Genomic DNA, 72089 nt, shown 5'->3' on the forward strand with positions numbered 1-72089 from the left:
TCGGAACCTTTCCGATGTCCGAATATAGTCGTCCAATATATCGATCTTTACGTCTCGACCATTTCGAGACTCCTCGTCATGTCCCCGATCTCATCCGGGACTCCGAACTCCTTCGGTACATCAAAACACATAAACTCATAATATAACCGTCATCGAACTTTAAGCGTGCGGACCCTACGGGTTCGAGAACTATGTAGACATGACCGAGACACGTCTCCGGTAAATAACCAATAGCGGAACCTGGATGCTCATATTGGCTCCTACATATTCTACGAAGATCTTTATCGTTCAAACCGCATAACAACATACGTTGTTCCCTTTGTCATCGGTATGTTACTTGCCCGAGATTTGATCATCGGTATCTCAATACCTAGTTCAATCTCGTTACCGGCAAGTCTCTTTACTCGTTCCGTAATACATCATCCCGCAACTAACTCATTAGTTGCAATGCTTGCAAGGCTTATAGTGATGTGCATTACCGAGTGGGCCCAGAGATACCTCTCCGACAATCGGAGTGACAAATCCTAATCTCGAAATACGTCAACCCAAGAAGTACCTTCAGAGACACCTATAGAGCACCTTTATAATCACCCAGTTACGTTGTGATGTTTGGTAGCACACAAAGTGTTCCTTCAGTAAACGGGAGTTGCATAATCTTATAGTCATAGGAACATGTATAAGTCATGAAGAAAGCAATAGCAATAAACTAAACGATCAAGTGCTATACTAACGGAATGGGTCAAGTCAATCATATCATTCTCCTAATGATGTGATCCCGTTAATCAAATGACAACTCTTTGTCTATGGCTAGGAAACATAACCATCTTTGATCAACGAGCTAGTCAAGTAGAGGCATACTAGTGACACTCTGTTTGTCTATGTATTCACACATGTATCATGTTTCCGGTTAATAAAATTCTAGCATGAATAATAAACATTTATCATGATATAAGGAAATAAATAATAACTTTATTATTGCCTCTAGGGCATATTTTCTTCAGTCTCCCACTTGCACTAGAGTCGATAATCTAGTTCACATCCAAATGTGATTTAACACCAATAGTTCACATCACCATGTGATTAACACCCATAGTTCACATCGACATGTGACCAACACCCAAAAGGTTTACTAGAGTCAATAATCTAGTTCACATCGCTATGTGATTAACACCCAAAGAGTACCGAGGTGTGACCATGTTTTGCTTGTGAGAGAAGTTTAGTCAATGGGTCTGCCACATTCAGATCCGTAAGTATTTTGCAAATTTCTATGTCAACAATGCTCTGCACAGAGCTACTCTAGCTAATTGCTCCCACTTTCAATATGTATCCAGATTGAGATTTAGAGTCATCGGGATCAGTGTCAAAATTTGCATCGACGTAACCTTTTGTCACTTCCATAATCGAGAAACATATCCTTATTCCACTAAGGATAATTTTGACCAATGTCCAGTGATCTACTCCTAGATCACTATTGTACTCCTTTGCCAAACTCAGGGCAGGGTATACAATAGGTCTGGTACACACCATGGCATACTTTATAGAACCTATGGCTGAGGCATAGGGAATGACTTTCATTCTCTCTCTATCTTCTGCCGTGGTCGGGTTTTGAGTCTTACTCAACTTCACACCTTGTAACACAGGCAAGAACTCCTTCTTTGACTGTTCCATTTTGAACTACTTCAAAATCTTGTCAAGGTATGTACTCATTGAAAAACTTATCAAGCGTCTTGATCTATCTCTATAGATCTTGATGCTCAATATGTAAGCAGCTTCACCGAGGTCTTTCTTTGAAAAAACTCCTTTCAAACATTCCTTTATGCTTTGCAGAATAATTCTACATCATCTCCGATCAACAATATGTCATACATATACTTATCAGAAATGATGTAGTGCTCCCACTCACTTTGTTGTAAATACAGGCTTCACCGCAAGTCTGTATAAAACGATATGCTTTGATCAACTTATCAAAGCGTATATTCCAACTCCGAGATGCTTGCACCAGTCCATAGATGGATCGCTGGAGCTTGCATATTTTGTTAGTACCTTTAGGATCGACAAAACCTTCTGGTTGCATCATATACAACTCTTCTTTAATAAATCCTATTAAGGAATGCAGTTTTGTTTATCCATTTGCCAGATTTCATAAAATGTGGCAATAGCTAACATGATTCGGACAGACTTAAGCATAGATACGAGTGAGAAATTCTCATCGTGGTCAACACCTTGAACTTGTCGAAAACCTTTTTGCGACAATTCTAGCTTTGTAGATAGTAACACTACTATCAGCGTCCGTCTTCCTCTTGAAGATCCATTTAATCTCAATGGCTTGCCGATCTTTGGGCAAGTCAATCAAAGTCCATACTTTGTTCTTATACATGGATCTCATCTCAGATTTCATGGCCTCAAGCCATTTCGTAGAATCTGGGCTCATCATCGCTTCCTCATAGTTCGTAGGTTCGTCATGGTCAAGTAACATGACCTCCAGAACAGGATTACCGTACCACTCTGGTGAGGATCTCACTCTGGTTTACATACGAGGTTTGGTAGTAACTTGATCTGAAGTTACATGATCATCATCATTAATTTCCTCACTAATTGATGTAGTAGTCACGGGAACAGATTTCTGTGATGAACTACTTTCCAATAAGGGAGTAGGTACAGTTACCTCATCAAGTTCTACTTTTCTCCCACTCACTTCTTTCGAGAGAAACTCCTTCTCTAGAAAGGATCAATTCTCAGCAATGAATATCTTGCCTTCGGATCTGTGATAGAAGGTGTACCCAACATTTTCTTTTGGGTATCCTATGAAGACGCACTTCTCCGGTTTGGGTTTGAGCTTATCAGGTTGAAACTTTTTCACATAAGCATTGCAACCTCAAACTTTAAGAAATGACAGCTTAGGTTTCTTGCCAAACCATAGTTCATACGGTGTCGTCTCAATGGATTCAGATGATGCCCTATTTAACGTGAATGTAGTTGTCTCTAATGCATAACCCCAAAACGATAGTGGTAAATCAGTAAGAGACGTCATAGATCGCACCATATCTAATAAAGCACGGTTACGACGTTCGGACACACCATTACACTGTGGTGTTCCAGGTGGCGTGAGTAGTGAAACTATTTCACATTGTTTTAACTGAAGGCCAAACTCATAACTCAAATATTTTACTTCTGCGATCATATCGTAGAAACTTTTATTTTTGTTACGATGATTCTCCACTTCACTCTGAAATTCTTTGAACTTTTCAAATGTTTCAGACTCGTGTTTCATCAAGTAGATATACTCATATCTGCTCAAATCATCTGTGAAGATCAGAAAATAATGATACCTGCAGCGAGCTTCAATATTCATCGGACCACATACATCAGTATGCATGATTTCCAACAAATGTGTTGCTTGCTGCATTGTTCCGGAGAACGGAGTCTTAGTCATCTTGCCCATGAGGCATTGTTCGCAAGCATCAACTGATTCATAATCAGGTGATTCCAAAAGTCCATCAGCATGGAGTTTCTTCATGCGCTTTACACCAATATGATCTAAACGGCAGTGCCACAAATAAGTTGCACTATCATTATTAACCTTGCATCTTTTGGCTTCAATATTATGAGAATGTGTATCACCACAATTGAGATCCAACAAACCATTTTCATTGGGTGTATGGCCATAGAAGGTTTTATTCATGTAAATAGAACAACAATTTATTCTCCTCATTAAATGAATAACCGTATTGCAATAAACATGATCAAATCATATTCATGCTCAACGCAAACACCAAATAACACTTATTTAGGTTCAACACTAATCCCGAAATTATAGGGAGTGTGCGATGATGATCATATCAATCTTGGAACCACTTCCAACACACATCATCACTTCACCCTTAACTAGTCTCTGTTCATTCTGCAACTCCCGTTTCGAGTTACTACTCTTAGCAACTGAACCAGTATCAAATACCGAGGGGTTGCTACGAACACTAGTAAAATATACATCAATAATCTGTATATCAAATATACCTTTGTTCACTTTGCCATCCTTCTTATCCGCCAAATACTTGGGGCAGTTCCGCTTCCAGTGACCAGTCCCTTTGCAGTAGAAGCACTTAGTCTCAGGCTTAGGACCAGACTTGGGCTTCTTCACTTGAGCAGCAACTTGCTTGCCGTTCTTCTTGAAGTTCCCTTTCTTTCCATTTGCCCTTTTCTTGAAACTAGTGGTCTTGTTAATCATCAACACTTGATGCTCTTTCTTGATTTCTACCTTCATCAATTTCATCATCATGAAAAGCTCGGGAATCGTTTTCATCATCCCTTGCATACTATAGTTCATCACGAAGTTCTACTAACTTGGTGATGGTGACTAGAGAATTCTGTCAATCACTATTTTATCTGGAAGATTAACTCCCACTTGATTCAAGCGATTATAGTACCCAGACAATCTGAACACATGCTCACTGCTTAAGCTATTCTCCTCCATCTTTTAGCTATAGAACTTGTTGGAGACTTCATATCTCTCAACTCGGGTATTTGCTTGAAATATTAACTTCAACTCCTGGAACATCCATATGATCCATAATGTTCAAAACGTCTTTGAAGTCCCGATTCTAAGCTGTTAAGCATGGTGCACTAAACTATCAAGTAGTCATCATATTGAGCTAGCCAAACGTTCATGACGTCTGCATCTGCTCCTGCAATAGGTCTGTCACCTAGCGGTGCATTAAGGACATAATTCTTCTGTGCAGCAATGAGGATAAACCTCAGATCACGGATCCAATCTGCATCATTGCTACTAACATCTTTCAACTTAGTTTTCTCTAGGAACATATCAAAAATAAAACAGGGGAGCTAAACACGAGCTATTGATCTACAACATAGATATGCTAATACTACCAGGACTAAGTTCATGATAAATTTAAGTTCAATTAATCATATTACTTAAGAATTCCCACTTAGAAAGACATCCCTCTAATCTTCTAAGTGATCACGTGATCCAAATCAACTAAACCATAACCGATCATCACGTGAAATGGAGTAGTTTTCAATGGTGAACATCACTATGTTGATCATATCTACTATATGATTCATGCTCGACCTTTCAGTCTCAGTGTTCCGAGGCCATATCTGCATATGCTAGGCTCGTCAAGTTTAACCTGAGTATTTTGCGTGTGCAAAACTGGCTTGCACCCGTTGTAGATGGACGTAGAGCTTATCACACCCGATCATCACGTGGTGCCTGGGCACGACGAACTTTGGCAATGGTGCATACTCAGGGAGAACACTTTTATCTTGAAATTTAGTGAGAGATCATCTTATAATGCTACCGCCGAACTAAGCAAAATAAGATGTATAAAAGATAAACATCACATGCAATCAAAATATGTGACATGATATGGCCATCATCATATTATGCCTTTGATTTCCATCTCCAAAGCATCGTCATGATTTTCATCGTCACTGGCATGACACCATGATCTCCATCATCTTGATCTATATCAATGTGTCGTCACATGGTCGTCTCGCCAACTATTGCTATCGCATAGCGATAAAGTAAAGCAATTATTTGGCGCTTGCATCTTATGCAATAAAGAGACAACCATAAGGCTTCTGCCAGTTGCCGATAACTTCAACAAAACATGATCATCTTATACAACAACTTATATCTCATCACGTCTTGACCATATCACATCACAACATGCCCTGCAAAAACAAGTTAGACGTTCTCTACTTTGTTGTTGCAAGTTTTATGTGGCTGCTACGGGCTGAGCAAGAACCGTTCTTACATACGCATCAAAACCACAACGATAGTTTGTCAAGTTGGTGTTGTTTTAACCCTCTCAAGGACCGGGCGTAGCCACACTCAGTTCAACTAAAGTTGGAGAAACTGACACCCGCTAGTCACCTGTGTGCATAGCACGGCGGTAAAACCAGTCTCGCGTAAGCGTAAGCGTAATGTCGGTCCGGGCCGCTTCATCCAACAATACCGCCGAACCAAAGTGTGACATGCTGGTAAGCAGTATGACTCATATCGCCCCCAACTCACTTGTGTTCTACTCGTGCATATGACATCTACGCATAAAACCTGGCTCGGATGCCACTGTTGGGGAACATAGCAATTTCAAAAATTTCCTACGCACACGCAAGATCATGGTGATGCATAGCAACGAGAGGGGAGAGTGTTGTCCACGTACCCTCGTAGACCGAAAACGGAAGCATTAGCACAACGCGGTTGATGTAGTCGTACGTCTTCACGATCCGACCGATCCAAGTACCAAACGCACGGCACCTCCGAGTTCAGCACACGTTCAGCTCGATGACATCCCTCGAACTCCGATCCAGCAGAGCTTCACGGGAGAGTTCCGTCAGCACGACGGCATGGTGACGGTGATGATGTTGCTACCGACGCAAGGCTTCGCCTAAGCACCGCTACGATATGACCGAGGTGGAATATGGTGGAGGGGGGCACCGCACACGGCTGGGAGAGATCAACTGATCAACTTGTGTGTCTTTGGGGTGCCCCCTACCCCCGTATATAAAGGAGTGGAGGAGGGCGGGGGCGGCCCTCTCTATGGCGCGCCCTAGGGGAGTCCTACTCCCATCGGGAGTAGGATTCCCCCTTTCCTAGTAGAACAAGGAGCCCTTCCAAGTAGTAGGAGTAGGAGGGAAGGAAATGGAAGGGAAAAGGAGAAGGAAGGAAGGGGGCACCCCCCTCCCTAGTCCAATTCGGACCAGCCCATGGGGAGGGGTGCGGCCACCCTTTGAGGCATTTCTCTCCTTTCCCGTATGGCCCATTAAGGCCCAATATGAATTCCCGTAACTCCCCGGTACTCCCGAAAATACCCTAATCACTCGGAACCTTTCCGATGTCCGAATATAGTCGTCCAATATATCGATCTTTACGTCTCGACCATTTAGAGACTCCTCGTCATGTCCCCGATCTCATCCGGGACTCCGAACTCCTTCGGTACATCAAAACACATAAACTCATAATATAACTGTCACCGAACTTTAAGCGTGCGGACCCTACGGGTTCGAGAACTATGTAGACATGACCGAGACACGTCTTCGGTCAATAACCAATAGCGGAACCTGGATGCTCATATTGGCTCCTACATATTCTACAAAGATCTTTATCGGTCAAACCGCATAACAACATACGTTGTTCCCTTTGTCATCGGTATGTTACTTGCCCAAGATTCGATCGTCGATATCTCAATACCTAGTTCAATCTCGTTACCGGCAAGTCTCTTTAATCGTTCCGTAATACATCATCCCGCAACTAACTCATTAGTTGCAATGCTTGCAAGGCTTATAGTGATGTGCATTACCGAGTGGGCCTAGAGATACCTCTCCGACAATCGGAGTGACAAATCCTAATCTCGAAATACCCAACCCAACAAGTACCTTCGGAGACACCTATAGAGCACCTTTATAATCACCCAGTTACGTTGTGACATTTGGTAGCACACAAAGTGTTCCTCCGGTAAACGGGAGTTGCATAATCTCATAGTCATAGGAACATGTATAAGTCATGAAGAAAGCAATAGCAATAAACTAAACGATCAAGTGCTATGCTAACGGAATGGGTCAAGTCAATCACATCATTCTCCTAATGATGTGATCCCGTTAATCAAATGACAACTCTTTGTCTATGGCTAGGGAAACATAACCATCTTTGATCAACGAGCTAGTCAAGTAGAGGCATACAAGTGACACTTTGTTTGTCTATGTATTCACACATGTATCATGTTTCCGGTTAATACAATTCTAGCATGAATAATAAACATTTATCATGATATAAGGAAATAAATAATAACTTTATTATTGCCTCTAGGGCATATTTCCTTCAGTTTGACCGATAAAGATCTTCGTAGAATATGTAGGAACCAATATGAGCATCCAGGTTCCGCTATTGGTTACTGACCGGAGACGAGTCTCGGTCATGTCTACATAGTTCTCGAACCTGTAGGGTCCGCACGCTTAACGTTCGGTGACGATCGATATTATGAGTTTATGTGTTTTAATGTACCGAAGGTAGTTCGGAGTCCCGGATGTGATCACGGACATGATGAGGAGTCTCGAAATGGTCGAGACATAAAGATTGATATATTGGACGGCTATGTTCGGACACCGGAAGTGTTCCGGGAGGTTTCGGATAAAATCGGAGTGCCGGAGGGTTACCGGAACCCCCCTGGGAAGTTATTGGGCCCTTAGTGGGCTTTAGGGGAGAAAGAGGGCAGCAGCATGGAGCTGCCCCCCCCCAAGGGAGTCTGAATTGGACTAGGGGAGGGGGCGCGGCCCCTCTGTCCTTCTCCCCCCTCTCCTTCCTTTCCCCTCCTAGTAGGACTGGGAAAGGAGGAATCCTACTCCTACTAGGAAGAGGATTCCTCCCCCCTTGGCGCGCCCTCTAGGGTCGTCTGGCCTCCTCTTCTCCTCCTTTGTATACGGGGGAGGGGGCACCCCATAGACACACAAGTTGATTGTTTAGTCGTGTGCGGTGACCCCCTCCACATATTTCCACCTCGGTCATATCGTTGTAGTGCTTAGGCGAAGCCCTGCACCAGTAACTTCATCATCACCGTCATCACGCCGTTGTGCTAACGAAACTCTCCCTCGACCTCAACTGGATCTAGAGTTCGTGGGATGTCACCGAGCTGAATGTGTGCAGATCGCGGAGGTGTCGTACCTTCGGTGCTAGGATCGGTAGGATCATGAAGACGTACGACTACATCAACCGCGTTGTTATAACGCTTCCGCTTACGGTCTATGAGGGTACGTGGACAATACTCTTCCCTCTTGTTGCTATGCATCACCTAGATGGATCTTGCGTGTGCGTAGGATTTTTTTGGAAATTACTGCGTTCCCCAATAAAACCAACACTGAAAATTCTTATAAATAGGGAAACCCATCTAGAACTCCCACGCCGCCGCCGTAAGCCTCTGTACTGAAGTGATCTCATCTAGAGGGAGAAACCATCACCGGAGGCCATCTTCATCATCCCGGGAGTCTCCATGACGAGGAGGGAGTAGTTCACCATCAGGGCCGAGGGTATGTACCAATAGCTATGTGTTTGATCTCTCTCTCTCTCTCTCTCTCTCTCTCTATATATATATATATATATATATATGGAAAATCCATCCTACCACCTGGTGGTAGTTACCCCACATGTCTCATATACTATCATGTGGTACTATATATACTATTTTATTATTTCAAATATATTCATATACTATATCTAAGATATTTCAAAGCAAGTTCCATGAAAAAATTGCATATGAGTCCATAGTTTTTGTTATATTTGTGAAATACGTACATATTTGTACGTAAAAAAAGCATACTCAAAAAAGGTATATACTACCTTAAAATTAGTATATATACTACCTAATCATTGTTATATACTATATACTACACGTACATATTCTCGGTTTCGACAGATACTACATACAACATACACAACGCAAGTGGTGGTAACTACCACTGCTTGTAGGAAACATTTGTCCTATATATATATCGTGTTCTTGATTTGGCACGATCTTGATGTACCATGAGCTTTGTTAATATAGTTGGATCATATGGTGTTCTTCCTTCTCTATCTTGTTGTGATGTATTGAGTCTTTCCCTTTGAGGTTTCATTATTATCAGATTGAATATTGGATTTCAGATCACTTGATGTATGTCCTACATGTGGATACCCTTGGTGACAATGGGGTATTCTATTGAGTCACTTGATATATGTTTTGTAATCAACTTGCGGATTCCCGTGGTGACATTGGGGTAATCTAGGCATGTAGGTTGACACACCTTTTCATCCTACTTTTTTTGATAGAAACTTTGGGGTACTCTTTAAAGTTCTTTTGTGTTGAATTGAATATTATGAATCTAAAATTGTTTGATGCATATCGTATGATTAACTGACGGATACTTGTGGTGACATTAGAGTAATCTAGGTGGCATTAGAGTTGATTGATGCGTGTCATATGGTGTTCTTGTAGTACGAACTCTAGGGTTGTTTGTAACACTTATAGGGATGACTCAATAGATTGATCGGAAAGATAACTTTGAGGTGGTTCGCTACCTACAACAATTTCAACTCATGTTCTCCGCTATTGATAAGAACTTTGGAGTGATTCTTTATCCATGTTGAGGGATTATTATATGATTCAATTATGTTAGCACTGTTAAGAGATTGCACCAGTGAAAGTATGAACCCTAGGCCTTGTTTCTAAGCATTGCAATACCATCTGTGCTCACTTTTGTTACTTGCTGCCTTGCTGTTTTTATTATTTCAGGTTGCAAAAACCTATATCTACTATCCATACTACACTTGTATCACTATCTCTTCGCCAAAATAGTGCATGCACCTATATAATTTACCATTGTATTGGGTGTGTCGAGGACACAAAAGATTTCTTGTATCTGATTGCAGGGCTATATAAGAGAGATCATCTTCATCCTACACCTCCCACAGATTGATAAATCATAGGTCATCCGCTTGAGGGAAATTTGTTGTTGTCCTACAAAACTCTGCGCTTGGAGGCCCAACAGAGTCTACAAAAAGAAAATTTGCGTGGTAGACATCATATGTATTCTCTCTGACATTTCATTCATTATCACACATTTATTACACTTGTCTGTGTTCATCATTTTCTTTGTATATCCATGTTTCATGATTATTCGCTTTCTTATGTGAGTTTATAGAACTTTGAAAAATCCAAAAATATTTCTCGCTTTTGGTTTTCTCTCTTTTGTTTGCAAGTTTGTTAAAGAAAATCCAAAAATATTCTTGTTTCTTCTTTCGTCATTTGTTGGGAGTTTTCGATGTAAATATTTTCCCCGCTTTTCATTTTTCTTTCTTTATTTGCTTTCTTCATAAAAAACAAAAACTCCAAAAATATTTCACTGTGTTTTTCTATATTTCTTTTCTTGAGTCGTAGTAAGGAGAAGACATTAAAAGAATTTTCGAATGGGTCTTATGTGCTTTATTGTTGTTCTAAAGACCAAATATTTCCTTGTCTTCTCCTTGTAGATAGTGTTTGCAGATTTCAGCGTAGTCCACGACACACTTGCACTATCTTATACTTTCCACATTATTCAGTTGTGTAAGTGAAAGACAATAATAACAATTATTTGATGAAGTGATTGTGGTTAAGAAAAGTTGGAATGGAATCTACTTGTTTTTGTTTATGGAAATTCGTTTACCTTAGTAGTCCCAATTCAACCTATTATGGATAAAATGTGTATGATGATAATTAGAGTTTGTAGTTGCTCATGCCATGCTTAAGTGGCTAGGAGTGGATAATATGTTATCTTGGGTGTCGATATGCATTAAATTGCAGACAAACTTTGGCATAACCTCAATCATCTCAAATATTCATTCCTCTAAACAACTCTATCAATAGGTACCATCAAGTCAATCAAATCCAATTATATGGATTTGAATTATATAAGTTTTATTTCTCTTGAAAAATCTGAACCCCCTGAGTTTCTTTCAAAACCTTTTATTTTCAAATCAAACCAAGCTTTACATCAAAGTTTCACTAGCAATATTCATGGGAATTATAGCCAAATGATATTCAATCTTGTGGGGAATGAACTTAAGTGCAACTAGCCAAATACAAGCATTAGCTTAATTAAACTTGCGAGAAAAGTGAGTATGTATATATTATACCTTCTCGCGCTGGCTTGCTCTTTTCCCAAGTCACTTCTCCATTTTGTTCTTTTTATTTCCAACTTTCTAGCGACATCCAAACTTGTAGGTTCATGAAAACAAAAACACCAACAAAGAGCATTCCAAGAAACAAAAACCAAAATCTTCTCTAAAATTTTTATTATGCAAAACTAGAAAATAAACATGATAACATAAGAAGAAAATAAACAAGAATAAGAAAACAAAATATGAATGCAAGGGTAACTAGGGGAATGAGATCCCCCAAGCTTAGGCCCTTGCCTAGCTCTATCTAGTCCATGTCCCCGTCATCGTGGTCACCAGGTGCGATTATAGGCCACTGAAAGTGTGCTGGACCACTAGAGGATGATGGTCCAACGTTGGGCTGCTCGGTAGGAGGCTAGAGGGATATGCGGATCTTCATGTTTTGTGAGAGGAGCCATATGTTGTCATTGGTGAGTTGGAGGTCAGTCCGGATACCCCCCACCACACTGGACGAGCTGCCGGTACTCACCCCTAGGTATATACTCACCACCATAGCCATAAGGCTGCTAAGGTGGCTGCCCCACTCGGCCTCTCCTCCACGGGCACCCCAACCATGCCCGGGTCCTGCGCCAATACCAGTGTCGATGCCCTCTGCTACGGCATCCCACTCAGGAGCTGGATCGGCATGGGAATCGCCCCCGAAACCTTCCTTGTTCCTAAACGCGTTAATCTCAGCAAGGGTGACTACCCACTCATTACGAGTGCTCACCGAAAAATCTTGCACAAGGGGCAATCGAATTGTCCTAGCTGCACCCGGCAACAGACACTTGTAAGAATGATCCCCTCCATGTCCAGGATCAGGCCCAATAAACTTACAGTTAATCACAATCTTTCTATTGAGTGTAGTAATTCTAGGAACTTTTTTGAGCTTTTCCAAATCAATATGGAAACGCTTAGCGATACGAGTAACCAACCAACCAATATGAATAGCACCTGAGGACGGCCTAGTGATAACCCACAAGTGTAGGGGGTTAGTTGCAGCCTTTTTGATAAGTAAGAATGTCGAATCCAATGAGGAGTTAAAGGTAGATTAATATTCTCTCAAGGTCTATCAACCACTGATACAACTTTATGCACACTAAAAATTTGCTTTACCTAGAAACAAGAAATAATACCACTTTGCGGGTATAATGGGATAGGTTTGCAAGATACTCCCTCTATTTTTCTTTTCTCTGCGCATAACTTGAAGCCCGCATACCAAGGGGCGTACCGCTGGTTGTTTCTTGGACCGTCTTACCCTTCCTCTCATGTTAATTGCACGTTGGGAACTGGCGCGCTTTAAGTAACTGCATGCACCTAATTGGCCCGTGCGCCTTGGCTTCCCTGCATGCAGCTAGCCTGCTCATGCATGCGCACTGACTACTCCACTAATTGCTCTGCCATGCAACGGATTGGCTAGCTGGAAGGGGCAAAGTTGGAAGGAAACGGAGAAATAGGCTAGCGCGCAGAACAATTAGGAAAAAAGAGAAAAACTTAGACGCAAAGTAATAAGAAACAAAGGGAGTAATAAAGAACGTGAAAATAAAATTTACGTGTTGTTTTAATAAAAGAATAATAAAGTAAATATAGCGAGCGTGGGAAAGTGGTGGTACGATGTGTGGAATTATCCCTAGGCAATTGATAACTATACCGATAATCGTCATTGTAGTTTTATATGTGGGAGAGGCCTCTGCTAGCATGTCATTCCTTACTTGAAATTTTATGCACCTATGATTAGAACTATTAGCAAGCATCCGCAAAATACTAACAAGTTCATTAAGGTAAACTCAACCATAGCATTAAGACAAATTGCCCCCTTCATCCCATATGCACGACTCACAAACTAGGGTTTAGATTTATATCACTCCCGCAACCCGCCATAAGCAAATCATTACATATTGCAACACCCTATAGTGTAATCCATTTACGTGTGCGCTATGGCAACCAAATGATAACAACAAAATAAAACATACAACTCAAACCAATCATGATCACCAATTAACCTATATGACAAAAGTAAACTACTAAGACATAACAGCAATGAGACAAATCATTAGATAACAATTTATAGCATCAAAAAACATGTTCAAGTAGGGGGTTACAGCGGGTTGCGGGAGAGTGGACCGCTGAATATAGAGGGAGGAAGGTGATGGACGTGTTGATGAAGACGATGAAGTTGATGGAGATGGGCGTTGTGACGATGGTTCCCTCGCTGACGCTCCGGCACCACTGGAGGAGAGGGGGGAGAGCCCCCTCCTTCTTCTTCCTTGGCCTCTTCCCTATATGGGGAGAGGATTCCCTCTTTGGTCCTTGGCTGCCATGGCTCCCAGAGGGAGGGAGCCCCTCCGAGACTGAATCTCTCTCTCTCTCTCTCCCTCTCTCTCTTCGCTACTGTTTTCTGTCCGAACATTGTTTCTTAAATATCCAGAGATCCGTAACTCTGATCAGGTTGAAATTTTGAGGGCTTTTTTCCCCATAAAATTAGCTTTCTTGCCCCTTGCTTCTCCACTAAGTTGCTCTACCAGGCTATTGCCACCTCTCCTGGTCCGGAGCCCCTTGCGAAAATTTGGTCCATTAGACTCTCGCTTAAGATTAAGATATTTGTATGGCAACAGATTCGTGGTTGGGTACTTTCAGGGGTGGAGGTACTCAAACGCAATGGTCCCGGGGATAGAATTTGTCCGTTGTGCAAGATCGTGGAAGATTCCAACCACATCTTCTTCGTTTGCATGACAACACAATTCCTTTGGAGATGTTTCAGAGAAGTGGTTGGTGGGAGATGGTGTAACACCAACTTCCCAGACCTTTTCGAGGAACTTCGGAAATCCGCACGTGGGACCCTCCACGTGGTTGGGCATTACGGTTCTTGTGTGGACTCTATGGTCGATTCATAATAAGCTTGTGATTAAGTGTGCCCCTCTTCGTCAACTGACTGATGCTATCTACAAAATGTGCGGCTACTTGCAGCTATGGAAGCCACTTAGCCGTGGTCCGGAGAGGGATGCCATCGGCATATTCACTGCAGATCTGCAGGCGTTGGCTCTTCGTTTGACACCGCCGCTACCAGCACCACCTCATGAGCCGCATTAGTCCCTGGGACTCACAGCGGCCGCGGCCGCTGCTTATTTATTGTGTACTTTTCAGGGCTTGTTGAACTGTGCCCTCAGCAAAACCCTTTCATACTATGTCCGTGTGCTACTTTGTGTTGTGTGGTGTGGTGTTTCTATATATGAACTCGTTTGGCTCTAGTGGTTTGCTTTATATATAAAGCGGGTCAAAAGCCTTTTTTAGTAAGAATCCACCCGCCACATAGAGCTTGGAGGGAAAAATGACGACTTTGGTTTCGCTCATGAGTTAAAGGGGGTTAAATATGGTGACCGATTCATCAAGAGGTGACCCAATTCCTCCCACCGCTTTTACGAAAAAACACGCGAGTTTGCGCCATCCCTCTGCTAGCATGAGCTCGACGCCGCGTTTTCCTCCCCTACACACGACGAGCCTAACTGAGAGGAAACGACTGATTCTACCGTTCCTCCTAACGAGCCTGCTTGGGAGATGTTGTAAAGGTTCATATCAGCCTAAATTTCAATGCAATTCAACAACCAAACAGACCCAAATTACATCACATGCACCATACACGCCACAATTCTCACACCTGGAACGGCACACGTACCACACCGCATCGCGCAGCACGACACGACATTCCCTCTGTGCCCCACCATAGGGAGTCCCAACTCCCAACCTCCACCTGCATCAATCATCGCTCGTCCATCACCACCGTGCCGCCTGTGCCTCTCCACTCCACTCCACTCTGCTCAGCTCACCTCCATAAGGTTTGGCATGGAACTGGGACTGGGAGCTCCAACTTCTCCGCCGCCATGGCGTGGCCATCTCCTCTTCCGCGCGCTCGTCATCTTCCTCTGCCTCTGGTCAGTGCGGCTCCCATCTCGTCCGGTAACCTGGATGCGTCAGAACGATGCGCTTTTCGTGGCGTTTCTTGCGTGTTTTACTAATTATTTCGCCGCATCTAAGTGACACTCCCGCACAACTAGCATCTTTTTAGGCGGAATGCTTTCTCTTCTGTTTGGGTCCCAAATATTTCCAGAGCTCTCTAGTGTACGCCCCCTTCGGTTATTATTGGGTTGATTCGAGATTTCCTACTGCGCATCTGATTGTCGACAAGATTGTGTTGTTCTTAGATTATTATAGGCTTCAAATCTCTCTTCCTCCTTTTTAACGAAAAACAGTAGGGAAATACATCTCTCGGTTTTGTGTTGTGCCATGATATGGAATAATTTAGCACAACATGTGGGACACCAATTCCGGCTCAAAAACAAAATTGGGAAAAAGCAGATCCTAAATGATCCTAAGCCACATACCACTTTGGTTGTAAAGCTCCTGCAGTTTTCTTTTAGGAGATTATGGAGAAAAGGAGGATGGCTGCATCACTGATATGTGAATGTTTCTTCTTCTCTGACACAGTCTGTTTGCTCCTGTTGATCAAGATTCCTCCTTGCATTTATTAATGACTTTCTAGAAGATTATTCAAATAAATTAACGCCATATACATTTCTCCGTTGTTGTCTACTCATTTCTGTTCCAGTCTAAAGTAACATAATTGTATGAATGTGAAACAAGTACTCCCTCTGTAAACTAATACTCCCTCCGTCCGGAAATACTTGTCATCAAAATGGATAAGAAGGGGTGTATCTAGAACTAAAATACATCTAGATACATCCTCTTTTATTCATCTTGATGACAAGTATTTCCGGACGGAGGGAGTATAAGACCGTTTACAAGATAAGTGTTGAGAAGAAAATATTCTCTTTGGACAATACTTTTTAATCGTGTGACAGCCAAACAGACTATAAACTGAAGAGAAATGACTCCAGTTAGTTCATACTGAACATTTTCAGGGTTACATCTGAGGCAAATGAACAACATGTGGAACTACCACCAAGAGGATGGAATTCCTATGATTCTTTTTCTTGGACGGTTGATGAAAATGCATACTTGCAAAATGCAAAGATTTTGGCAGAAAAGTTACTACCACATGGATATCAGGTTGTCTACCAGTTTTTTTTTTTTTGCGAAACCAGAATTCTTTTACTTGGTACTTAATGGCATAAGAGAATATGAACACCGATAATTCTGATTAACTTTCTGTTCGTTATCTACTGGCAGTATGCAGTTATTGATTACCTGTGGTACCGGAGGTATGTTGATGGGGCATATACAGATTCGTATGGGTTTGACAACATTGATGAGTGGGGTAGACCGTTTCCTGACCTCCAAAGATTTCCATCATCCAAATATGATAAAGGGTTCAGTCAAATTGCCAATAAGGTTCATGAGATGGGCTTGAAATTCGGCATCCATTTAATGAAAGGAATAAGTACACAGGCTGTTAATGCGAACACACCCATCTTGGATATTGAGACGGTATGCCTCCTCCTTTGAATTGCTATTATACTACAAATATTGTTGTTTCAGAATTATCTGTTACTGTAACAGAAGACAAATGACAATTCTTGACCATGCGTTGCAATCTACAAATTTATTTGTGAAATGAAATGAAGAGATATGATACCTCCATGGATTTCAAGGGTCTATCATACTGTATCTACCATACTGTTATAGACATATTATTAAAAGGAGGCACTAATGTGCTTTGTCAAATGATGCTGTCCTTAGGAGAGCATTTATTGTTGTCCATAAATCATTTTCTGCGTACTTCAAAGAATGCCATAGAACTTCATTTATTATTGTTAATGTGGTGTCTTCTTATCCTTTTCAGGGAAAACCCTATGTAGAGAACGGTCGGCAATGGGCAGCTCGTGACATTGGCCTGACCCATAAAACATGTGCATGGATGCCACATGGATTTATGAGTGTAAATACGAATATTGGAGCTGGACGGGCCTTCTTAAGATCTCTTTACCGACAGTATGCGGATTGGGGTGTTGATTTTGGTATGCTATTTCTAAATCTGTACTTTTCGCTAGTTAGATGATCCTCGTGACAATATGGTATGGTAGAGAGCTCCCACCTTGGGAGTAGTTAACATTTCTTAAGCGTTGACATAACTTGAGTTTGACGAGATTATTCCATATGTACCATTCCTGCAGTGAAGGTTGATTGTATCTTCGGTACTGATTATAGCCCGGAAGAAGTAATAACTATTTCGCAGGTAAATAACTTCGCATCCTAGAGTTAATTACACAAGTCCCGTTGAAATTGGTGCACCTTCAGAATCAGTTGATTCTCCCATTGCAGCTCCTGCAAGAGCTTGACCGCCCAATAGTACTGTCCATCTCACCAGGAACTGAAGTCACTGTAGCATTAGCTGAAAACATCAGTGAACATGTTAATATGTATAGGATAACAGGAGATGATTGGGACAACTGGAAAGATGTTAGTTCACATTTTACTGTGTCAAGGTAAATCAAAACAGATATTCTCTGTATATCCATTATATACTCCTTATTTCTGTATTCAGTTTTTTTTAATATTCTCTGGTAAATAAGAACTTATTTGTTTGCATATTGCGCACAGTGCCTTCGCTGCTGCGAATAAGATCGGGGCCACTGGATTACGAGGAAAATCTTGGCCAGATTTAGACATGCTTCCATTTGGCTGGCTAACTGATCCGGGTAACGATTTGTATCTTTACTTTACTATCATAATAATTGTGATTCCCCTTGCCCCCTGTGGCTGCTAATCAAGATGCTAAGTCACTTACCTTGCCAAAAGAAGAAGCTGTAAATAATTGTCTTAGTACGCTAGATAAGAACTGTACAATGCAGCATTACTCATGCTGCTTTTTTGTTCTGCACCAACTCAATATTTAGTTGCGTCTATTGGATCGGTACTGTAGATTATGTGTATCTCTGCTTGCTAGTTTTCATCGATTGGGACCAGGATGACAAATCATGTCTTAAAACTTCATAAATATACCTGGAATATGACATGTCTCATTCAATATACTTAGTTTTGAAAAATTTGAACTAACTTTATCTTAATTCCTGAACTATAACTTATAACTTATGCACTAGTTTTCGTTGAAAAAGGAAAATTAGCTTGTAGCATCACAAAATTGTGTAAACTCGAAAATATCCAGTGTGAGGCTTATATGTAGGGCCTGATGCCACATCTCAGTGACACATCGATGCTGTTTTCCAACTCATGTGATGTTCTGATATTTTCTGTGGTACTGAACAAATTGCTGGTTCCATGAAGTGGTTTTATAACTATTAACATACCCTTTTTTTCCCTTTAATAAGACAGGTGTCAATCAGGGCCCTCATAGGCCGTGTAACCTTACATTTGATGAACAGAAAGCACAGGTTTGCACTTGGTGATTTTCATGCCTGTTTTTCATTTTGTTTTATCCACTGAAATCTTTTTTTCATATGACCTTGCAGATGACACTTTGGTCAATGGCTAAGTCGCCTCTCATATATGGAGGAGATCTGAGACATCTCGACAATAGTACATTCAGCATTATGACGAATCCTACTCTATTGAAGATAAATTACTACAGTAAAAATAACATGGAGGTACCTGCATTTTAGGATTCTTATTACAACAATATGTACACTTACATGGTCAATAAGCCGAGCTGTTTTTTTTCAGTTCCATTATGTGTATGGTGAGACGACTTCTAATACCAGACATTCTGGTCACTTGAGTCCTCGATATACTGTAAACCCGACAAAACATGATGGCATGGTCGTGGGTCTCACTTCCTGCACCAATGACCAAGCTAATGGATGGTTTGTATTTCCACAAGATGGGAAGTCAGATCATATATGCAGGATCTATGAAACAGAGAATGGCAAAAATGTCTCATTTTGCTTGGGGAAAACAAAACCTCTTCTTGCCTCGTAAGTGCAACCCAATTATGAATGGAGAAGTAATCGTGTTTTAATTTGTATGATCACACACTATATGTTCTAGGGATGATGATATCAATGAAAAGGAAGAAGACCAAACAAAGTTCCATCTGGCAGTTGCAGACATTAATGATTCTTGTTTGGATGCATCTGCTAGTCGGCGGCGGACTGCCTCAGAGGTTAAGCTTCTCATGTTCTCCAGGTGCAAATGGCATGCAAGGCAGGTACACATCAAATAGATTTGCCCCAATACTAACTAGTCCTGTTCTCATTAGGACTGATGAAATTCTTTTTAGATTTTCAGAGGTTCTTATAGTACTTGAACAAACTACTCACGAAACCCCATTTTCTGTTGGCTGATGTGTTAAATACGTAATGTTCCTTAGTATATTATGCTGTCATGGCAGCTTTGGTAACATATTGGTTTCACAACGCCAACACATAACCATGCAACTATGTAAATTAGCACTAAATGTTGTATTGAAACAAGTTCATGGAGATCAATACACTTTTCAGCTTTCTTTTTCTATAGTTAATATTGTGTCCTGGTTACACTACTAAATGAATGGCAACTAGCTCATCATGTCTTGCGTCAAATTTCTCTAGATGTGGGAGCTGAATGACAAGGGTAACCTTGTGAGCAGCTATTCAAGATTATGTGCCACGGTGGAATCCAGCAAGGAAGCAGGTAATCATGACATCATTCTTTTTTGTGAGTTGGTTAGTAAAAATATTACATGGTTGGCACAATTCTCTATGCAGTAGGTATTACTGGAGCTCGTGCATGGATTGCAACTGGAAGTAAAGGTTAGTGATCATGTACATCCTACAGTCTCAGAAGATCCTGAATCCAATCCTTTAAAATTGTGATAGGAGTGAACGTTTTTGCTAGATCTGTTTCTAGAAGACTAAGCTTCATTGATACACAGTGTCTTGTTTATGCACTAAAAATAATGAAATTGAGTTATTTTTCCCAGGAAATATAAATTAGTGAAAAACTGAAGAGAGCTGAAATGTTTGCAGAAATTTTATGTTATAAGATTCATGTTCTGTAATCTTTTGTAAGCTGAAAACAGAACAAAATAACCGAATAATTGTGTTGTAATATTAATAGTGGTAACTCATTCTCGTAACATTTATATGCGGAATTTAAGAAAAAGAGTAGAGTGGAATTTTATGTGGGCTCAGAGAGCAGTGATGCAAAAACATGGACATATTACCTTCCCTAAGCTGGCGTTTACGAAAATGGCACTCCCTCCGATCCATAATACTATTTTCGTTAACGAATATGCAACCCGTCTCACTGATTATGTGATATTCTAGTTATTCTAGTACTATGTTAGGAGTGTTCCAGTCTCCAAATGTTTATTTGCACATTTCTTTGCGTTGAGACCTGATTGGGGTGCTGGTACTTCTGGCTTCTTCGTTACGCGCGCGTCTTTCAGAATGAACCTCCATGATAATACACAAGTAGTTCATGATGTTTAATATTTTATTTATGTCGCAGGGGAAATCTACCTCGCATTCTTCAACCTTGACTCAGTGAGCCGGAAGATAACCGTGAGAATATCGGACCTGGAAAAGGTTCTTGGGACAGCCTTCGTACGAAAACACTCGTGCAGCTGCAGTGATGTTTGGAGTGGGAGGAATCTTGGTCTCGTCGAGGAAGAGATCTCAGCGGCGGTGAATCCACACGGTTGCGTGGTGTTCGAACTCATGTGTTGAGGATTTGAGGTTTGCCAGACTAGTCACGGTGGGAATAATTTTGGGAGCCTACCGCAATCCCATGATATGATATGATGTAAGCCTACCCTGAACAGCGTGAACCTTGAACAATATTGGGTAGTTCGTTTCCAGGTCAGTGCTTGAAGCATCGCCCAGAGGCCGGGGGTACATCCTCCTTTTCAAAAGAAAAAGGTCGGTGCTTGAAAGCGGTCGAGTTGACCTTCGTCAAACCGTACCCGTGCTAGAACGGGATGGGTTTGAGTAATTATGCATCAACTCAGGATGATGAAACACTCAAATGCGCTGATATAGAAGGGCCGCAGAAAATGAGGAGAGGGCAACAGAGGAGCCGGACTGTCTGGTCTCTTCTGGTGCATCTCGCAAACATAATTCAAAAAATCCTGAATTTTTTGTTGTGCAAACTTCAACAAATGTTTTGAGTGCCTGCAAATTTTCATAATGAAAATGACATTCGTGGAAGTCATAAAAAAAAAATCAGTACTCCAAAATGCTTTTGTAAATAGCATTTTTGCAACATTGATTTTGTTTTCTTGCCACGATTTCCATGAATGTTATTTCATAATAAACTTTGCAAGTACAAAAATCATTTGTCAAAGTTTGGCAAAAAAAATCAGTATTCTTTGAATTTATTTACCCTTTTTTCCTTTTGATTTTACTGTTCATCAAGGGCATTTGAGCTCGGGAGTAGATACAAATTCTCTAATATAGAAGGGACGCATAAAATGGCTCACATGAGCCCCGAACACTTCGGTATGCCATTTACTAGAAAGGTTGGGCGTGTTTTGTTGTTTCTCTGATATAGAGGGCCGCATAAAATGGCTCACGTGAGCCCCGCACACTTCGGCAGCCCATTTACTAGAAGGATTGGACGTGTTTTGCTGAGCTACTATTGTTGTTCAAAATTTCTAGATACTGCAGTAGATTAAAAAAATTCTTCAGCAAATTTTTTAGGGGTAAATCTTCAGCAGGTAGATAGATAAGAAAAGCGAAATCACTAATTGAGTAATACTTCTTTCAAAGATCACTCTCCCTTTCAGGTTGTAACAAATGGCGTGCTGCATGTGCGTCACTTGTCGCAACCTATGAATTTTTCCTTTTTCCTAAATTCGCTTATTCAAAATGTTTTATTGTAAACTGTGCGTTCAAATCTCGAACCGTTTTCATCGTTGGATTCCTCGCGTCGAGTTCTTCAAAACTAGATCCCATGTTGATAGGTTTTGATGAACATTTTTTCAAGAAAAAACCGAACTAGGAGCATGTATTTTTCCTTTTTGGCAGCCGTTTCCAAGAGGCACGGGCTAGCGAAAGTAAATTCATGCCTCTCGGAAGCAAAATTGCACCTCTTACGAAAAAAAAGAGAAATGTGATTTTTTTTCCATTTCCGAGTGGCATCATCATGCCTCTCGCGAAAACAAAACCATGTCTCTCGCGGAAGCAAAATCGTGCCTTTCACAAAAAAAGAAAAAAAAAATGTGTTTTTTTCATTTCCGAGCTAGCGGAAGCAAAGCTATGCCTCTCGTGAAAAAAAAACCACATTTTTTTCGTTTCCGAGAGTTACATCGCAGAACCAAAACCATGCCTCTCACAAAAAAAACTTTTTTTTGATTTTTTTTGTCAAAAAGCTAAGAAAGACAGGTAGAAAACCGAAAAGTCAAAAAAACCCCTCAAAACCATTAAAAAGCCGAAAACACATGCGAAAAAATAAAATAAAAAACAAAATTCGAAGGAAGACATGTGGCGGCGGTTGGGCACGCGCTAATTGGCGTGCTCTAAGCCCATCCATGTAATCGTTGGAAGGCTCTCGAAGGAACGCTACTCAACTTGCTATCGAAGAAAACTAGTTGCTCTAGAAGAAAAGAAATAAACATATGTGCTAATGGGCCGCGCCAGTGGCTGGCCCATGTAGAGAAGCTTCACGGCCCAAGCCCAAGAAAGCCCCGTGCCGGTCCGGCTCTCCAACCCGTCGCTCTCGCTCACGCCGCCGGTCGCGGCAGCCGTCAGGCAGGCAACCCAACTCGCCGGTCTCTGGATTCTCTCGAGGGCACCTGGCTGGCGGCTCCAACTACCGGAGCTCCCTCGCCGTCCGTTAGGCTCTCCAGCCGTTACTACCCACCACCACCATCTCTCTCCCTGCTTTGGTTCCCTCCTCTTACCATCTCCACAATCGTCCCGACCAAGCGTACAGCCCTGTGATGGACTTCTCCGTCGAGGATGGCAAAAGGCTATGGTCGCTTGTTCGGAAGCAGGTGGTCCTGGTCGACAAGAAACGAAGGTGGTTGGAGTCGATGACTCCCAAATCGGATGGCTGCAACATACGACTGAAGCGACCAAAGTTCTTGGCTGATGCGTAGGTTTGCGGCACTTCCTTATTTCTTCTGATAGTACTGTGATTCGGTTTTCCTTTTGTTTCTGGATGTTGCTCATAGCGACAACGGTTGTTGCAGTTTATCACACTGCCATGCTGGTCGTGGCAATCTAAATGGAAATTCTATTTGCTGCCGCTATGGTTTAGGGAAAGTGATTCATCTCTACAATCTTTTATGTTCGATGCTTAAACGTATGTTGCATATAATGTCGTTTCCGTCTCCGGGTGGTTTAGCTTTCTCCCTGCTTAATATATTTACATGTATGCTGTCCTGCATGTTATTGAAAAATACTCCCTCGGTCCCATAATCATATTGGTTGTAATAAGATCTTGGATTTTTTCTATATTGGTTGTAATAACGTCTTAGATTATGGGGCGGAGGGAGTAATAACCAATGTCGGTTTTCAGATGATATAGACCCTAGTCTTTTGAAAGAAAAAAAAATCCCCAGATGGCAAGATGCCTGCATTTCTTTGGCCAACAGTTGCAACCGGTTGTATGTAGTAACAAGAAAGTCTAATTGCTAGCCTTCTGTGGTTATATACAGGTTCTTGGCTGAATCAGATATACGGAGTGACGAAGTAAGTTCTTGCTGTTGTAAGAATAACTACAGGTTATACCTTATATAGCTTGTATCTATTTCCGTTCGGGCTAACATGTACTCATGTTAATGTAAAAGAAAAATATATAATGGATATACAATTTGTACAGCTACAAGTTACTAGACAACATTTCTATGTAAGTGATCAAACGAGACACTTGGCTTCGTATAAATGTTACTACTTACCTCTGTTCCTAAATATAAGACGTATTTAGGAACAGAGGTAGCATTAAACAACTCAGATGTATATTCAGTAATTTGATTTTTATAATGTGGAATGATTAGAACTATTGTAAATAATGCCCTATGGGGTGTTGTCTAGCTGGGATCTTCTGTATATGGCATATCATGTGAACTTTACCATACTATTCTTGATTTATGGGCATGGTTACATTCTAGTCACATTGACAAAATTTCCTAGCGTTGTAATTTTATTTACTTACTATGATATTACAACAAATACAAAACATGTTTGACATGTGGTTTCTGACAAGCCACCTCAATAGCAACTTCGGCTGCATTAGTTCCATTGTTCAGTTCATGCTTCCCTAAATATGCTATTTTTTAGAGATATATACGTATGACTTAAGGACTTTTCTTTCAGGTGTCTTGCGAAAAAGTGACAGCCAATGTTGCAAAAAGTTATGGTCTGCAGCGCGGTGGCCACAACCATCACTTGGTTCAGGATGGTCTCAGGCTTCTTAACTTACCAAGAGGGGAAGATGGCTCATTGAGTCCAGAAAGTCTGAACATTATGCATAGCACAATCAATAAGTTAAGCAATGGAGCACTTCAATCAGTGGCTAAAATCATCAGCCGCACCAACTGTAGTTTTAATAAGACTAGACCACTGTTAAGAGAAATTGTAACATACCATCTTCCGTGTTACTTAGCCAAGCTGGATCATGAAGATGTCATCATGTTTGAGTTGTCTGAAATTTTGAGAAATCCTGGCAGCTACCAATCTGATTCGTTGAGCCTTGTCACACCTGTGTCACCACTGCTTCTGTCATCTATCAACCAAGCTTTGGATAGACTTGATGGGATTCCTGACCAAGCTCTTGTTGCAGTGAACAGGAAGCTCATAGGAAAAACATGTATGCCGAAATTCTGGCATGTGCCTCGGTCTTCCAGTAGAGGGCATCTTATTGAAATAGTGAGGAAAAGATGCAAAATGATTATAGCGCGTATTGAGGAAGGTTACATGCCAAAGAGATTAGCAAAGGCCATGTCAGTGGTGAACCTATACTGGAAGCAGAAGTTGAGATCCATGGATATTTCTCAGTTAGAGTACTTCCCCTTTTCAAAAGAAACAGTGTCTTTGCAAAATGATATCCTGAATGCTCTTTGGTTGCTTCCAAAACTCCAGCATGATGACCTAAAATTGCTGCGTCCCATATTGGACCCAGATCCTAAATTTCGAAAGATGCAATTTAGAGTATCTTTGAGGAAGTACTTGTTAGAATGCTTGTTTGAATCTGATGAAGGTGATTTGCCAGATGAGGCCCATCAAGCCATAGCCTTTATAAATCGGATTTCTCAATGTGAAAGTGCCTGTCTGACAGAACGAAGGAAGAATGCTGAAGTAGATTCTGTATTGAATGTAAGCAGTCAACTCAGAGCTTTGGCATATTATGATACCGATGACTGTTCAGACGCGGACAAGTTGATGAGCTTAGGGAGTGTCAACTGCACTGGGGATAATGATTTCATACTCCCTGAGACCAACTATTTCCACTATAAATTTGAGCAGCATATGGATGAGCCTTGTTCTTCGAATAGTACACCCAAAGTTGTTGATATGGACGAGTGTTGTTCGGCTGAATCTACCAGAGCTGCACATCATGTTCAAGAAGCTGAACATCTAGGTTCCAAATTAGAGGAGGTTTTCAGGAAACCATGTGAAGGAACTGAAAACTCTGGAGCCACTCCACATTACAGAGACAACCTTGCTTTGGAGGAGGCTGTTGATACCAATCATTTGAAGACGCCAGTGCACTCTAAGGATCTCTCCGAGATCTGTGATGAAACTTCAACAGCAGCCCACATGCTCATTGGACAAATTTTGGATAAATGGCTACTTGTAGAGAACGGCGAAGTGGAAGAGCTCACCAGACATTATCTTGGAGGGGGCTTGGTTTCTGAAGGTCCACAAGGTACGTTGCGGGGTATCATTGTAGCTTCTCTGTTGTCCTACTCTTCTCAGGTATATGTTGCATGTGTGAAGTCGAGAGTAAGCTGATTGGCTTCTTGTTCCTTTGCTAGACACTAGAGAATTGCTGAATGTAACAGATAATAAGAACCTGAAGGGTGACATTCTAGTGCATGCCGTGGAACGCATCTTGCCCAATTTGCCGAGAAGGTTGTCTACTTTCCTGCCCTCCCGTCCTTGCATGTACAGTATGATTCTCTTTGAGTTGCACATAATAATATATTTAATTCCTTGCATTCCGCAGTTGCATTGACCAAGTTAAGAGGCTAATGACCTAGCAGGTGCATTGCGACAACGCTCTGCAGGTGCATTACAGATAGGGACTTGGTGACTTGTTTCTGCATTTTTTTTCTACCGGGAATCCTGCCTACGCTAATCTGCGAGTTTGTGATTAGTTCGTCTCCAAATACTTGTATCTCGTGATATACTGGCCATCGATTTATTTTTCTTTCTGAAATGTGCTGATTTAAATAGAAACTATTAATACATTGTGAAAGCGTATCTCATGAGATCTATCAGTATCAGTTTGGTGTTATCAGTATTCTTTATACATTGATAGTGAACCTAAAAATGTTTGACGGGCCTAAATTTAGAAAACACGTATTTGCCATGGGTTGCATGTCAGCCCCAGTACATATTGTTAAGATATACATTTTGGTACGGAGGGAGTAGTAAATAAGTGCAGGCCACCGGACAGGCAGCGTTGTTGTTCTTTTCAGTGCTCTCCGCTGTGTCCGTGAGTAGATTTGTGTGCATAAAGAAGTGCATTAACCTATAACATGTGTTAATCACATAAGATCATCATAACAACCTTCCTTTTGGCAGGAGAGGGGCTATTTTAGTTGCAACCTGAGGGACAACAAGCAGGAGGAATTGGTCAACTGGAGTGCTAGATTCAGGGCAAGTTTGCCGAAGCACTTTCATTAGTTCCATCGATAATACCAGGACTGGAGAACTAAAAGCCCTTGTAGATGCAAGTTGTGTGCTATTAAACCAAAAAATTTAAGTGCACAACATAGTACTGTTAAAAGTTCGCATGGTCAATTTTCACACGATTTCTAACTTCTTAAATCGGAATTTTTTGCAGGAACAAGATTGACAGCGGCCTCTTGGATTGCACTCTTAATAAAGCTTCAAACTCAAGGCCTTCGATATTTGTAAAGTTTTCCAGGAAGAAGATTGCCTGTAGCATCTTGGAGTGCACTAATATTAATAAATAAACCCTTCAATATTTGTGTCGCCCAAAGGCTACAAATTCTGTAATTTACACAAATACTTAGTATTTTCTCTACCTAAATATGAGTGTGATGTTTCAGATCATATATATTCCCAGTATTATTAAGACATCATGTATGTGAAGTTATTTGTGCCGTTCCAATACTACTTTTTGTGAATCTTTGAATCTGCCCTTCCTTTTGTGATGCACTCGTAAGTATTTGGCAGATTTGAACATGCACTCATCTAAAAGCTCACTCGTTTCATTTATGTTTTCACTATAACAATTCAGGGACCTTGATTCTGATTTGTCAAATGTAATGTTACATGAGAATAAGCATGCTTCATTAGGAAAAAAATAAAGTTGATTCAAGCAATAGAACCATGTCGCCTCTGGGAGGGACACGGGGATCGGGGGAGGTTGGTGAAAAGAGGTTCCTATGTATTGCCTCTTTGGATTGATCCCAAGGGGAAAAGATGAACAAGTATTGATCCTTTGTCTTCCAGTGGTAAAGGAGTATACAAACCAATGTTGTTGGAAAAATGAGCAAATTACTATGAGATTTAATCCGAATAAATAGGAAATAGATCATGACAGCAATAGCAGAGATTAAACTAATCATGAGAACTAGCATAGTAGATGAACAGGTCACATCTAGGGTACATACTAGAAACAAGAATTCTACCACGATCTCGAACAAAAAGGATAGAATAACATACGGTGCAGCGGGTGCAGCACCGCCGACGTTGATGTTGTCGCCCATGTCGTCGAGGATGAGGTTGCCGAGGTCGGGGAAGAAGTCGTCGTTCGCGAAGTCGTCGCTGCCAGCAGTCGCGCGAGTGCGCTCCCCAAAAACCTGATCGCCCCTCTCCCGTACAGGATCCGGAGGCCTACTGTCCCTTCTCCCGGTGCACGTCGAAAGGAGGGATGGAGAAGACTTGCTTGGCTGCGTAATGATCTGGAACGGTGGTGAGAAACCATACGAAGCAGCGTCGGCTAGGGTAGACGTCTGCCTGACTATATAGTGCGGGCCGAGTAGGTCGTGGGAGTAAACCCCACGTCCGAGTCGTCACGATCCAAAAGAATCGGAAACTGTTCAGTAATTAATGCGCCCGTTAATTAAATTAATGAATGACTCATTAATTTTTCCCGAGTAGCAAAAATATAGACAACGTGCATAGCTCTGTCCTCGGCTCGGCTCAATCCCGCAACCCGTGGCGCGGCGCGGCGTGGCGTGGCGTGGCGTGGCGCGGCGTGACGAGGTGAGCGAGGAGGAGGAGCGCGCGTGTAGGTCTCCTCTTCTCATGCTCATACAAGTGATAGAAGAGCTCACCTTATAAAGAGGTGCAACTCTCTCTCAACTTCCGGGGTGGGACTAAACTTTAGTCTCACTCACTCCACTCACATGTGTGCATGAATGGGCCAAGAGAATTTCAAAATTTTAGTTGGGCTTTGGGCCAAATGCCTACTAGCAAAATTCCAACAATCCCCCACAAAGTCTCATTGGCACATCTCATCATTTAGTTCCAAAACATTGTTTATATACCGGTGCTTAGTGGAGACTGTGAAGTTGAACTTTCACTTAGAGATTTATGCTACACTAGATCACAACTTGAATAGTGGACTATGCCTTGAACTACAAGTTTTCTGCGAGACTAGTTTCACACAAATTCTTGACCGATACTGGGCTGCCGCAAGGCTTCCCCGCGGGTGGAGCGTATACGTCATACTCCAGGGCCTTTTCATGAATTTATTAGAGAACACCCAATTCTCACAGACTGCGACGTTAACAGTCAAATTCATATAGGTGTGTTCCTCAGAAGATGTTCTGCAGGACAACATCTCTGCTTACCCGAATAAGCCACTTGGAACACATTAAGATAAGTATCAACCTGCCATGCAGATCAGGAGAGTATTGCATCTTCATGGAGTGAGATAGGTAATATAGGGATACTCTCCTCCTAGCTGACCAACAACTTGTCTCCCACTTCTACTTCACGGGATCTCCGATCACATAGAGTGGGTTACCACTATGGACAAATCATGCGGTGGGTCTCAGACCCATCTCCATCGATGCATTATCTATCACATTACGTGATAGACCCTTTGTGAAGGGGTCTGCCAAATTTTTCGACGTTTGGATATAATCCAACGTAATAACTCTGGAGTTCCTCAATTTTCTGACAGATTTCAGTCTCCTCTTCACATGCATTGAGGACTTCATATTGTCCTTAGAACCGTTTATCTTGACGATCACAGTTTGATTATCACAGTTCATCAGGATAGGGGGGATTGGTTTTTCAACTATAGGTAAGTCCATCAAGAGCTCACGAAGCCACTCTGCTTCAACAGTGGCAGTGTCTAATGCTGTGAGTTCTGCTTCCATAGTTGACCTCGTTAAGATGGTCTGCTTGCAAGACTTCCAAGAAACAGCGCCATCACCAAGTGTAAAAACATAACCACTTGTGACCTTAATCTCATCAGCATCAGATATCCAGTTTGAGTCACTATAACCCTCCAGTACCCTTGGATACCCGGTGTAGTAAATCCCATAGCTCGCGGTGCCTTTCAAATAGCGCATAACTCTCTCAAGCGCATGCCAATGATCATCTCCCGGTTTTGACACAAACCGACTCAGCTTGCTAACAGCAAACGAGATGTCAGGCCTCGTGGCACTCGCCAAATACATAAGCGAGCCAATAATCTGAGAATACTGTTACGCCCTCGATGCGGCTATAGCTCCCACGTGTCGAGGCACGACTTAGAGACATAACCGCATTGAAAGCAATGTCGCAAGTTAGGCAATCATCACAACATCCCATGTAATGTATAATAAAAGGGGGAGATACATAGTTGGCTTACACTCGCCACGTCACATCAAAGTACATAAATAACATCCATCATTCAAACACTCATGGCCCGACTACGGCGCCAAACTAGAAAAGAACCCAACATGCGACAAGGCTCCGAATCAAACCCCAACTAGGCACCACTACTGATCCTCAGGAAAAGACACGTAGTAACGCTGAGAGTCTTCGTCGAACTCCCACTTGAGCTCGTACTCGTCACCTGGAGCGGAATCACTTGGACCTGCATCTGGAGTTATAGTATCTGTGAGCCACAGGGACTCAGCAATCTCGCACCCTCGCGATCAAGACTATTTAAGCTTATAGGAAGGGTAAGGAAAATATATATGTGGAGCTCCAGCAAGCGACTAGCATATATAGTGGCTATCTTATTCGCAAAAGAGAGCGAGAAGAGGAGGCAAAGCACGAGTGAGGAACTAAAGAGCAACCTGCGCAAACATTACTCCAACACCGTGTCCACTTCCCGGACTCCGCCGAGAAGAGGCCATCACGGTAACACACTCAGTGGATTCATTTTAATTAATTAAGGTTCAAGTTATCTACAACCGGTCATTAACAAATTCCCATCTGCCCATAACCGCGGGCACGGCTTTCGAAAGTTCAATCCCTGCAGAGGAGTCCCAACTTAGCCCATGACAAGCTCTCACGGTCAACGAAGGAGTAGACCTCCACCCGAGACACACCGATCAGACTCGGTAACCTGGTACAACAAGACAATTCGACAGGTTAAAACAAGACCAGCAACACCGCCCGAATGTGCCGACAAATCCCGATAGGAGCTGCACATATCTCGTTCTCAGGGCACACTCAGATGAGACTAGCTACGAGTAAAACCAGCCCTCAAGTTTCCCCGAGGTGGCCCCGCAGGCAGCTCAGTTCAGACCAACACTCAGAGGGAGCACTGGCCCGGGGGGGGGGGGGTTTAAAATAAGATGACCCTTAGGCTCCGGAGACCCAAGGGAAAAAGAGGCTAGGTGGCAAATGGTAAAACCAATGTTGGGCATGGCTGGAAAAGCTTTAATCAAGGCGAACTATCAAGGGGTTCCCATTATAACCCAACCGCGTAAGGAACGCAAAATCCGGGAACATAACACCGATATGATGGAAACTAGGGCGGCAAGAGTGGAACAAAACACTAGGCGAGAGGCCGAGCCTTCCACCCTTTACCAAGTATATAGATGCATTAAGATAACATAGCAATATAATGATATCCCAACAAGTAAATAAATGTTCCAACAAGGAACGGCTCCAATCTTCACCTGCAACTAGCAATGCTATAAGAGGGGCTGAGCAAAGCGGTAACATAGCCAATCAACGGTTTGCTAGGACAAAGGTGGGTTAGAGGTTTGACATGGCAATTTGGGAGGCTGACAAGCAAAAGGTAGGCATCGTAGCATTGGCATAGCAAGAGTGAGCAAACTAGCATAGCAAAGATAGTAGTGATTTCGAGGGTATGATCATCTTGCCTGCACAGTTGTCAGAGTTGACTGGATCCTCAAAAGCAAACTCAATGGGCTCCTCGTTAGCGAACTCGTCTTCCGGCTCTACCCAAACAAGACAAACAGGCAACAAGGATACAATCAACCACGTGCAAGACCAAGCAATATGATGAAATGATGATATGCTATGCGGGATGCGATGCGGGATGCAAAATGCAAGATATGACAGGAAATGCATGAAACTGGACTCAACTTGGAAAACCAAGTGTGCCACTGGAAAGAGGGGATGAAATCGCTTGAAAACGATATAAAGATCATTGGGATCGGAGTTACGGTTTGGAAATGGCAAGCGTTTTAAGAATGACACCGGTCTGCAATTTACAGCAAGTAGGCATCTAAACGCAACGAAACGAACATGCTACAGCCACCAAACATGACAACAAAATATATGGCAGGGATGCACAAAAGATGATTAACAAAAGACTAGCACTGAGCCACGGCCAATTCATCCATTATGAGGTTCAAACAAGCGTGTCAAAAACGCAAATGCAAAACAGATTTCAGACTTAGTGAAATTAACACTAGTCTGAAATTTCAGATCACGAAGCCCTCTTCGGAGCAGCAAAACAACATGATACATGACCTGATTATGACAAGGAAGTACATGGCATGGAGCTACTCAACAATCTTAACAAAAGTCTCAAAGTGACCTGGGGCCAAAAGGGTTTACAAAATATACTAACGGGCACACGAACATAGCTAAAACACAAACAGTTTACAGACTTGGTGAAAACTGAGACATGCTGAAATATAACTCACGAAGGCATGTAAACGAGCTCGATGCACTCACTACGGTGCAAGTCATGGCAAGGCAAGTATACATCCATTAAGAAGGCACAAAATGCTAGCTATACATGGCAAGAACAATGGCATATCATGCACGGATCAACTACAATAGCATCGGCAAAATCGCAAACGAGTTGACGATCTGTCCAGATTCACCATGAAGCAAAAGTAGAGCTCGATTGACTCAAGCTAGGGTGCTCCATAATTGCAAATAAAGACATGGATGGATATAGCATAACAAGATTAACAAAACTCCCTTACTGATCATCCTCAAAAGAGGCACGGATCACTAGGAAACAAGCTGAACATATGGCATCATGAACTAAATAATCCCAGACTTAGTGAAAACTACTAAGTCCCTGAAAACAGATTTACCGGGTGCCTTACTTTGCAAGCTTGCAAAAGTCACCACACACATCCTAAAAATGCATGGGTTGCACCTCTGGAAAGAAGACAAAATCCTTAACAAAACATATGAAGGACTCACAGGCATAGCATGCACACAATAATCATGGAAAAAATGACAAAAGTCTAAGATGAACTAGCAGATCTGACAATCAACTCACGAAGCCTCCTTCTAACAGCATTTCGGGAATCAAGATGCACTCAAATGAAAATGATGCAATGGAATGAAATGATGTACTCGTCGAGACGAACATTTTGATATGCTATATGCCCAAATCGGAGCTACGGATGCGGAGATACGACCGGTCAAAGTTTGCATAAAATTAGGGTTTCGGGAGGAGAAAGTCAACCGAGATGCTCAGATCTAAATCCAGATCGGGGCTGCACTGTTCATCGGGCGCGTTCTTCGAGGTTGGCCGGAGCCGGAGTCGAGGGAGGAGGCCGGAGCAGCGGGGAGAGGCCGGTGAGGGGGCGGCCGGATCCGGTGGTGGCCGAGGCGGCGAGCTCCGGCTCGGGCGGCGGCGTGGCCCGCGGCGGCGGCATGGTGGGGCGGTGTCGGAGCCGGAGAGGCGGCCCGCGGCGGCGGAGAGGCGGCCCGCAGCGGCGCCGGTCGCCGGAGGTGGAGCTTCGGGCGGCGGCGGCTGGAGACGAAGGCGCGGGGGCGCGCGGGGGCTACGGGCTCGCGGGGGCCCGGCTTGGGCCTCCCGGGCCTCGGCGGCGGCTGGCGGCGGGAGCGCCACGTGGCGGCGCGGGATTTGCGGGGCAGCGGCGGCGATTTTTGTCCGGCCGGCACGGACGTGTCCGGCGCGGCGCGGAGATCTTTTTTTTTGGCTAGGGTTTCAGAGAGGGAGAGATCCGAAATGGAGGGGGGTGTATTTATAGGCATAAGTGGAGCTAGGAGAGTCCAAATGAGGTGCAGTTTTCGGCCACGCGATCGTGATCGAACGCTCTAGGACATGGAGCAGAGTTTGGTGGGTTTTTGGGCCAAATTGGAGGGGTGTTGGGCTGCAACACACACGAGGCCTTTTCGGTCCCTCGGTTAACCGTTGGAGTATCAAACGAAGTCCAAATGACACGAAACTTGACAGGCGGTCTACCGGTAGTAAACCAAGGCCGCTTAGCAAGTCTCGTTCCAATACGAAAATGTTTAATCCCCACACACGAAAGAAAGCTAGAAAAGACCATCGGAGGAGAATGGAGCGCCGGAATGCAAAACGGACAACGGGGAAAAAGCTCGAATGCATGAGACGAACACGTATGCAAATGCAATGCACATGATGACATGATATGAGATGCAAGACAACGAAAAACAACACACGGAGACAAAGACCCGAACCCGAGAAATAAATATAACTTAACGCCGGAAACGGCAAGAGTTGGAGTACAAATTGGGAAAGTTACATCCGGGGTGTTACAAATACCTCAGTTGATCTCTAGCAATCTGTCGATTCTTTCGAAACAACACACTAGCATCATATGGAGTTGGAGAAGGTGTGCAGTCGCTATACCCAAAACGACTCAAGACCTTTTCCACATAGTGAGACTGAAGCAGTGTGATCCCACCATTCTCATCTCTTAACAGCTTGATGTTTAAGATAACATCAGCTACTCCTAGATCCTTCATCTCAAAACAGCAAGATAAGAAATCCTTAACCTCCTTGATTAAATCAAGTTTGGTTCCAAAGATCAATATGTCGTCGACATACAGACAAAGAATAACTCCTTCGCCCCCACCATAGCGATAGTACACGCACTTGTCACCATCGTTTACTACAAAGCCGGCAGCAGTTAATGTTCTTCCGAACTTATCATGCCACTCTTTAGGAGCTTGTTTAAGGCCATATAAAGACTTTAATAGCTTGCACACCTTTCCTTCCTGACCAGGTACTACAAAACCATCTGGCTGATCCATGTAAATTTCCTCCTTCAACTCTCCATTGAGGAAAGCTGTCTTAACGTCCATTTGATGAACGAGAAGACCATGTGAGGCAGCCAGTGATAGTAGCACCCGAATTGTGGTCAGTCTAGCCACTGGTGAGTAAGTATCAAAGAAGTCTTCACCTTCTTTCTGGGTATAACCCTTGGACACAAGTCGCGCCTTGTACTTTTCAATCATAACATCAGGTCTAAGCTTCTTCTTGAACACCCACTTACATCCTACAGGTTTGTTGGGTTTCGTAGTAATTTCAAAAAAATTCCTACGCACACGTAAGATCATGGTGATGCATAGCAACGAGAGGGGGAGAGTGTGATCTACGTACCCTTGTAGATCGACAACGGAAGCGTTAACTTGGTTGATGTAGTCGTACGTCTCCACGGCTTGACCGATCAAGTACCGAAACTACGGCACCTCCAAGTTCTAGCACACGTTCAGCTCGATGACGATCCCCGGACTCCGATCCAGCAAAGTGTCGGGGAAGAGTTCCGTCAGCACGACGGCGTGGTGACGATCTTGATGTACTACCGTCGCAGGGCTTCGCCTAAGCACTGCTACAATATTATCGAGGATTATGGTGGAAGGGGGCACCGCACACGGCTAAGAATATGATCACGTGGATCAACTTGTGTCTCTAGGGGTGCCCCTTGCCTCCGTATATAAAGGCTCAAAGGGGGGGCCGGCCGGCCAAGAGGAGGCGCGCCAGGAGGAGTCCTACTCCCTCCGGGAGTAGGACTCCCCCCTTTCCTAGCTGGAATAGGATTCGCGGAGGGGGGAAAGAGGAGAGAGAGGAGGAAGGGGGGCCGGCCCCCTCTCCTTGTCCTATTCGGACCAAGGGGGGGGGAGGGGCGCGCGGCCCATCTCTGGCCACCTCTCCTATCTCCCACTAAGGCCTACTAAGGCCCATATACCTCCCGGGGGGTTCCGGTAACCTCCCGGTACTCCGGTAAAATCCCGATTTCACCCGGAACACTTCCGATATCCAAACATAGGCTTCCAATATATCAATCTTTATGTCTCGATCATTTTGAGACTCCTCGTCATGTCTGTGATCACATCCGGGACTCCGAACAAACTTCGGTACATAAAAAATGCATAAACTCATAATATAACTGTCATCGTAACCTTAAGCGTGCGGACACTACGAGTTCGAGAACAATGTAGACATGACCGAGACACGTCTCCGGTCAATAACCAATAGCGGAACCTGGATGCTCATATTGGCTCCTACATATTCTACGAAGATCTTTTATCGGCCAGACCACATAAAAACATATGTTGTTCCCTTTGTCATCGGTATGTTACTTGCCCGAGATTCGATCGTCGGTATCCCATACCTAGTTCAATCTCGTTACCGGCAAGTCTCTTTACTCGTTCCGTAATACATCATCCCGCAACTAACTCATTAGTTGCAATGCTTGCAAGGCTTCAGTGATGTGCATTACCGAGAGGGCCCAGAGATACCTCTCCGACAATCGGAGTGACAAATCCTAATCTCGAAATATGCCAACCCAACATGTACCTTTGGAGACACCTGTAGAGCTCCTTTATAATCACCCAGTTACGTTGTGACGTTTGGTAGCACACAAAGTGTTCCTCCGGCAAACGGGAGTTGCATAATCTCATAGTCATAGGAACATGTATAAGTCATGAAGAAAGCAATAGCAACATACTAAACGATCGGGTGCTAAGCTAACGGAATGGGTCATGTCAATCAGATCATTCAACTAATGATGTGATCCCGTTAATCAAATAACAACTCTTTGTTCATGGTTAGGAAACATAACCATCTTTGATTAACGAGCTAGTCAAGTAGAGGCATACTAGTGACACTCTGTTTGTCTATGTATTCACACATGTATTATGTTTCCAGTTAATACAATTCTAGCATGAATAATAAGCATTTATCATTATATAAGGAAATAAATAATAACTTTATTATTGCCTCTAGGGCATATTTCCTTCAGTCTCCCACTTGCACTAGAGTCAATAATCTAGTTCACATCACCATGTGATTTAACACCAATAGTTCACATCTTTATGTGATTGGTTCACATCTCCATGTGACTAGCACCCAAAGGGTTTACTAGATTCAATAATCTAGTTCACATCGCTATGTGATTAACACCCAAAGAATGATCATGTTTTGCTTGTGAGAGAAATTTAGTCAATGGGTCTGCCACATTCAGATCCGAATGTATTTTGCAAATTTCTATGTCAACAATGCTCTGCACAGAGCTACTCACTTTCAATATGTATCCAGATTGAGACTTAGAGTCATCTGGATTAGTGTCAAAACTTGCATCGACGTAACCCTTTACGACGAACCCTTTTTGTCATGTCCATAATCGAGAAACATATCCTTATTCCACTAAGGATAATTTTGACTGCTGTCCAGTGATCTACTCCTAGATCACTATTGTACTCCCTTGCCAAAATCAGTGTAGGGTATACAATAGATCTGGTACACAGCATGGCATACTTTATAGAACCTATGGCCAAGGCATAGGGAATGACTTTCATTCTCTTTCTATCTTCTACCGTGGTCGGGCTTTGAGTCTTACTCAATTTCACACCTTGTAACACAGGCAAGAACCCTTTCTTTGCTTGATCCATTTTGAACTTCTTCAAAACTTTGTCAAGGTATGTGCTTTGTGAAAGTCCAATTAAGCGTCTTGATCTATCTCTATAGATCTTAATGCCTAATATGTAAGCAGCTTCACCGAGGTCTTTCATTGAAAAACTCTTATTCAAGTATCCCTTTATGCTATCCAGAAATTCTATATCATTTCCAATTAGTAATATGTCATCCACATATAATATCAGAAATGCTACAGAGCTCCCACTCACTTTCTTGTAAATACAGACTTCTCCAAAAGTCTGTATAAAACCAAATGCTTTGATCACACTATCAAAGCGTTTATTCCAACTCCGAGAGGCTTGCACCAGTCCATAAATGGATCGCTGGAGCTTGCACACTTTGTTAGCTCCCTTTGGATTGACAAAACCCTCTGGTTGCATCATATACAACTCTTCTTCCAGAAATCCATTCAGGAATGCAGTTTTGACATCCATCTGCCAAATTTCATAATCATAAAATGCGGCAATTGCTAACATGATTTGGACAGACTTAAGCATCGCTACGGGTGAGAAGGTCTCATCGTAGTCAATCCCTTGAACTTGCCGAAACCCTTTTGCGACAAGTCGAGCTTTGTAGACAGTAACACTACTATCAGTGTCTGTCTTCCTCTTGAAGATCCATTTATTATCAATGGCTTGCCGATCATCGGGCAAGTCCACCAAAGTCCACACTTTGTTCTCATACATGGATCCTATCTCAGATTTCATGGCCTTAAGCCATTTATCGGAATCTGGGCTCATCATCGCTTCCTCATAGTTCGTAGGTTCGTCATGGTCAAGTAACATGACCTCCAGAATAGGATTACCGTACCACTCTGGTGCGGATCTCACTCTGGTTGACCTACGAGGTTTGGTAGTAACTTGATCCGAAGTTACATGATCATCATCATTATCTTCCTCACTAATTGGTGCAGGAGTCACAGGAACAGATTTCTGTGATGAACTACTTTCCAATTATGGAGCAGGTACAGTTACCTCATCAAGTTCTACTTTCCTCCCACTCACTTATTTCGAGAGAAACTCCTTCTCTAGAAAGGATCCATTCTTAGCAACGAATGTCTTGCCTTCGGATCTGTGATAGAAGGTGTACCCAACTGTCTCCTTTGGGTATCCTATGAAGACATATTTCTTCGATTTGGGTTTGAGCTTATTAGGATGAAACTTTTTCATATAAGCATCGCAACCCCAAACTTTAAGAAACGACAAATTTGGTTTCTTGCCAAACCATAGTTCATAAGGCGTCGTCTCAACGGATTTTGATGGTGCCCTATTTAACGCGAATGCAGCTGTCTCTAATGCATGACCCCAAAACGATAGTGGTAAATTGGTAAGAAACATCATAGATTGCACCATATCTAGTAAAGTACGATTACGACGTTCGGACACACCATTACGCTGTGGTGTTCCAGGTGGCGTGAGTTGCGAAACTATTCCGCATTGTTTCAAATGTACACCAAACTCGTAACTCAAATATTCCCCTCCATGATCAGATCGTAGAAATTTTATTTTCTTGTTACGATGATTTTCAACTTCACTCTGAAATTCTTTGAACTTTTCAAACGTTTCAGACTTATGTTTCATTAAGTAGATATACCCATATCTGCTTAAGTCATCTGTGAAGGTGAGAAAATAACGATATCCGCCACGAGCCTCAATATTCATCGGACCACATACATCTGTATGTATGATTTCCAACAAATCTGTTGCTCTCTCCATAGTACCGGAGAACGGTGTTTTAGTCATCTTGCCCATGAGGCACGGTTCGCAAGTACCAAGTGATTCATAATCAAGTGGTTCCAAAAGTCCATCAGTATGGAGTTTCTTCATGCGTTTTACTCCAATATGACCTAAACGACAGTGCCACAAATAAGTTGCGCTATCATTATTAACTTTGCATCTTTTGGTTTCAATATTATGATTATGTGTATCACTACGATCGAGATCCAACGAACTATTTTCATTGGGTGTGTAACCATATAAGGTTTTATTCATGTAAACAGAACAACAATTTATTCTCTTACTTAAATGAATAACCGTATTACAATAAACATAATCAAATCATATTCATGCTCAACGCAAACACCAAATAACACTTATTTAGGTTCAACACTAATCCCAAAATTATAGGGAGTGTGAGATGATGATCATATCAATCTTGGAACCACTTCCAACACACATCGTCACCTTACCCTTAACTAGTCTCTGTTTATTCTACAACTCCCGTTTCGAGTTACTAATCTTAGCAACTGAACTAGTATCAAATACTGAGGGGTTTCTATAAACACTAGTAAAGTACACATCAATAACATGTATATCAAATATACTTATGTTCACTTTGCCATCCTCCTTATCCGCCAATCACTTGGGGTAGTTCCGCTTCCAGTTACCAGTCCCTTTGCAGCAGAAGCACTTAGTCTCAGGCTTAGGTCCAGACTTGGGCTTCTTCACTTGAGCAGCAACTCGCTCGCCGTTCTTCTTGAAGTTCCCCTTCTTCCCTCTGCCCTTTTCTTGAAACTAGTGGTTTTTTTCTACCATCAACACTTGATGTTTTTCTCGATTTCTACCTTCGTTAATTTCAGCATTACGAAGAGCTTGGGAATCGTTTCTGTTATCCCTTGCATATTATAGTTCATCACGAAGTTCTACTAACTTGGTGATGGTGACTAGAGAATTCTGTCAATCGCTATTTTATCTGGAAGATTAACTCCCACTTGATTCAAGCGATTGTAGTACCCAGACAATCTGAGCACATGCTCACTGCTTGAGCGATTCTCCTTCATCTTTTAGCTATAGAACTTGTTGGAGACTTCATATCTCTCAACTCGGGTATTTGCTTGAAATATTAACTTCAACTCCTGGAACATCTCATATGGTCCATGACGTTCAAAACGTCTTTGAAGTCCCGATTCTAAGCTGTTAAGCATGCTGCACTAAACTATCAAGTAGTCATCATACTGAGCTAGCCAAACGTTCATAACGTCTGCATCTGCTCCTGCAATAGGTCTATCACCTAGCGGTGCATCAAGGACATAATTCTTCTGTGCAGCAATGAGGATAAACCTCAGATCACGGATCCAATCCGCATCATTGCTACTAACATCTTTCAACACAATTTTCTCTAGGAACATATCAAAATAAACACAGGGAAGCAACAACGCGAGCTATTGATCTACAACATGATTTGCAAAATACTACCAGGACTAAGTTCATGGTAAATTTAAGTTCAATTTAATCATATTACTTAAGAACTCCCACTTAGATAGACATCCCTCTAATCCTCTAAGTGATCACGTGATCCAAATCAACTAAACCATGTCCGATCATCACGTGAGATGGAGTAGTTTCATTGGTGAACATCACTATGTTGATCATATCTACTATATGATTCACGCTCGACCTTTCGGTCTCCGTGTTCCGAGGCCATATCTGTATATGCTTGGCTCGTCAAGTATAACCTGAGTATTCTGCGTGTGCAACTGTTTTGCACCCGTTGTATTTGAACGTAGAGCCTATCACACCCGATCATCACGTGGTGTCTCAGCACGAAGAACTTTCGCAATGGTGCATACTCAGGGAGAACACATCTTGATAATTAGTGAGAGATCATCTTAAAATGCTACCGTCAATCAAAGCAAGATAAGATGCATAAAAGATAAACATCACATGCAATCAATATAAGTGATATGATATGGCCATCATCATCTTGTGCTTGTGATCTCCATCTCCGAAGCACCGTCGTGATCACCATCGTCACCGGCGCAACACCTTGATCTCCATCATAGCATCGTTGTTGTCTCACCAATCTTATGCTTCCACGACTATCGCTACCGCTTAGTGATAAAGTAAAGCATTACAACGCGATTGCATTGCATACAATAAAGCGACAACCATATGGCTCCTGCCAGTTGCCGTTAACTCGGTTACAAAACATGATCATCTCATACAATAAAATTTAGCATCATGTCTTGACCATATCACATCACAACATGCCCTGCAAAAACAAGTTAGACGTCCTCTACTTTGTTGTTGCAAGTTTTACGTGGCTGCTACGGGCTTAAGCAAGAACCAATCTTACCTACGCATCAAAACCACAACGATAGTTTGTCAAGTTGGTGCTGTTTTAACCTTCGCAAGGACCGGGCGTAGTCACACTCGGTTCAACTAAAGTTGGAGAAACTGTCACCCGCTAGCCACCTTTGTGCAAAGCACGTCGGGAGAACCGGTCTCGCGTAAGCGTACGCGTAATGTCGGTCCGGGCCGCTTCGTCCAACAATACCTCCGAACCAAAGTATGACATGCTGGTAAGCAGTATGACTTATATCGCCCACAACTCACTTGTGTTCTACTCGTGCATATAACATCAACACATAAAACCTAGGCTCGGATGCCACTGTTGGGTTTCGTAGTAATTTCAAAAAAATTCCTACGCACACGCAAGATCATGGTGATGCATAGCAACGAGAGGGGGAGAGTGTGATCTACGTACCCTTATAGATCGACAACGGAAGCGTTAACTTGGTTGATGTAGTCGTATGTCTCCACGGCTCGACCGATCAAGTACCGAAACTACGGCATCTCCGAGTTCTAGCACACGTTCAGCTCGATGACGATCCCCGGACTCTGATCCAGCAAAGTGTCGGGGAACAGTTCCGTCAGCACAACGACGTGGTGACGATCTTGATGTACTACCGTCGCAGGGCTTCGCCTAAGCACTGCTACAATATTATCGAGGATTATGGTGGAAGGGGGCACCGCACACGGCTAAGAATATGATCACGTGGATCAACTTGTGTCTCTAGGGGTGCCCCTTGCCTCCGTATATAAAGGCTCAAACGGGGGGGGGGGGGGGCGGCCAAGAGGAGGCGCGCCAGGAGGAGTCCTACTCCCTCCGGGAGTAGGACTCCCCCCTTTCCTAGTTGGAATAGGATTCGCGGAGGGGGGAAAGAGGAGAGAGAGGAGGAAGGGGGGCTGGCCCCCTCTCCTTCTCCTATTCGGACCAAGGGGGGAGGGGCGCGCGGCCCATCTCTGGCCACCTCTCCTATCTCCCACTAAGGCCTACTAAGGCCCATATACCTCCCGGGGGGTTCCGGTAACCTCCCGGTACTCCGGTAAAATCCCGATTTCACCCGGAACACTTCCGATATCCAAACATAGGCTTCCAATATATCAATCTTTATGTCTCGATCATTTCGAGACTCCTCGTCATGTCCGTGATCACATCCGGGACTCCGAACAAACTTTGGTACATCAAAAATGCATAAACTCATAATATAACTGTCATCGTAACCTTAAGCGTGCGGACCCTATGGGTTCGAGAACAATGTAGACATGACCGAGACACGTCTCCGGTCAATAAACAATAGCGGAACCTGGATGCTCATATTGGCTCCTACATATTCTACGAAGATCTTTTATCGGTCAGACCGCATAACAACATACGTTGTTCCCTTTGTCATCGGTATGTTACTTGCCCGAGATTCGATCGTCGGTATCCCATACCTAGTTCAATCTCGTTACCGGCAAGTCTCTTTACTCGTTACGTAATACATCATCCCACAAATAACTCATTAGTTGCAATGCTTGCAAGGCTTCAGTGATGTGCATTACCGAGAGGGCCCAGAGATACCTCTCCGACAATCGGAGTGACAAATCCTAATCTCGAAATACGCCAACCCAACATGTACCTTTGGAGACACCTGTAGAGCTCCTTTATAATCACCCACTTACGTTGTGACGTTTGGTAGCACACAAAGTGTTCCTCCGACAAACGGGAGTTGCATAATCTCATAGTCATAGGAACATGTATAAGTCATGAAGAAAGCAATAGCAGCATACTAAACGATCGGGTGCTAAGCTAACGGAATGGGTCATGTCAATCAGATCATTCATCTAATGATGTGATCCCGTTAATCAAATAACAACTCTTTGTTCATGGTTAGGAAACATAACCATCTTTGATTAACGAGCTAGTCAAGTAGAGGCATACTAGTGACACTCTGTTTGTCTATGTATTCACACATGTATTATGTTTCCGGTTATACAATTCTAGCATGAATAAGAAACATTTATCATGATATCAGGAAATAAATAATAACTTTATTATTGCCTCTAGGGCATATTTCCTTCAAGGTTTGCACCCATAAGGACAGTCAGTGATCTCCCAGGTACCGTTAGCTAAGATGGAATCCATCTCGCTACGTATAGCTTCCTTCCAGTAGTCAGCATCAGGAGATGCATAGGCTTCTGAAATAGTCCTGGGTGTGTCATCCACAAGGTACACAATGAAATCATCACCAAAGGACTTTGCAGTCCTCTGTCTCTTACTCTTCACAGGAGTTCCATTGTCACCCTCAACAGGATTCTCAACGTGTTCCATTGCAATGGTGGGTTCAGGAATTACAGTGAATTCCTCACTAGATGGAGTAGGTATCTCCTGATTTGATGAACTCGACATATCCTTCATAGGAAATATGTCCTCAAAGAAAGTTGCATCATTCAACTCCATAATCGTACCAACAAGCATGTCGGATACCTCAGATTTTATTATCAAAAATCTAGAGCCGATGCTATGAAAAGCATAGCCCAGAAGAACACAATCCACGGTTTTTGGTCCAAGCTTGCGCTTCTTGGGAATTGGTATATTGACTTTCGCCAAACAACCCCAAGTACGTAGGTAAGAGAGTTTCAACCTTTTCCTTTCCCATTCCTCAAATGGAGTCATGGTCTTATGCTTTGTGGGAACTTGGTTTAGGACATGACACGCAGTCATTAGCGCCTCCCCCCACCATTCCTTGGATAGACCCGAAGTGTCTAACATGGTGTTAACCATATCAGTTAGAGTTTGGTTCTTTCTTTCAGCTACCCCATTTGACTGGGGTGAGTAGGGAGGCGTCCTCTCATGGATTATACTGTTGGGGAACGTAGTAATTTCAAAAAAAATTCCTACGCACACGCAAGATCATGGTGATGCATAGCAACGAGAGGGGAGAGTGTTATCTACGTACCCTCGTAGACCGGCAACAGAAGCATTGACACAACGTAGAGGAAGTAGTCGTACGTATTCCCGATCCGACCGATCCAAGTACCGAAGGTACGGCACCTCCGAGTTCTGCACACATTCAACTCGGTGACGTCCCTCGAGCTCCGATCCAGCAAAGTGTTGAGGGAGAGTTTCGTCAGCACGACGGCGTGATGACGGTGATGATGTTCTACCGACGCAGGGCTTCGCCTAAGCACCGCTATGATATGACCGAGGTGGAATATGGTGGAAGGGGGTACCGCACACGGCTAAGGAACGATCACGAAGATCAACTTGTGTGTCTTGGGGTGCCCCCTTGCCCCCGTATATAAAGGAGGGAGAGGGGGAGGTGCGGCCGGCCCAAGGGGTGCGCCTGGAGGAGTCCTACTCCCAACGGGAGTAGGACTCCCCCCTCTTGCCTTGTTGGAAAAGGAAGGGGGAAGGGAGAAAGAGGAAAGGGGGGCGCCGCCCCCCTTCCTTGTCCTATTCGGACTAGGGGGGAGGGGGCGCGCGGCCTGCCCTCCTCTTCTCCCTTAGGGCCCATGTAGGCCCAATAACCCCCCGGGGGGGTCCGGTAACCCCCCGGTACTCCGGTAAAATCCTGATTTCACCCGGAACATTTCCGATATCCAAATATAGGCTTCCAATATATCAATCTTTATGTCTCGACCATTTCGAGACTCCTCGTCATGTCCGTGATCACATCCGGGACACCGAACAACCTTCGGTACATCAAAACACAAAAACCCTAATTACGATCGTCACCGAACTTTAAGCGTGCGGACCCTACGGGTTCGAGAACTATGTAGACATGACCGAGACATGTGTCCGGTCAATAACTAATAGCGGAACCTGGATGCTCATATTGGCTCCTACAAATTCTACGAAGATCTTTATCGGTCAGACCGCATAACAACATACGTTGTTCCCTTTGTCATCGGTATGTTACTTGCCCGAGATTCGATCGTCGGTATCTCAATACCTAGTTCAATCTCGTTACTGGCAAGTCTCTTTACTCGTTCCGTAATACATCATCCCGCAACTAACTTATTAGTTGCAATGCTTGCAAGGCTTGAGTGATGTGCATTACCGAGAGGGCCCAGAGATACCTCTCCGACAATCGGAGTGACAAATCCTAATCTTGAAATACACCAACCCAACAAATACCTTAGGAGACACCTGTAGAGCACCTTTATAATCATCCAGTTATGTTGTGACGTTTGGTAGCACACAAAGTGTTCCTCCGGTAAATGGGAGTTGCATAATCTCATAGTCATAGGAACATATATAAGTTATGAAGAAAGCAATAGCAACAAACTAAACGATCAAGTGCTAAGCTAATGGAATGGGTCAAGTCAATCACATCATTCTCCTAATGATGTGATCCCGTTTAACCAAATGACAACTCATGTCTAAGGTTAGGAAACATAACCATCTTTGATCAACGAGCTAGTCAAGTAGAGGCATACTAGTGACACTCTGTTTGTCTATGTATTCACACATGTATTATGTTTCCGGTTTAATACAATTCTAGCATGAATAATAAACATTTATCATGATACAAGGAAATAAATAATAACTTCATTATTGCCTCTAGGGCATATTTCCTTCAGTCTCCCACTTGCACTAGAGTCAATAATCTAGATTACACAGTAATGATTCTAACACCCATGGAGCCTTGGTGCTGATCATGTTTTGCTCGTGGAAGAGGCTTAGTCAGTGGGTCTGCAACATTCAGATCCGTATATATCTTGCAAATTTCTATGTCTCCCACTTGGACTAAATCCCGAATGAAATTGAAGCGTCTCTTGATGTGCTTGGTTCTCTTGTGAAATCTGGATTCCTTTGCCAAGGCAATTGCACCAGTATTGTCACAAAAGATTTTCATTGGACCCGATGCACTAGGTATGACACCTAGATCGGATATGAACTCCTTCATCCAGACTCCTTCATTTGCTACTTCCGAAGCAGCTATGTACTCCGCTTCACATGTAGATCCCGCCACGACGCTTTGTTTAGAACTGCACCAACTGACAGCTCCACCGTTTAATGTAAACACATATACGGTTTACGATTTAGAATCATCCGGATCAGTGTCAAAGCTTGCATCAACGTAACCATTTACGATGAGCTCTTTGTCACCTCCATATACGAGAAACATATCCTTAGTTTTTTTCAGGTACTTCAGGATGTTCTTGACCGCTGTCCAGTGATCCACTCCTAGATTACTTTGGTACCTCCCTGCTAGACTTATAGCAAGGCACACATTAGGTCTGGTACACAGCATTGCATACATGATAGAGCCTATGGCTGAAGCATAGGGAACATCTTTTATTTTCTCTCTATCTTCTGCAGTGGTCGGACATTGAGTCCTACTCAACTTCACACCTTGTAACACAGGCAAGAACCCTTTCTTTGCTTGATCCATTTTGAACTTCTTCAAAACTTTGTCAAGGTATGTGCTTTGTGAAAGTCCAATTAAGCGTCTTGATCTATCTCTATAGATCTTAATACCTAATATGTAAGCAGCTTCACCGAGGCCTTTCATTGAAAAACTCTTATTCAAGTATCCCTTTATCCAGAAATTCTATATTATTTCCAATCAATAATATGTCATCCACATATAATATCAGAAATGCTACAGAGCTCCCACTCACTTTCTTGTAAATACAGGCTTCTCCAAAAGTCTGTATAAAACCAAATGCTTTGATCACACTATCAAAGCGTTTATTCCAACTCCGAGAGGCTTGCACTGTTGGGGAACATAGTAATTTCAAAAAGTTCCTACGCACACGCAAGATCATGGTGATGCATAGCAACGAGAGGGAAGAGTGTTGTCCACGTACCCTCGTAGACCGAAAGCGGAAGCGTTAGCACAACGTGGTTGATGTAGTCGTACGTCTTCATGATCCGACCGATCCAAGTGCCGAACGCACGACACCTCCGAGTTCTGCACACATTCAACTTGATGACGTCCCTTGAACTCCGATCCAGCCGAGCTTTGAGGGAGAGTTCCGTCAGCACGACGGTGTGGTGACGATGATGATGTTCTACCGACGCAGGGCTTCGCCTAAGCACCGCTACGATATGACCGAGGTGGATTATGGTGGAGGGGCGCACCGCACACGGCTAAGAGATCAAGCGATCAATTGTTGTGTCTAGAGGTGCCCCCCTGCCCCTGTATATAAAGGAGCAAGGGGGGAGGCGGCCGGCCTAGGAGAAGGGCGCGCCAAGGGGGGAGTCCTACTCCTACCGGGAGTAGGACTCCTCCTTTCCTTGTTGGAGTAGGAGAGAAGGAAAGAGGAGGAGAGGGACAAGGAAAAGGAGGCTGCACCCCTTGTCCAATTCGGACCAGAGGGGGGGCGCATGCCTCCTTCCTTTTGGCCTCTCTCCTCTATTCCCGTATGGGCCAATAAGGCCCATATACTCCCCGGCGAATTCCCGTAACTCTCCGGTACTCCGAAAAATACCCGAATCACTTGGAACCTTTCCGAAGTCCGAATATAGTCGTACAATATATCGATCTTTACGTCTCGACCATTTCGAGACTCCTCGTCATGTCCCCGATCTTATCCGGGACTCCGAACTCCTTCGGTACATCAAAACACATAAACTCATAATATAACCGTCATCAAACTTTAAGCGTGCGGACCCTACGGGTTCGAGAACTATGTAGACATGACCGAGACACGTCTCCGGTCAATAACCAATAGTAGAACCTGGATGCTCATATTGGCTCCCACATATTCTACGAAGATCTTTATCGGTCAAACCGCATAACAACATACGTTGTTCCCTTTGTCATCGGTATGTTACTTGCCCGAGATTCGATTGTCGGTATCTCAATACCTAGTTCAATATCGTTACCGGCAAGTCTCTTTACTCGTTCTGTAACACATCATCCCGCAACTACTCATTAGTTGCAATGCTTGCAAGGCTTATAGTGATGTGCATTACCGAGTGGGCCTAGAGATACCTCTTCGACAATCGGAGTGACAAATCCTAATCTCGAAATACGCCAACCCAACAAGTACCTTCGGAGACACCTGTAGAGCACCTTTATAATCACCCAGTTATGTTGTGACATTTGGTAGCATACAAGGTGTTCCTCCGGTAAACGGGAGTTGCATAATCTCATAGTCATAGGAACATGTATAAGTCATGAAGAAAGCAATAGCAACAAACTAAATGATCAAGTGCTATGCTAACGGAATGGGTCAAGTCAATCACATCATTCTCCTAATGATGTGATCCCGTTAATCAAATGACAACTCATGTCTATGGTTAGGAAACATAACCATCTTTGATCAACGAGCTAGTCAAGTAGAGGCATACTAGTGACACTCTGTTTATCTATGTATTCACACATGTATTATGCTTCCGGTTAATACAATTCTAGCATGAATAATAAACATTTATCATGATACAAGGAAATAAATAATGACTTTATTATTGCCTCTAGGGCATATTTCCTTCAGTCTCCCACTTGCACTAGAGTCAATAATCTAGTTCACATTGCCATGTGATTTAATACCAATAGTTCACATCACCATGTGATTAACACCCATAGCTCACATCAACATGTGACCAACACCCAAAGGGTTTACTAGAGTACTAAGGTGTGATCATGTTTTGCTTGTGAGAGAAGTTTAGTCAACGGATCTGCCACATTGAGATCCGTAAGTATTTTGCAAATTTCTGTGTCAACAATGATCTGCACGGAGCTACTCTAGCTAATTTCTCCCACTTTCAATATGTATCCAGATTGAGATTTAGAGTCATCTGGATCAGTGTCAAAATTTGCATTGACGTAACCCTTTATGACGAACCTTTTTGTCACCTCCATAATCAAGAAACATATCCTTATTCCACTAAGGATAATTTTGACCGCTGTCTAGTGATCTACTCCTAGATCACTATTGTACTCCCTTGCTCAACTCAGGGCAGGGTATACAATAGGTCTGGTACACAGCATGGCATACTTTATAGAACCTATGACTGAGGCATAGGGAATGCCTTTCATTCTCTCTCTATCTTCTGCCGTGGTCGGGTTTTGAGTCTTACTCAACTTCACACCTTGTAACATAGGCAAGAACTCCTTCTTTGACTGTTCCATTTTGAACTACTTCAAAATCTTGTCAAGGTATGTACTCATTGAAAAACTTATCAAGCGTCTTGATCTATCTCTATAGATCTTGATGCTCAATATGTAAGCAGCTACACCAAGGTCTTTCTTTGAAAAACTCCTTTCAAACATTTCTTTATGCTTTGCGGAATAATTCTACATTATCTCCGATCAACAATATGTCATTCACATATACTTATCAGAAATGTTGTAGTGCTCCCACTCACTTTCTTGTAAATATAGGCTTCACCGCAAGTCTCTATAAAACTATATGCTTTGCTCAACTTATCAAAGCATATATTCCAACCCCGAGATGCTTGTACCAGTCCATAGATGGATCGCTGGAGCTTGCATATTTTGTTAGTACCTTTAGGATTGACAAAACCTTCTGGTTGCATCATATACAACTCTTCTTTAATAAATCCATTAAGGAATGCAGTTTTGTTTATCCATTTGCAAGATTTCATAAAATGCGGCAATTGCTAGCATGATTCAGACAGACTTAAGCATAGATACGAGTGAGAAACTCTCATTGTAGTCAACAGCTTGAACTTGTCGAAAACCTTTTTGCGACAATTCTAGCTTTTTAGATAGTAACACTACTATCAGCATCCGTCTTCCTCTTGAAGATCCATTTAATCTCAATGGCTCGCCGATCATTGGGCAAGTCAATCAAAGTCCATACTTTGTTCTCATACATGGACCTCATCTCGGATTTCATGGCCTCAAGCCATTTCGCGGAATCTGGGCTCATCATCGCTTCCTCATAGTTCGTAGGCTCGTCATGGTCAAGTAACATGACCTCCAGAACAGGATTACCACACCACTCTGGTGCGGATCTCACTCTGGTTTACCTACAAGGTTCGGTAGTAACTTGATCTGAAGTTACATGATCATCATCATTAGCTTCCTCACTAATTGGTGTAGTAGTCACAGGAATAGATTTCTGTGATAAACTACTTTCCAATAAGGGAGCAGGTACAGTTGCCTCATCAAGTTCTACTTTCCTCCCACTCACTTCTTTCGAGAGAAACTCCTTCTCTAGAAAGGATCCATTCTTAGCAACGAATATCTTGCCTTCGGATCTATGACAGAAGGTGTACCCAACATTTTATTTTTGGGTATCCTATGAAGACACACTTCTCCGATTTGGGTTTGAGCTTATCAAGTTGAAACTTTTTCACATAAGCATTGCAACCTCAAATTTTAAGAAACGACAGCTTAGGTTTCTTGCCAAACCATAGTTCATACGGTGTCGTCTCAACGGATTTAGATGGTGCCCTATTTAACGTGAATGTAGTTGTCTCTAATGCATAACCCCAAAACGATAGCGGCAAATCAGTATGAGACGTCATAGACCGCACCATATCTAATAAAGCATGGCTACGACATTCGGACACACCATTACACTATGGTGTTCCAGGTGGCGTGAGTAGTGAAACTATTTCACATTGTTTTAACTGAAGGCCAAACTCGTAACTCAAATATTTTACTTCTGCGATCATATCGCAGAAACTTTTATTTTGTTACGATGATTGTCCACTTCACTCTGAAATTCTTTGAACTTTTCAAATGTTTCAGACTTGTGTTTCATCAAGTAGATATACTCATATCTGCTCAAATCATCATTGAAGATCAGAAAATAATGATACCTGTCGCGAGCTTCAATATTCATCGGACCACATACATCAGTATGCATGATTTCCAACAAATCTGTTGCTTGCTGCATTGTTCCGGAGAACGGAGTCTTAGTCATCTTGCCCATGAGGCATGGTTCGCAAGCATCAACTGATTCATAATCAAGTGATTCCAAAAGCCCACCAGCATGGATTTTGTTCATGCGCTTTACACCAATATAACCTAAACAGCAGTGCCATAACTAAGTTGCACTATCATTATTAACTTTGCATATTTTGGCTTCAATATTATGAAAATGTGTATCACCACGATCGAGATCCAACAAACCATTTTCATTGGGTGTATAACCATAGAAGGTTTTATTCATGTAAACAGAATAACAATTATTCTTAACTTAAATGAATAACCGTATTGCAATAAACATGATCAAATCATATTCATGCTCAACGCAAACACCAAATAACACTTATTTAGGTTCAACACTAATCCCAAAATTATAGGGAGTGTGCGATGATGATCATATCAATCTTGGAACCACTTCCAATACACATCGTCACTTCACCCTTAACTAGTCTCTGTTCATTCTGCAACTCCCGTTTCGAGTTACTATTCTTAGCAACTGAACTAGTATTAAATACTGAGGGGTTGCTATAAACACTAGTAAAGTACACATCAATAACATGTATATCAAATATACCTATGTTCACTTTGCCATCCTTCTTATCCGCCAATTACTTGGGGTAGTTCCGCTTCCAGTGACCAGTCCCTTTGCAGTAGAATCACTCAGTTTCAGACTTAGGTCCAGACTTGGGTTTTTTCACTTGACCAGCAACTTGCTTGCCGTTCTTCTTGAAGTTCCCCTTCTTCCCTTTGCCCTTTTCTTGAAACTAGTGGTCTTGTCTACCGTCAACACTTGATATTTTTCTTGATTTCTACCTTCGTTGATTTTAGCATTACGAAGAGCTTGGGAATCGTTTCCGTTATCCCTTGCATATCATAGTTCATCACAAAGTTCTACTAACTTGGTGATGGTGACTAGAGAATTCTGTCAATCACTATCTTATCTGGAAGATTAACTCCCACTTGATTCAAGCGATTGTAGTACCCAGACAATCTGAGCACATGCTCACTGCTTGAGCTATTCTCCTCCATCTTTTAGCTATAGAACTTGTTGAAGACTTCATATCTCTCAACTCGGGTATTTGCTTGAAATATTAACTTCAACTCCTGGAACATCTCATATGTTCCATGATGTTCAAAACGTCTTTGAAGTCCCGATTCTAAGCCGTTAAGCATGGTGCACTAAACTATCAAGTAGTCATCATATTGAGCTAGCCAAATGTTCAGAACGTCTGCATCTGCTCCTGCAATAGGTCTGTCACCTAGCGGTGCATCAAGGACATAATTCTTCTATGCAGCAATGAGGATAAACCTCAGATCACGGATCCAATCCGCATCATTGCTACTAACACCTTTCAACTTAGTTTTCTCTAGGAACATATCAAAAATAAAACAGGGGAGCTAAACGCGAGCTATTCATCTACAACATAGATATGCTAATACTACGAGGACTAGGTACATGATAAATTTAAGTTCAATTAATCATATTACTTAAGAATTCCCACTTAGATAGACATCCCTCTAATCATCTAAGTGATCACGTGATCCAAATCAACTAAACCATAACCGATCATCACGTGAAATGGAGTAGCTTTCAATGGTGAACATCATTATGTTGATCATATCTACTATATGATTCACGCTCGACCTTTCGGTCTCAGTGTTCCGAGGCCATATCTGCATATGCTAGGCTCGTCAAGTTTAACCTGAGTATTCTGCGTGTGCAAAACTGGCTTACACCCGCTGTAGATGGACGTAGAGCTTATCACACCCGATCATCACGTGGTATCTGGGCACGACAAACTTTGGCAACGGTGCATACTCAGGGAGAACACTTTTATCTTGAAATTTAGTGAGAGATCATCTTATAATGCTACCACCGAACTAAGCAAAGTAAGATGTATAAAAGATAAACATCACATGCAATCATAATATGTGACATGATATGGCCATCATCATCTTGTGCCTTTGATCTCCATCTCCAAAGCATCTTCATGATCTCCATCGTCACCGGCATGACACCATGATCTCAATCATCTTGATCTATATCAATGTGTCGTCACATGGTCGTCTCACCAACTATTGCTCTTGCAACTATTGCTATCGCATAGCGATAAAGTAAAGCAATTATTTGGCGCTTGCATCTTATGCAATAGAGAGACAACCATAAGGCTTTTGCCAGTTGCCGATAACTTCAACAAAACATGGTCATCTCATACAACAACTTATATCTCATCACGTGTTGACCATATCACATCACAACATGCCCTGTAAAAACAAGTTAGATGTCCTCTACTTTGTTGTTGCAAGTTTTACGTGGCTGCTATGGGCTGAGCAAGAACCGTTCTTACCTACGCATCAAAACCACAACGATAGTTTGTCAAGTTGGCGCTGTTTTAACCTTCGCAAGGACCGGGCATAGCCACACTCGGTTCAACTAAAGTTGGAGAAACTGACACCCGCCAGCCACCTGTGTGCAAAGCACGCCAGTAGAACCAGTCTCGCGTAAGCGTACGCGTAATTTTGGTCCGGGCCGCTTCATCCAACAATACCGCCGAACCAAAGTGTGACATGCTGGTAAGCAGTATGACTTATATCGCCCACAACTCACTTGTGTTCTACTCATGCATATAACATCAACGCATAAAACCTAGGCTCGGATGCCACTGTTGGGGAACGTAGTAATTTCAAAAATTTCCTACGCACACGCAAGATCATGGTGATACATAGCAACGAGAGGGGAGAGTGTTGTCCATGTACCCTTGTAGACCGAAAGCGGAAGCGTTACACGACGCAGTTGATGTAGTCGTACGTATTCACGATCCGACCGATCCAAGTACCGAACGCACGGCACCTCCAAGTTCTGCACACATTCAACTCAATGACGTCCCTCGAACTCCGATCCAGACGAGCTTTGAGGGAGAGTTCCGTCAGCACGATGGCGTGGTGACGATGATGATGTTCTACCGACGCAGGGCTTCGCCTAAGCACCGCTACGTTATGATTGAGGTGGATTATGGTGGAGGGGGGCACCGCACACGGCTAAGAGATCAAGAGATCAATTGTGTCTAGAGGTGCCCCCTGCCCCTGTATATAAAGGAGCAAGGGGGAGGCGGCCGGCCTAGGAGAAGGGCGTGCCAAGGGGGGAGTCCTACTCCTACCGGGAGTAGGACTCCTCCTTTCCTTGTTGGAGTAGGAGAGAAGGAAAGAGGAGGAGAGGGAGAAGGAAAAGGGGGCTGCACCCCTTGTCCAATTCGGACCAGAGGGGGCGCAGGCCTCCTTCCCTTTGGCCTCTCTCCTCTATTCCCGTATGGCCCAATAAGGCCCATATACTCCCCGGCGAATTCGCGTAACTCTCCGGTACTCCGAGAAATACCCGGGTCACTCGAAACCTTTCCGAAGTCCGAATATAGTCGTCGAATATATCGATCTTTACGTCTCGACCATTTCGAGACTCCTTGTCATGTCCCCGATCTCATCCGGGACTCCGAACTCCTTCGGTACATCAAAACACATAAACTCATAATATAACCGTCATCGAACTTTAAGCGTGCAGACCCTACGGGTTCGAGAACTATGTAGACATGACCGAGACACGTCTTCGGTCAATAACCAATAGCAGAACCTGGATGCTCATATTGGCTCCCACATATTCTACGAAGATCTTTATCGGTCAAACCACATAACAACATACGTTGTTCCCTTTGTCATCGGTATGTTACTTGCCCGAGATTCGATCATCGGTATCTCAATACCTGGTTCAATCTTGTTACTGGCAAGTCTCTTTACTCGTTCCGTAACACATCATCCCGCAACTACTCATTAGTTGCAATGCTTGCAAGGCTTATAGTGATGTGCATTACCGAGTGGGCCCAGAGATACCTCTCCGACAATCAGAGTGACAAATCCTAATCTCGAAATACGCCAACCCAACAAGTACCTTCGGAGACACCTGTAGAGCACCTTTATAATCACCCAGTTATGTTGTGACATTTGGTAGCACACAAAGTGTTCCTCCGGTAAACGGGAGTTGCATAATCTCATAGTCATAGGAACATGTATAAGTCATGAATAAAGCAATAGCAACAAACTAAACGATCAAGTGCTATGCTAACGGAATGGGTCAAGTCAATCACATCATTCTCCTAATGATGTGATCCCATTAATCAAATGACAACTCATGTCTATGGTTAGGAAACATAACCATCTTTGATCAACGAGCTAGTCAAGTAGAGGCATACTAGTGACACTCTGTTTGTCTATGTATTCACACATGTATTATGTTTCCGGTTAATACAATTCTAGCATGAATAATAAACATTTATCATGATACAAGGAAATAAATAATAACTTTATTATTGCCTCTAGGGCATATTTCCTTCATGCACCAGTCCATAAATGGATCGCTGGAGCTTGCACACTTTGTTAGCTCCCTTTGGATCGACAAAACCTTCTGGTTGCATCATATACAACTCTTCTTCCAGAAATCCATTCAAGAATGCAGTTTTGACATCCATTTGCCAAATTTCGTAATCATAAAATGCGACAATTGCTAACATGATTCGGACAGACTTAAGCATCGCTACGGGTGAGAAGGTCTCATCACAGTCAATCCCTTGAACTTGTCGAAAACCTTTCGCAACAAGTCGAGCTTTGTAGACAGTAACATTACCGTCAGCGTCAGTCTTCTTCTTGAAGATCCATTTATTCTCAATTGCTTGCCGATCAACGGGCAAGTCAACCAAAGTCCATACTTTGTTCTCATACATGGATCCCATCTCAGATTTCATGGCTTCTAGCCATTTTGCGGAATCTGGGCTCACCATTGCTTCTTCATAGTTCGCAGGTTCATCATGATCTAGTAGCATAACTTCCAGAACAAGATTACCGTACCACTCTGGTGCGGATCTTACTCTGATTGATCTACAAGGTTCGGTAGTAACTTGATCTGAAGTTTCATGATCATTATCATTAGCTTCCTCACTAATTGGTGTAGGTGTCACAGAAACCGGTTTCTGTGATGTACAACTTTCCAATAAGGGAGCAGGTAGAGTTACCTCATCAATTTCTACTTTTCTCCCACTCACTTCTTTCGAGAGAAACTCCTTCTCTAGAAAAACTCCGAATTTAGCAACAAAAGTCTTGCCTTCGGATCTGTGATAGAAGGTGTACCCAATAGTCTCCTTTGGGTATCCTATAAAGACACATTTCTCCGATTTGGGTTTGAGCTTATCAGGTTGAAGCTTTTTCACATAAGCATCGCAGCCCCAAACTTTCAGAAATGACAACTTTGGTTTCTTGCCAAACCATAGTTCATAAGGCATCGTCTCAACGGATTTCGATGGTGTCCTATTTAACGTGAATGCAGCCGTCTCTAAAGCATAACCCCAAAATGATAGCGGTAAATCAGTAAGAGACATCATAGATCGCACCATATCTAATAAAGTACGATTACGACGTTCGGACACACCATTAAGCTATGGTGTTCCGGGTGGCGTGAGTTGCGAAACTATTCCGCATTGTTTCAAATGTAGACCAAACTCGTAACTCAAATATTCTCCTCCACGATCAGATCGCAGAAACTTTATTTTCTTGTTACGATGATTTTCAACTTCACTCTGAAATTCTTTGAACTTTTCAAATGTTTCAGACTTATGTTTCATTAAGTAGATATACCCATATCTGCTTAAATCATCTATGAAGGTGAGAAAATTACGATATCCGCCACGAGCCTCAACATTCATTGGACCACATACATCTGTTCTGTATGTATGATTTCCAAGAAATCCGTTGCTCTCTCCATAGTGCCGGAGAACGGCGTTTTAGTCATCTTACCCATGAGGCACGGTTCACAAGTACCAAGTGATTCATAATCAAGTGGTTCCAAAAGTCCATCAGTATGGAGTTTCTTCATGCGCTTTACACCGATATGACCTAAACGGCAGTGCCACAAATAAGTTGCACTATCATTATCAACTCTGCATCTTTTGGCTTCAACACTATGAATATGTGTGTCACTACTATCGAGATTTAATAAGAATAGACCACTCTTCAAGGGTGCATGACCATAAAAGATATTACTCATATAAATAGAACAACCATTATTCTCTGATTTAAATGAATAACTGTCTCACATCAAACAAGATCCAGATATAATGTTCATGCTCAGTGCTAGAACCAAATAACAATTATTTAGGTCTAATACTAATCCCGAAGGTAGATGTAGAGGTAGCGTGCCGACCGCGATCACATCGACTTTGGAACCATTTCCCACGCGCATCGTCACCTCGTCCTTAGCCAAGCTTCGCTTAATCCGTAGTCCCTGTTTCGAGTTGCAAATGTTAGAAACAGAACCAATATCAAATACCCAGGTGCTACTGCGAGCATTAGTAAGGTACACATCAATAACATGTATATCACATATACCTTTGTTCACTTTGCCATCCTTCTTATCCGCCAAATACTTGGGGCAGTTCCGCTTCCAGTGACTAGTCTGCTTGCAGTAGAAGCACTCAGTCTCAGGCTTAGGTCCAGACTTGGGTTTCTTCTCCTGAGCAGCAACTTGTTTGCTGTTCTTCTCGAAGTTCCCTTTCTTCTTCCCTTTGCCCTTTTTCTTGAAACTGGTGGTCTTATTAACCATCAACACTTGATGCTCCTTCTTGATTTCTACCTCCGCGGCTTTTAGCATCACGAAGAGCTCAGGAATAGTCTTATTCATCCCTTGCATATTATAGTTCATCACGAAGCTTTTGTAGCTTGGTGGCAGTGATTGAAGAACTCTGTCAATGACACTATCAACAGGAAGATTAACCCCCAGTTGAGTCAAGTGATTATGATACCCAGACATTTTGAGTATATGTTCACTGACAGAATTATTCTCCTCCATCTTGCAGCTATAGAACTTATTGGAGACTTCATATCTCTCAATCCGGGAATTTGCTTGAAATATTAACTTCAACTCCTGGAACATCTCATATGCTCCATGACGTTCAAAACATCGTTGGAGACCCGGTTCTAAGCCGTAAAGCATGGCACACTGAACTATCGAGTAGTCATCAGCTTTGCTCTGCCAGACATTCATAACATCTGGTGTTGCTCCTGCAGCAGGCTTGGCACTTAGTGGTGCTTCCAGGACGTAATTCTTCTATGCAGCAATGAGGATAATCCTCAAGTTACGGACCCAGTCCGTGTAATTGCTACCATCATCTTCCAACTTTGCTTTCTCAAGGAACGCATTAAAATTCAACGGAACAACAGCACGAGCCATCTATCTACAATCAAACATAGACAAGCAAGATATTATCAAGTACTAAGTTCATGATAAATTTAAGTTCAATTAATCATATTACTTAAGAACTCCCACCTAGAAAGATATCCCTCTAATCTTCTAAGTGATCACGTGATCCAAATCAACTAAACCATGTCCGATCATCACGTGAGATGGAGTAGTATCAATGGTGAACATCAATATGTTGATCATATCTACTATATGATTCACGCTTGACCTTTCGGTCTCCGTGTTCCGAGGCCATATCTGTTATATGCTAGGCTCGTCAAGTTTAACCTGAGTATTCCGCGTGTGCAACTGTTTTGCAGCCGTTGTATTTGAACGTAGAGCCTATCACACTCGATCATCAAATGGTGTCTCAGCACGAAGAACTTTCGCAATGGTGCATACTCAGGGAGAACACTTATACTTTGATAATTTAGTGAGGGATCATCTTATAATGCTACCGTCAATCAAAGCAAGATAAGATGCATAAAAGATAAACATCACATGCAATCAATATAAGTGATATGATATGGCCATCATCATCTTGTACTTGTGATCTCCATCTCCGAAGTACCGTCATGATCACCATCTTCACCGGCGCGACACCTTTATCTCCATCGTAGTATCGTTGTCGTCTCGCCAATCTTATGCTTCCACGACTATCGCTACCACTTAGTGATAAAGTAAAGCATTACATCGCGATTGCATTGCATACAATAAAGCAACAACCATATGGCTCCTGCAGTTGCCGATAATTCGGTTACAAAACATGATCATCTCATACAATAAAATTTAGCATCATGTCTTGACCATATCACATCACAACATGCCCTGCAAAAACAAGTTAGACGTCCTCTACTTTGTTGTTGCAAGTTTTACGTGGCTGCTACGGGCTTAGCAAGAACCGTTCTTACCTACGCATCAAAACCACAATGATAGTTTGTCAAGTTGGTGCTGTTTTAACCTTCGCAAGGACCGAGCGTAGCCACACTTGGTTCACCTAAAGTTGGAGAAACTGACACCCGCCAGCCACCTGTGTGCAAAGCACGTCGGTAGAACCAGTCTCGCGTAAGCGTACGCGTAATGTCGGTCCGGGCCGCTTCATCCAACAATACCGCCGAACCAAAGTATGACACGCTGGTAAGCAGTATGACTTATATCGCCCACAACTCACTTGTGTTCTACTCGTGAATAACATCAACGCATAAAACCTGGCTCGGATGCCACTGTTGGGGAATGTAGTAATTTCAAAAAATTTCCTACACACACGCAAGATCATGGTGATGCATAGCAACGAGAGGGGAGAGTGTTATCTACGTACCCTCGTAGACCGGCAACGGAAGCGTTGACACAACGTAGAGGAAGTAGTCGTATGTCTTACCGATCCGACCGATCCAAGTACCGAATGTACGGCACCTCTGAGTTCTGCACATGTTCAACTCGGTGACGTTCCTCGAGCTCCGATCTAGCAAAGTGTTGAGGGAGAGTTTCATCAGCATGACGACGTGATGACGGTGATGATGTTCTTGTTGGGGAACGTAGCAGAATTTTAAAATTTTCTACGCATCACCAAGATCAATCTATGGAGTAATCTAGCAATGAGGGAGAGGGGAGTGCATCTACATACCCTTGTAGATCGCGCGCGGAAGCGTTCAAGAGAACGGATTGATGGAGTCATACTCGTCGTGATCCAAATCACCGATAACCTAGCGCCGAACGGACGACACCTCCACGTTCAACACACGCACGGTTGGGAAGACGTCTCCTCCAACTTGATCCAGCAAGGGGAAAGGAGAGGTTGATGAAGATCCAGCAGCACGACGGCGTGGTGGTGGAAGCAACGGTGATCTCGGCAGGGCTTCGCCAAGCACAGGGAGAGGGAGGAGTGTCACGGGAGGGAGGGGAGAGGCCAGGGGCTAGGGTGCGGCTGCCCTCCCTCCCCACCACTATTTATAGGACCCCTAGGGGGGCGCCGGCCCTAGGAGATGCCATCTCCAAGGGGGGGCGGTGGCCAAGGGGGGTGGAGTGCCCCCCAAGCCAAGTGGGGCGCCCCAACCCCTAGGGTTTCCAACCCTAGGCGCAGGGGAGGCCCATGGGGGGCGCACCAGCCCACTAGGGGCTGGTTCCCCTCCCACTTCAGCCCATGGGGCCCTCCGGGATAGGTGGCCCCACCCGGTGGACCCCCGGGACCCTTCCGGTGGTCCCGGTACAATACCGATTACCCCCGAAACTTTCCCGATGGCCGAAACTTGACTTCCTATATATAAATCTTCACCTCCGGACCATTCTGGAACTCCTCATGATGTCCGGGATCTCATTCGGGACTCCAAACAACTTTCGGGTTACCGTATACTAATATCTCAACAACCCTAGCGTCACCGAACCTTAAGTGTGTAGACCCTACGGGTTCGAGAGACACGCAGACATGACCGAGACGACTCTCCGGTCAATAACCAACAGCGGGATCTGGATACCCATGTTGGCTCCCACATGCTCCTCGATGATCTCATTGGATGAACCACGATGTCGAGGATTCAATTAATCCGTATACAATTTCCTTTGTCAATCGGTACGTTACTTGCCCGAGACTCGATCGTCGGTATCCCAATACCTCGTTCAATCTCGTTACCGGCAAGTCACTTTACTCGTACCGTAATGCATGATCCCGTGATAAACCACTTGGTCACATTGAGCTCATTATGATGATGCATTACCGAGTGGGCCCAGAGATACCTCTCCCTCATACGGAGTGACAAATCCCAGTCTCGATTCGTGCCAACCCAACAGACACTTTTGGAGATACCTGTAGTGTACCTTTTGTTGGGGAACGTAGTAATTTCAAAAAAATTCCTACGCACACGCAAGATCATGGTGATGCATAGCAACGAGAGGGGAGAGTGTGATCTACGTACCCTTGTAGACCGACAGTGGAAGCGTTAGCACAACGCGGTTGATGTAGTCGTACGTCTTCACGGCCCGACCGATCAAGCACCGAAACTACGGCACCTCCGAGTTCTAGCACACGTTCAGCTCGATGACGATCCCCGGACTCCGATCCAGCAAAGTGTCGGGGAAGAGTTCCGTCAGCACGACGGCGTGGTGACGATCTTGATGTACCACCGTCGCAGGGCTTCGCCTAAGCACCGCTACAATATTATCGAGGACTATGGTGGAAGGGGGCACCGCACACGGTTAAGAATATGATCACGTGGATCAACTTGTGTGTCTAGGGGTGCCCCCTGCCCCCGTATATAAAGGATCAAGGGGGGGTGCGGCCGGCCAGGAGGAGGGCACGCCAGGAGGAGTCCTACTCCCACCGGGAGTAGGATTCCCCCCCTTTCCTAGTTGGAATAGGATTCGGGAGGGGGAAAGAGGAGAGAGAGAAGGAAGGGGGGCGCCGCCCCCCTCTCCTTGTCCTATTCGGACTAAGGGGGGAGGGGCGCGCGGCCCAGCCCTGGCCACCTCTCCTCTCTTCCACTAAAGCCCACTAAGGCCCATATTCCTCCCGGGGGCTTCCAGTAACCTCCCGGTACTCCGGTAAAATCCTGATTTCATCCGGAACACTTCCGATATCCAAATGTAGGCTTCCAATATATCAATCTTTATGTCTCGACCATTTCGAGACTCCTCGTCATGTCCGTGATCACATCCGGGACTCCGAACAAACTTCGGTACATCAAAATGCATAAACACATAATATAACTGTCATCGAAACCTTAAGCGTGCGGACCCTACGGGTTCGAGAACAATGTAGACATGACCGAGACACGTCTTCGGTCAATAACCAATAGCGGAACCTGGATGCTCATATTGGCTCCTACATATTCTACGAAGATCTTTTATCGGTCAGACCGCATAACAACATACGTTGTTCCCTTTGTCATCGGTATGTTACTTGCCCGAGATTCGATCATCGGTATCTCAATACCTAGTTAAATCTTGTTACCGGCAAGTCTCTTTACTCGTTCCGTAATACATCATCTCACAACTAACTCATTAGTTGCAATGCTTGCAAGGCTTATGTGATGTGCATTACCGAGAGGGCCCAGAGATACCTCCCCGACAATCGGAGTGACAAATCCTAATCTCGAAATACGCCAACCCAACATGTACCTTTGGAGACACCTGTAGAGCACCTTTATAATCACGCAGTTACGTTGTGACGTTTGGTAGCACACAAAGTGTTCCTCCGGCAAACGGGAGTTGCATAATCTGATAGTCATAGGAACATGTATAAGTCATGAAGAAAGCAATAGCAACATACTAAACGATCGGGTGCTAAGCTAATGGAATGGGTCATGTCAATCAGATCATTCATCTAATGATGTGATCCCGTTAATCAAATAACAACTCTTTGTCCATGGTTAGGAAACATAACCATCTTTGATTAATGAGCTAGTCAAGTAGAGGCATACTAGTGACACTCTGTTTGTCTATGTATTCACACATGTATTATGTTTCCGGTTAATACAATTCTAGCATGAATAATAAACATTTATCATGATATAAGGAAATAAATAATAACTTTATTATTGCCTCTAGGGCATATTTCCTTCAGTCTCCCACTTGCACTAGAGTCAATAATCTAGATTACACAGTAATGATTCTAACACCCATGGAGCCTTGGTGCTGATCATGTTTTGCTCGTGGAAGAGGCTTAGTCAACGGGTCTGCTACATTCAGATCCGTATGTATCTTGCAAATCTCTATGTCTCCCACCTGGACTAGATCTCGGATGGAATTGAAGCGCCTCTTGATGTGCTTGGTTCTCTTGTGAAATCCGGATTCCTTTGCCAAGGCAATTGCACCAGTATTGTCACAAAAGATTTTCATTGGACCCGATGCACTAGGTATGACACCTAGATCGGATATGAACTCCTTCATCCAGACTCCTTCATTTGCTGCTTCCGAAGCAGCTATGTATTCCGCTTCACACGTAGATCCCGCCACGACGCTTTGTTTAGAACTGCACCAACTGACAGCTCCACCGTTTAATGTAAACACGTATCCGGTTTGTGATTTAGAATCATTCGGATCAGTGTCAAAGCTCGCATCAACGTAACCTTTTACGATGAGCTCTTTGTCACCTCCATAAACGAGAAACATATCCTTAGTCCTTTTCAGGTATTTCAGGATGTTCTTGACCGCTGTCAAGTGATCCACTCCTGGATTACTTTGGTACCTCCCTGCTAGACTTATAGCAAGGCACACATCAGGTCTGGTACACAGAATTGCATACATGATAGAGCCTATGGCTGAAGCATAGGGAACATCTTTTATTTTCTCTCTATCTTCTGCAGTGGTCGGGCATTGAGTCCTACTCAACTTCACACCTTGTAACACAGGCAAGAACCCTTTCTTTGCTTGATCCATTTTGAACTTCTTCAAAACTTTGTCAAGGTATGTGCTTTGTGAAAGTCCAATTAAGCGTCTTGATCTATCTCTATAGATCTTAATGCCTAATATGTAAGCAGCTTCACCGAGGTCTTTCATTGAAAAACTCTTATATAAGTATCCCTTTATGCTATCCAGAAATTCTATATCATTTCGAATTAGTAATATGTCATCCACATATAATATCAGAAATGCTACAGAGCTCCCACTCACTTTCTTGTAAATACAGGCTTCTCCAAAAGTCTGTATAAAACCAAATGCTTTGATCACACTATCAAAGCGTTTATTCCAACTCCGAGAGGCTTGCACCAGTCCATAAATGGATCGCTGGAGCTTGCACACTTTGTTAGCTCCCTTTGGATCGACAAAACCTTCTGGTTGCATCATATACAACTCTTCTTCCAGAAATCCATTCAGGAATGCAGTTTTGACATCCATCTGCCAAATTTCATAATCATAAAATGCGGCAATTGCTAACATGATTCGGACAGACTTAAGCATCGCTACGGGTGAGAAGGTCTCATCGTAGTCAATCCCTTGAACTTGCCGAAAAACCTTTTGCGACAAGTCGAGCTTTGTAGACAGTAATATTACCGTCAGCGTCAGTCTTCTTCTTGAAGATCCATTTATTCTCAATTGTTTGCCGATCATTGGGCAAGTCAACCAAAGTCCATACTTTGTTCTCATACATGGATCCCATCTCAGATTTCATGGCTTCAAGCCATTTTGCGGAATCTGGGCTCACCATCGCTTCTTCATAGTTCGTAGGTTCATCATGATCTAGTAGCATGACTTCCAGAACAGGATTACCGTACCACTCTGGCGCGGATCTCACTCTGGTTGATCTACGAGGTTCAGTAGTATCTTGTTCTGAAGTTTCATGATCATTATCATTAGCTTCCTCACTAATTGGTGTAGGTGTCACAGAAACAGGTTTCTATGATGTACTACTTTCCAATAATGGAGTAGGTACAGTTACCTCGTCAAGTTCTACTTTCCTCCCACTCACTTCTTTCGAGAGAAACTCCTTCTCCAGAAAGTTTCTGAATTTAGCAACAAAAGTCTTGCCTTCGGATCTGTGATAGAAGGTGTATCCAATAGTTTCCTTTGAATATCCTATGAAGACACATTTCTCCGATTTGGGTTCGAGCTTATCAGGTTGAAGCTTTTTCACATAAGCATCGCAGCCCCAAACTTTCAGAAACGACAACTTTGGTTTCTTGCCAAACCACAGTTCATAAGGCGTCGTCTCAACGGATTTTGATGGTGCCCTATTTAACGTGAATGCGGCCGTCTCTAGAGCGTATCCCCAAAACGATAGCGGTAAATCAGTAAGAGACATCATAGATCGCACCATATCTAGTAAAGTGCGATTACGATGTTCGTACACACCATTACGCTGTGGTGTTTCGGGTGGCGTGAGTTGCAAAAATATTCCACATTGTTTCAAATGTACACCAAACTCGTAACTCAAATATTCTCCTCCACGATCAGATCGTAGGAATTTTATTTTCTTGTTATGATGATTTTCAACTTCGCTCTGAAATTCTTTGAACTTTTCAAATGTTTCAGACTTGTGTTTCATTAAGTAGATATACCCATATCTGCTTAAGTCATCTGTGAAGGTGAGAAAATAACGATATCCGCCACGAGCCTCAACATTCATCGGACCACATACATCTGTATGTATGATTTCCAACAAATCTGCTGCTCTCTCCATAGTACCGGAGAACGGTGTTTTTGTCATCTTACCCATAAGGCATGGTTCGCAAGTACCAAGTGATTCATAATCAAGTGGTTCCAAAAGCCCATCAGTATGGAGTTTCTTCATGCGCTTTATACCGATATGACTCAAACGGCAGTGCCACAAATAAGTTGCACTATCATTATCAACTCTGCATCTTTTGGCTTCAACACTATGAATATGTGTGTCACTACTATCGAGATTTAATAAGAATAGACCACTCCTTAAGGGTGCATGACCATAAAAGATATTACTCATGTAAATAGAACAACCATTATTCTCCGATTTAAATGAATAACCATCTCGCATCAAACAAGATCCAGATATAATGTTCATGCTTAACGCTGGCACCAAATAACAATTATTTAGGTCTAATACTAATCCCGAAGGTAGATGTAGAGGTAGCGTGCCGACTGCGATCACATCGACTTTGGAACCATTTCCCACGCGCATCGTCACCTCGTCCTTAGCCAATCTTCGCTTAATCCGTAGTCCCTGTTTCGAGTTGCAAATATTAGCAACAGAACTAGTATCAAATACCCAGGTGCTACTGCGAGCATTAGTAAGGTACACATCAATAACATGTATATCACATATACCTTTGTTCACTTTGCCATCCTTCTTATCCGCCAAATACTTGGGGCAGTTCCGCTTCCAGTGACCAGTCTGCTTGCAGTAGAAGCACTCAGTTTCAGGCTTAGGTCCAGGTTTGGGTTTCTTCTCTTGAGTAGCAACTTGCTTGCTGTTCTTTTTGAAGTTCCCCTTCTTCTTCCCTTTGCCCTTTTTCTTGAAACTAGTGGTCTTGTTGACCATCAACACTTGATGCTCCTTCTTGATTTCTACCTCCGCAGCTTTCAGCATTGCAAAGAGCTCGGGAATAGTCTTATTCATCCCTTGCATATTATAGTTCATCATGAAGCTCTTGTAGCTTGGTGGCAGTGATTGGAGAATTCTGTCAATGACACAATCATCTAGAAGATTAACTCCCAATTGAATCAAGTGATTATTATACCTAGACATTTTGAGTATATGCTCACTGACAGGACTGTTCTCCTCCATCTTGCAGCTATAGAACTTATTGGAGACTTCATATCTCTCAATCCGGGCATTTGCTTGAAATATTAACTTCAACTCCTGGAACATCTCATATGCTCCATGACGTTCAAAACGTCATTGAAGTCCCGATTCTAAGCCGTAAAGCATGGCACACTGAACTATCGAGTAGTCATCAGCTTTGCTCTGCCAGATGTTCATAACATCTGGTGTTGCTCCAGCAGCAGGCCTGGCACCCAGCGGTGCTTCCAGGACGTAATTCTTCTGTGCAGCAATGAGGATAATCCTCAAGTTATGGACCCAGTCCGTGTAATTGCTACCATCATCTTTCAACTTTGCTTTCTCAAGGAACGCATTAAAATTCAACGGAACAACAGCACGGGCCATCTATCTACAATCAAACATAAATAAGAAAGATACTATCAGGTACTAAGTTCATGATAAATTTAGGTTCAATTAATCATATTACTTAAAGAAATCCCACTTAGATAGACATCCCTCTAATCCTCTAAGTGATTACGTGATCCAAATCAACTAAACCATGTCCGATCATCACGTGAGATGGAGTAGTTTCATTGGTGAACATCACTATGTTGATCATATCTACTATATGATTCACGCTCGACCTTTCGGTCTCCGTGTTCTGAGGCCATATCTGCATATGCTTGGCTCGTCAAGTATAACCTGAGTATTCTGCATGTGCAACTGTTTTGCACCCGTTGTATTTGAACGTAGAGCCTATCACACCCGATCATCACGTGGTGTCTCAGCACGAAGAACTTTCGCAATGGTGCATACTCAGGGAGAACACTTCTTGATAATTAGTGAGAGATCATCTTATAATGCTACCGTCAATCAAAGCAAGATAAGATGCATAAAAGATAAACATCACATGCAATCAATATAAGTGATATGATATGGCCATCATCATCTTGTGCTTGTGATCTCCATCTTCGAAGCACCGTCGTGATCACCATCGTCACCGGTGCGACACCTTGATCTCCATCGTAGCATCGTTGTCGTCTCGCCAGTCTTATGCTTCCACGACTATCGCTACCGCTTAGTGATAAGGTAAAGCATTACAGCGCGATTGCATTGCATACAATAAAGCGACAACCATATGGCTCCTGCCAATTGCCGATAACTCGGTTACAAAACATGATCATCTCATACACTAAAATTTAGCATCATGTCTTAACCATATCACATCACAACATGCCCTGCAAAAACAAGTTAGACGTCCTCTACTTTGTTGTTGCAAGTTTTACGTGGCTGCTACGGGCTTAAGCAAGAACCAATCTTACCTACGCATCAAAACCACAACGATAGTTTGTCAAGTTGGTGCTGTTTTAACCTTCCGAAGGACCGGGTGTAGCCACACTCGGTTCAACTAAAGTTGGAGAAACTGTCACCCGCTAGCCACCTTTGTGCAAAGCACGTCGGGAGAACCGGTCTTGTGTAAGCGTACGCGTAATGTCGGTCCGGGCCGCTTCGTCCAACAATACTGCCGAACCAAAGTATGACATGCTGGTAAGCAGTATGACTTATATCGCCCAGAACTCACTTGTGTTCTACTCGTGCATATAACATCAACACATAAAACCTAGGCTCTGATACCACTATTGGGGAACGTAGTAATTTCAAAAAAATTCCCACGCACACGCAAGATCATGGTGATGCATAGCAACGAGAGGGGAGAGTGTGATCTACGTACCCTTGTAGACCGACAGCGGAATCGTTAGCACAACGCGGTTGATGTAGTCGTACGTCTTCACGGCCCGACCGATCAAGCACCGAAACTACGGCACCTTCGAGTTCTAGCACACGTTCAGCTCGATGATGATCCCCGGACTCCGATCCAGCAAAGTGTCGGGGAAGAGTTCCGTCAGCACGACGGCGTGGTGATGATCTTGATGTACTACTGTCGCAGGGCTTCGCCTAAGCACCGCTACAATATTATTGAGGACTATGGTGGAAGGGGGCACCGCACACGGTTAAGAATATGATCACGTGGATCAACTTGTGTGTCTAGGGGTGCCCCCTGCCCCCGTATATAAAGGATCAAGGGGGGGTGCGGCCGGCCAGGAGGAGGGCGCGCCAGGAGGAGTCCTACTCCCACCGGGAGTAGGATTCCCCCCCCCCTTTCCTAGTTGGAATAGGATTCGGGAGGGGGAAAGAGGAGAGAGAGAAGGAAGGGGGGCGCCGCCCCCCTCTCCATGTCCTATTTGGACTAAGGGGGGAGGGGCGCGCAGCCCAGCCCTGGCCACCTCTCCTCTCTTCCACTAAAGCCCACTAAGGCCCATATACCTCCCGGGGGGTTCCGGTAACCTCCCGGTACTCCGGTAAAATCCCGATTTCATCCGGAACACTTCCGATATCCAAATATAGCTTCCAATATATCAATCTTTATGTCTCGACCATTTCGAGACTCCTCGTCATGTCCGTGATCACATCCGGGACTCCGAACAAACTTCGGTACATCAAAATGCATAAACTCATAATATAACTGTCATCGAAACCTTAAGCGTGCGGACCCTACGGGTTCGAGAACAATGTAGACATGACCGAGACACGTCTTCGGTCAATAACCAATAGCGGAACCTGGATGCTCATATTGGCTCCTACATATTCTACGAAGATCTTTTATCGGTCAGACCGCATAACAACATACGTTGTTCCCTTTGTCATCGGTATGTTACTTGCCCGAGATTCGATCATCGGTATCTCAATACCTAGTTAAATCTTGTTACCGGCAAGTCTCTTTACTCGTTCCGTAATACATCATCTCACAACTAACTCATTAGTTGCAATGCTTGCAAGGCTTATGTGATGTGCATTACCGAGAGGGCCCAGAGATACCTCCCCGACAATCGGAGTGACAAATCCTAATCTCGAAATACGCCAACCCAACATGTACCTTTGGAGACACCTGTAGAGCACCTTTATAATCACGCAGTTACGTTGTGACGTTTGGTAGCACACAAAGTGTTCCTCCGGCAAACGGGAGTTGCATAATCTCATAGTCATAGGAACATGTATAAGTCATGAAGAAAGCAATAGCAACATACTAAACGATCGGGTGCTAAGCTAATGAAATGGGTCATGTCAATTAGATCATTCATCTAATGATGTGATCCCGTTAATCAAATAACAACTCTTTGTCCATGGTTTGGAAACATAACCATCTTTGATTAACGAGCTAGTCAAGTAGAGGCATACTAGTGACACTCTGTTTGTCTATGTATTCACACATGTATTATGTTTCCGGTTAATACAATTCTAGCATGAATAATAAACATTTATCATGATATAAGGAAATAAATAATAACTTTATTATTGCCTCTAGGGCATATTTCCTTCACCTTTATAGTCACCCGGTTACGTTGTGACGTTTGGCACACCCAAAGCACTCCTACGGTATCCGGGAGTTGCACAATCTCATGGTCTAAGGAAATGATACTTGACATTCGGAAAAGCTATAGCAAACGAACTACACGATCTTAGAGCTATGCTTAGGATTGGGTCTTGTCCATCACATCATTCTCCTAATGATGTGATCCCGTTATCAATGACATCCAATGTCCATAGTTAGGAAACCATGACTATCTTTTGATCAACGAGCTAGTCAACTAGAGGCTCACTAGGGACGTGTTGTGGTCTATGTATTCACACATGTATTACGATTTCCAGATAACACAATTATAGCATGAACAATAGACAATTATCATGAACAAAGAAATATAATAATAACCATTTTATTATTGCCTCTAGGGCATATTTCCAACAGTCTTCCACTTGCACTAGAGTCAATAGTCTAGTTACATTGTGATGAATCGAACACCCATGCAGTTCTGGTGTTGATCATGTTTTGCTCTAGGGAGAGGTTTAGTCAACGGATCTGCCACATTCAGGTCCGTATGTACTTTACAAATATCTATGTCTCCATTTTGAACACTTTCACGAATGGAGTTGAAGCGACGCTTGATATGCCTGGTCTTCCTATGAAACCTGGGCTCCTTGGCAAGGGCAATAGCTCCAGTGTTGTCACAAAAGAGAGTCATCGGGCCCGACGCATTGGGTATGACTCCTAGGTCGGTAATGAACTCCTTCACCCAGACTGCTTCTTGTGCTGCCTCCGAGGCTGCCATGTACTCCGCTTCACATGTAGATCCCGCCATAACGCTTTGCTTGCAACTGCACCAGCTTACTGCCCCACCATTCAAAATATACACATATCCGGTTTGTGACATAGAGTCATCCAGATCTGTGTCGAAGCTAGCATCGACGTAACCCTTTACGACGAGCTCTTCGTCACCTCCATAAACGAGAAACATATCCTTAGTCCTCTTCAGGTACTTCAGGAAATTCTTGACCGATGTCCAGTGTTCCATGCCGGGATTACTTTGGTACCTTCCCACCAAACTTACGGCAAGGTTTACATCAGGCCTGGTACACAACATAGCATACATGATAGACCCTATGGCCGAGGCATAGGGGACGACACTCATCTTTTCTCTATCTTCTGCCGTGGTCGGGCATTGAGCCGTGCTCAATCTCGTACCTTGCAACACAGGCAAGAACCCCTTCTTTGACTGATCCATTTTGAACTTTTTCAATATCTTGTCAAGGTACGTACTCTGTGAAAGACCAATGAGGCATCTCGATCTATCTCTATAGATCTTGATGCCTAATATATAAGCAGCTTCTCCAAGATCCTTCATTGAAAAACACTTGTTCAAGTAGGCCTTTATGCTTTCCAAGAATTCTATATCATTTCCCATCAGCAGTATGTCATCCACATAAAATATGAGAAATGATACAAAACTCCCACTCACTTTCTTGTAAATGCAGGCTTCTCCATAAGTCTGCGTAAACC

At 43.2% G+C, this 72089-nt stretch overlaps 2 protein-coding genes across 9 annotated transcripts; both read left to right on the forward strand.

Moving 5' to 3' along the window:
• The first annotated feature begins 15399 nt into the window (after positions 1-15399).
• LOC125513721 (Melibiase family protein) lies at positions 15400-21436 on the forward strand. 2 transcript variants are annotated; one of them, XM_048678899.2, is made up of 14 exons: positions 15400-15609; positions 16597-16744; positions 16865-17122; positions 17478-17652; positions 17809-17870; positions 17957-18120; positions 18236-18333; positions 18968-19026; positions 19105-19239; positions 19316-19566; positions 19640-19799; positions 20182-20263; positions 20341-20382; positions 21083-21436. In XM_048678899.2, exons 1-14 carry the CDS (start codon positions 15521-15523, stop codon positions 21298-21300), a joined length of 1941 nt encoding a protein of 646 aa, XP_048534856.2. In that variant the 5' UTR covers positions 15400-15520; the 3' UTR covers positions 21301-21436. The 2 variants fall into 2 exon arrangements, with proteins under 2 accessions (XP_048534856.2, XP_048534855.2); XM_048678898.2 differs by having other exon boundaries at positions 15402-15609; positions 20338-20382.
• Positions 21437-23293: 1857 nt separating this feature from the next.
• LOC125513720 (uncharacterized) lies at positions 23294-27877 on the forward strand. Of its 7 annotated transcripts, XR_007286100.2 has the most exons (7): positions 23294-23668; positions 24234-24267; positions 24892-26443; positions 26553-26649; positions 26744-26804; positions 27325-27399; positions 27587-27877. XR_007286100.2 is itself a non-coding variant. In XM_048678893.2 (6 exons), exons 1-5 carry the CDS (start codon positions 23514-23516, stop codon positions 27350-27352), a joined length of 1866 nt encoding a protein of 621 aa, XP_048534850.2. In that variant the 5' UTR covers positions 23294-23513; the 3' UTR covers positions 27353-27399; positions 27587-27877. The 7 variants fall into 7 exon arrangements, 6 of the variants coding, with proteins under 6 accessions (XP_048534850.2, XP_048534849.2, XP_048534851.2 ...); XM_048678893.2 differs by lacking the exon at positions 26744-26804; XM_048678892.2 differs by lacking the exon at positions 27325-27399 and having other exon boundaries at positions 27587-27721.
• Positions 27878-72089: the final 44212 nt, after the last annotated feature.

The sequence above is a fragment of the Triticum urartu genome, chromosome 6A (genome assembly GCF_056163025.1).
Source record: "Triticum urartu cultivar PI428250 chromosome 6A, HENAU_Tu73, whole genome shotgun sequence".
Classification (NCBI taxonomy): Eukaryota; Viridiplantae; Streptophyta; class Magnoliopsida; order Poales; family Poaceae; genus Triticum; species Triticum urartu.

Coding starts and splice junctions, on each gene's coding strand:
- LOC125513721 (XM_048678898.2), top strand. CDS start 15,521: ATGGAACTGGGACTGGGAGCTCCAACTTCTCCGCCGCCATGGCGTGGC. Junction 17,653..17,808: donor GGATTGGGGTGTTGATTTTG/GTATGCTATTTC, acceptor CCATTCCTGCAG/TGAAGGTTGATTGTATCTTC. Junction 19,567..19,639: donor ACAAAACCTCTTCTTGCCTC/GTAAGTGCAACC, acceptor TATATGTTCTAG/GGATGATGATATCAATGAAA.
- LOC125513720 (XM_048678890.2), top strand. CDS start 23,514: ATGGACTTCTCCGTCGAGGATGGCAAAAGGCTATGGTCGCTTGTTCGG. Junction 24,268..24,891: donor CAGATATACGGAGTGACGAA/GTAAGTTCTTGC, acceptor CTTTTCTTTCAG/GTGTCTTGCGAAAAAGTGAC. Junction 26,444..26,552: donor GGTTTCTGAAGGTCCACAAG/GTACGTTGCGGG, acceptor TTCCTTTGCTAG/ACACTAGAGAATTGCTGAAT.